This window comes from Triticum dicoccoides, chromosome 2B (assembly GCF_002162155.2).
Source record: "Triticum dicoccoides isolate Atlit2015 ecotype Zavitan chromosome 2B, WEW_v2.0, whole genome shotgun sequence".
NCBI classification, from domain to species: domain Eukaryota; kingdom Viridiplantae; phylum Streptophyta; class Magnoliopsida; order Poales; family Poaceae; genus Triticum; species Triticum dicoccoides.
In genome coordinates, this window is record NC_041383.1 from 131,409,127 (window position 1) to 131,480,461 (window position 71,335).

At 45.9% G+C, this 71,335-nt stretch overlaps 4 protein-coding genes across 4 annotated transcripts; 1 reads left to right on the plus strand and 3 right to left on the minus strand.

The window, feature by feature from the left end:
• Nucleotides 1-11,374: 11,374 nt before the first annotated feature.
• On the minus strand, nt 11,375-13,142 carry LOC119362587 (elongation factor 1-beta). The gene is made up of 6 exons (XM_037627834.1): nt 12,966-13,142; nt 12,623-12,739; nt 12,439-12,508; nt 12,128-12,233; nt 11,891-12,004; nt 11,375-11,795 (listed from the first exon to the last, which is right to left on the minus strand). Exons 1-6 carry the CDS (start codon nt 13,049-13,051, stop codon nt 11,632-11,634), a joined length of 657 nt encoding a protein of 218 aa, XP_037483731.1. The 5' UTR covers nt 13,052-13,142; the 3' UTR covers nt 11,375-11,631.
• A 186-nt stretch (nt 13,143-13,328) lies between these two features.
• On the plus strand, nt 13,329-15,447 carry LOC119362588 (pentatricopeptide repeat-containing protein At1g01970-like). Its single transcript, XM_037627835.1, has 2 exons — nt 13,329-13,804; nt 14,262-15,447. The coding sequence occupies exons 1-2, from the start codon at nt 13,385-13,387 to the stop codon at nt 15,261-15,263; spliced, it is 1,422 nt and encodes a 473-aa protein (XP_037483732.1). The 5' UTR covers nt 13,329-13,384; the 3' UTR covers nt 15,264-15,447.
• A 2,943-nt stretch (nt 15,448-18,390) lies between these two features.
• LOC119362589 (nucleolar protein 56-like) lies at nt 18,391-23,257 on the minus strand. Its single transcript, XM_037627836.1, has 8 exons — nt 22,994-23,257; nt 22,676-22,890; nt 22,122-22,234; nt 19,794-19,981; nt 19,459-19,711; nt 19,139-19,287; nt 18,902-19,048; nt 18,391-18,798 (listed from the first exon to the last, which is right to left on the minus strand). Exons 1-8 carry the CDS (start codon nt 23,196-23,198, stop codon nt 18,677-18,679), a joined length of 1,392 nt encoding a protein of 463 aa, XP_037483733.1. The 5' UTR covers nt 23,199-23,257; the 3' UTR covers nt 18,391-18,676.
• A 3,383-nt stretch (nt 23,258-26,640) lies between these two features.
• LOC119362591 (nucleolar protein 56-like) lies at nt 26,641-29,811 on the minus strand. The gene is made up of 8 exons (XM_037627837.1): nt 29,526-29,811; nt 29,201-29,415; nt 28,647-28,804; nt 28,135-28,322; nt 27,796-28,048; nt 27,522-27,670; nt 27,291-27,437; nt 26,641-27,198 (listed from the first exon to the last, which is right to left on the minus strand). Exons 1-8 carry the CDS (start codon nt 29,728-29,730, stop codon nt 26,891-26,893), a joined length of 1,623 nt encoding a protein of 540 aa, XP_037483734.1. The 5' UTR covers nt 29,731-29,811; the 3' UTR covers nt 26,641-26,890.
• Between the last annotated feature and the right edge of the window lie 41,524 nt (nt 29,812-71,335).

Below are 71,335 nucleotides of genomic sequence, written 5' to 3' on the forward strand. Positions count from 1 at the left end.
ATAAAAGATAGATGAAAACTTATATGATAAAGGATAGACCCGGGGGCCATAGGTTTCACTAGTGGCTTCTCTCAAGATAGCATAAGTATTACGGTGGGTGAACGAATTACTGTCGAGCAATTGATAGAAAAGCGCATAGTTATGAGATTATATAGGCATGATCATGTATATAGGCATCACGTCTGTGACAAGTAGATCGACTCCTGCCTGCATCTACTACTATTACTCCACACATCGACCGACTCCTGCCTGCATCTAGAGTATTAAGTTCATAAGAATAGAGTAATGCATTAAGAAAGATGACATGATGTAGAGGGATAAACTCATGCAATATGATATAAACCCCATCTTTTTATCCTCGATGGCAACAATACAATACGTGCCTTGTTGCCCCTGCTGTCACTGGGAAAGGACACCGCAAGACTGAACCCAAAGCTAAGCACTTCTCCCATTGCAAGAAAGATCAATCTAGTGGGCCAAACCAAACTGATAATTCTAAGAGACTTGCAAAGATAACTTAATCACACATAAAAGAATTCAGAGGAGATTCAAATATTTATCATAGATAAACTTGTTCATAAACCCACAATTCATCAGATCTCGACAAACACACCGCAAAAAAGAGTTACATTGAATAGATCTCCAAGAAGATCGAGGAGAACTTTGTATTGAGATTCAAAGAGAGAGAAGAAGTCATCTAGCTAATAACTATGGACCCGAAGTCTGTGGTAAACTACTCACAACTCATAGGAGAGGCCTTGGAGATGATGTAGAGGCCCTCTGTGGTCGATTCCCCCTCCGGTGGAGCGCCGGCAAAGGCTCCAAGATGGGATCTCACGGATACAGAAGGTTGCGGTGGTGGAATTAGGTTTTCGTGGTCACTTCTGATGGTTTCAGGGTACGGGAGTATATATAGGAGGAATAAGTAGGTCAGTGGACGCTCGAGGGGCCCATGAGGGTGGGGGCGCACCCACCCCCAGGGGGCGCCGGGCACCCTCGTGGCCACCTCGGTTGTTGCTTGACGTCCACTCCAAGTCTCCAGGTTTGCATTTGTTCCAAAAAGATCGCTCCCGAAGGTTTCATCCCGTTTGGACTCCGTTTGATATTCCTTTTCTTCGAAACACTGAAATAGGCACAAAAAACAGCAGTTTGGGCTGGGCCTCCGGTTAGTAGGTTAGTACCAAAAATGATATAAAAGTGTAAAGTAAAGCCCATAAACATCCAAAACGGGTAATATAATAGCATGGAACAATCAAAAATTATAGATACCTTGGGGACGTATCAAGCATCCCCAAGCTTAATTCTTGCTCGTCCTCGAGTAGGTAAATGATAAAAACAGAATTTTTGATGTGGAATGCTACCTAGCATAATTCTTAGTGTATTTTTCTTTATTGTAGCATGAATGTTCAGATCCAAATGATTCAAAATATAAGTTCATATTGACATAAGAAATAATAATACTTCAAGCATACTAATAAAGCAATCATGTCTTCTCAAAATAGCATGGCTAAAGAAAGTTATCCCTACAAAATCATATACTCTGGTTGTTGCTCTATCTTCATCACACAAATTATTTAATCATGCACAACCCCGATGACAAGCCAAGCAATTGTTTCATACTTTAGTAATCTCAAACTTTCACGCAATACATGAGCGTGAGCCATGGACATAGCACTATATGTGGAATAGAATGATGGTTGTGGAGAAGATAGTCTCACATCAACTAGGCGTATCAACGGGCTATGGAGATGCCCATTAATAGATATCAATGTGAGTGAGTAGGGATTGCCATGCAATGGATGCATTAGAGCTATAAATGTATGAAAGCTCAATAAAAGAAACTAAGTGGGTGTGCATCCAACTTGCTTGCTCAGGAAGACCTAGGGCATTTTGAGGAAACCCGTCATTGGAATATACAAGCCAAGTTCTATAATGAAAAATTCCCACTAGTATATGAAAGTGACAACATAGGAGCTCTCTATCATGAAGATCATGGTGCTACTTTCAAGCACAAGTGTGGTAAAAAGGATAGTAGCATTGTCCCTTCTCTCTTTTTCTCTCTCTCTCTCTCTCTCTCTTTGTATTTGGTCTCTCTTTTTTTGGCCTTTTTGTTCTTCTTTTTTTTGTAAAGTCCGAAGTCTCATCCCAACTTGTGGGGGAATCATAGTCTCCATCATTCTTTCCTCACTTGGGACAATGCTCTAATAATGAAGATCATCACACTTTTATTTACTTACAACTCAAGATTACAACTCGATACTTAGAACAAGATATGACTCTATATGAATGCCTCCGGCGGTGTACCGGGATATGCAATGAATCAAGAGTGACATGTATGGAAATTATGAAGGTGGCCTTGCCACAAATACGATGTCAACTACATGATCATGCAAGAGCAATATGACAATGATGATCCGTGTCATAATAAACGGAACGGTGGAAAGTTGCATGGCAATATATCTCGGAATGGCTATGGAAATGCCATAATAGGTAGGTATGGTGGCTGTTTTGAGGAAGTTATATGGTGGGTGTATTGTACCAGCGAAAGTTGCGCGGCACAAGAGAGGCTAGCAATGGTGGAAGGATGAGAGTGCGTATAATCCATGGACTCAACATTAGTCCTAAAGAACTCATATACTTATTGCAAAAATCTACAAGCCATTGAAAACAAAGTATTACGCGCATGCTCCTAGGGGGATAGATTGGTAGGAAAAGACCATCGCTCGTCCCCGACCGCCACTCATAAGGAAGACAATCAATAAATAAAATTGTGCTCCAACTTCATCACAAAGCGGTTCACCATACGTGCATGCTATGGGAATCACAAACTTCACAACAAGTATTCTTTAAATTCACAATTACCCAACTAGCAGGACTCTAATATCACCATCCTCATATCTCAAAACAATTATCAAGCATCAAATTGATCATAGCATCCAATTCACTTCCTATGATAGTTTTTATTATACCCAACTTGGATGCCCATCATTCTAGGACCAATTTTATAACCATAGCAAATACCATGATGTTCTAAAAGACTCTCAAAATAATATAAGTGAATCATGAGAGATCAAAGATTTCTTCAAAATTAAGCCACCGCCGTGCTCTAAAAGATATAAGTGAAGCACTAGAGCAAAACTATCTAGCTCAAAAGATATAAGTGAAGCACATAGAGTATTCTAATAAATTCCAAATCACGTGGGTTTCTCCCAAAAGGTGTGTACAGCAAGGATGATTGTGGTAATCTAAAAAGCAAATACTAATATCATACAAGACACTCTAAGCAAAACACATATCATGTGGCGAATAAAAATATAGCTCCAAGTAAAGTTACCGATAAACGAAGACAAAAGAGGGGATGCCTTCCGGGGCATCCCCAATCTTAGGCTTTTGGTTATCCTTGAATATCTTGGAGTGCCATGGGCATCCCCAATCTTAGGCTCTTTCCACTCCTTATTCCATAGTCCATCAAATCTTTACCCAAAACTTGAAAACTTCACAACACAAAACTCAACAGGAAATCTCATAAGCTCCGTTAGTGCAAGAAAGAAAAAACACCACATAAGGTACTGTAATGAACCCATTCTTTATTTATATTGGTGTTAAACCTACTGTATTCCAACTTTTCTATGGTTTATACCCCCCGATACTAGCCATAGATGCATCAAAATAAGCAAACAACACACGAAAAATAGAATCTGTCAAAAACAGAACAGTCTGTAGCAATCTGTAACTCTAGAATACTTCTGGAACTCTAAAAATCCTACCAAAATAGAAAGTCCTGGGAAATTTGTCTATTGATTTGCAGCAAAAAAAATCAACGAAAAAGCATGTTTCTGTGAATTACTAAAATTATTTTTGTGCGCGCAAAAGTTTCTGTTTTTCAGCAGAATCAAATTAACTATCACCGTAGGTTATCCTATAGGTTCTACTTGGCACAAACACTAATTAAAACATGAAAACACATCTAAACAGAAGCTAGATGAAATATTTATTACTAAACAGAAGCAAAAAGCAAGAAACAAAAAAAAAATTGGGTTGCCTCCCAACAAGCAGTATCGTTTAACGCCCTTAGCTAGGCATTGATAATTTCGATGATGCTCATATGAAAGATAGCAATCGAAACACGAAGAGAGCATCATGTAGCATGTGAAAAACACATCTAAGTCTAACATACTTCCTATGCATAGGCATCTTGTAAGCAAACAAATTATCAAGGCAAGCAAAAACTAGCATTTGCAAGGAAGAACAAAGAGATGGTAGCAATCTCAACATGAAGAGAGGTAATTTGGTAACATGAAAATTTCTACAACCATATTTTCCTCTCTCATAATAATTACATGTAGGATAATAAGCAAATTCAACAAAATAGCTATCACATAAAATATTTTCAACACAATCCACATGCATGCAAAGTTGACACTCTTCCAAAATAGTGGGATTAACATTAACTAAAGTCATGACCTCTCCAAGCCCACTTTTATCAAAAATTTCATAAGATTGATCAAAATCCAAATATGTGGGACCTAAAATCGACACTCTTCCAAACTCACTTTCAATAATATTGCAAACACTATTATCAATCTCATATTCATCATGGGGGTTAAATAAATTTTCAAGATCAAAAGAAGAATCACACCAATCATGATCATTGCAACAAGTAGTAGACATAGAAAAACTAGCATCCCCAAGCTTAGGGTTTTGCATATTATTAGCACAATTGACATCAATAGAATTTGTAGTAAAATCATTGCAATCATGCTTTTTATTCAAGGAGCTATCGTGAATCTCTTCATAAATTTCTTCATCACAATTTTTAGATTCACAAATTTCAAGCAAAACATCATAAAGATAATCTAGTGCACTCAACTCACAAGCAATTGGTTCTTCATAATTGGATCTCTTGAAAAGATTAGCAAGTGGATGAGGATCCATGAACTTTTAGCAAGCGAAGATGCAAGCAAAAAGAAGTCACATGGAGACACAAGATCGAACGGAAGAGGGCGAAGAAAACGGCCAGGGTGAAGTGGGGGAGAGGAAAACAAGAGGCAAATGGCAAATAACGTAATGCGAGGGAGATGAGTTTGTGATGGGTACTTGGTATGTCTTGACTTGAGCGAAGACCTCCCCGGCAACGGCGCCAGAAATCCTTCTTGCTACGTCTTGAGCTTGCGTTGGTTTTCCTTGAAGAGGAAAGGGTGATGCAGCAATAGTAGCGTAAGTATTTCCCTCTGTTTTTGAGAACCAAGGTATCAATCCAATAGGAGGCTCCTCAAAAGTCCCACGCACCTACACAAACAAACAAGAACCTTGTAACCAACGCAATAAAGGGGTTGTCAGTCCCTTCACGGCCACTTGCGAAAGTGAGATCTAATAGAGATAATATGATAAGATAAATATTTTTGGTATTTTTATGATATAGATTGGAAAGTAAAAGATGCAAATAAAAGATAGATGAAAACTTATATGATTAAGGATAGACCCGGGGGCCATAGGTTTCACTAGTGGCTTCTCTCAAGATAGCATAAGTATTACGGTGGGTGAACGAATTACTATCGAGCAATTGATAGAAAAGCGCATAGTTATGAGATTATCTAGGCATGATCATGTATATAGGCATCACGTCCGTGACAAGTAGATCGACTCCTTCCTGCATCTACTACTATTACTCCACACATCGACCGACTCCTACCTGCATCTAGAGTATTAAGTTCATAAGAACAGAGTAACGCATTAAGAAAGATGACATGATGTAGAGGGATAAACTCATGCAATATGATATAAACCCCATCTTTTTATCCTCAATGGCAACAATACAATGCATGCCTTGCTGCCCCTGCTATCACTGGGAAAGGACACCGCAAGATTGAACCCAAAGCTAAGCACTTCTCCCATTGTAAGAAAGGTCAATCTAGTGGGCCAAACCAAACTGATAATTCTAAGAGACTTGCAAAGATAACTTAATAACACATAAAAGAATTCAGAGGAGATTCAAATATTTATCATAGATAAACTTGATAATAAACCCACAATTCATCAGATCTCAACAAACACACCACAAAAAAGAGTTACATCAAATAGATCTCCAAGAAGATCGAGGAGAACTTTGTATTGAGATTCAAAGAGAGAGAAGAAGCCATCTAGCTAATAACTATGGACCCGAAGGTCTGTGGTAAACTACTCACAACTCATAGGAGAGGCCTTGGAGATGATGTAGAGGCCCTCCGTGGTCGATTCCCCCTCCGGCGGAGCGCCGGCGTAGGCTCCAAGATGGTATCTCACGGATACAGAAGGTTGCAGCGATGGAATTAGGTTTTCGTGGTCACTTCTGATGGTTTCAGGGTACGGGAGTATATATAGGAGGAATAAGTAGGTCAGTGGACGCTCGAGGGGCCCACGAGGGTGGGGCGCGCGCTCACCCCCAGGGGGGCGCCGGGCACCCTCGTGGCCGCATCGGTTGTTGCTTGACGTCCACTCCAAGTCTCCAGGTTTGCATTTGTTCCAAAAAGATCGCTCCCGAAGGTTTCATCCCGTTTGGACTCCGTTTGATATTCCTTTTCTTCGAAACACTGAAATAGGCAAAAAAAAACAGCAATTTAGGCTGGGCCTCCGGTTAGTAGGTTAGTCCCAAAAATGATATAAAAGTGTAAAGTAAAGCCCATAAACATCCAAAACGGGTAATATAATAGCATGGAACAATCAAAAATTATAGATACGTTGGAGACGTATCAGCAGCGACGACAAACCAGGGGAGAAGCATGGGAGAAGCGAGACACAGAGTGGCTCCAACGGACCAGGGGATGTGCTCGGTCCGACCAGGTGGGGGATCTTTTAATAACTAGCAAATTTGCAAAAAAAACCGCGTGCATGCGTATTTGATTGAGCTGGCACACGTGGCAGTCAATGCACACTTGGCGGTGGTTGACTCGGGCCAGATCAGCCAATACATATAGCAAAGCATACAATGGACCGTAGATGACCCCTAAGTGCAAGTTTGGTGACTGTATTTCGGGTATTTGTAACCGTAGGGACTAAAGTGGGCACCAGCGCAAGTAATAGGGCTTGTAATGAATTTTTCTCTTCCAAAAAACACTAGTACAAATGTAATCACGATCATACACAATGGAGCTTATAAACAGAATCCAAGAAAGCCTCTGCCACCTTTTTGAGCCGTGAAAGGGTGATGTGAGGGAACAAAATGGTCATATTTGGAAGATTTGTCGATGACCACAAACAAACATTTGTACCTGCCAGATGTGGGCAACCCTTTTACAAAATCTATCATGACCATTTCCCAAGGAGTTTTAGGTATTGGTAACGGCTGCAGCAAGCCGGGGTAAGGAATCCTCTCTGGTTTGGCCTGCTGGCAGACAAGAAAGTGTTGGACAAACTGTTTGATAAAACCTTTCATACCATCCCAACAAAAAAGTTGATAAACATGGCGATAGGTGACATGGAAATCAGAGTGCCCTCCCAAGGGGCTGTCATGGAAGGCACTCACTATTTTCTTGTGCAAAGATGGATCAGCTCCAACCCAGATGCAACTGTCAACTCGGAGTAAACCAACTTTGAGAGAAAATTTAGCGTCAACCTGGGGACAATTCAGAAGCAAAGGAAACATTGTATAGCTGGCCACAATGTTACCGAACCACACTGGTTGGGTAGAAGAAATAGCATGCAGCCCAGGTAATGTTTCACTCACTGAATGAGGCATGTGAGACAAAGCCTCGGCGCCTCGATTCTCGGATCCTTTCTTATAGCTGATGGTATGCTGTAAACCCAAAAGCTTGGTTAGAGCCTTCTGCTGCCAACTAATATGCAAATGCTGATCAGTCAAACTAGCCAAAGTATGTTCAATGATGAAGTCTGATAAATGAAGAGATTAAAGACAATGCTCCACTGCCAACAAGATTGCCAAGTACTCCTTTTCATAACAGATAGTATTTGATTTCTTGGACCTAAAGCTTAACTCGGATATGCCAAAGGGTGACCTTGCATCAGAACATCACCAATGCCCACATTACAAGCGTCAGTCTCCGCTACAAATTTCTTAGAAAAATCTGGAAGAGCCAAACCAGGGATGTAACCATAGCATGTTTGAGAGCAACAAAAGCTTAATTTCCCACTTTTGTACAATGAAACGGCACGCCCTTTTTAAGAAGGTTTGTAATAGGCCTACAAATGATCCTGTAATGTTGGATGAACTTTCTATATAGATAGCTAGGCAGGGAAGCAGTTTTAGGCGGGAAAGAGAGATGATGTTGGCGCCAATCCACACGCGCCTCCTCCTCCTTCTCTGGCTCCTTTCCTCCAGTAGATCTGCTCCCTCCTCTACAGCAGATCCTCTCAAGTAGCTCCTCATCCTCCTCCTCTTCAGTACAGCAGGAACCATCAATAGGCAACAGTAAGGAGCCAACTGCCAAGATATACCTCCCCCATCCTCTACTCCTCTCCCTCCCCCTTCTCCCTCCTCTGCTCTGTTTCTTCCATGTTCAGCTGTTCATTGCTTGCTGCTTTTCAGTTGTTCATTGCTTCCTGCTTTGCCGGTTGCTCACTACTTTGTGCTAGCTGCTTTGCTGGTTGCTCACTGCCTCTCTTATAGGAGGTGTTTGTTTCACAGTTTTTGCGTCGGTACCTGATTACAGCGCTATCCAAATCCGCTCCCCGTGTTTGGTTGAGTTAGGCTGTTATTGAATACTACGTAATCGAATTACATTGCTATTTCAAATCCCATTACGCCCACCTCTGGTCGTAAAGCGATCCCATCTCGATCTGCTATTCTCGCTCAAGTCATCTTCTCGTTCCGCCAAAGAAGCCAGAATCCATCAGTCAAACCATTGCCAGATCTCTCTCTTCGTCCGCCACCGCCTTCCCGGAGCACCACCGCCCCGCCGGAGTGCCGCCAGTCGCTGCCACCGCCGTCGGAGCAGTGGCGCCGCCACCGCCCTGCCGGATCGCTGCCGCCACCACCAGCAGCGCCACCTGAGCTTGGTGTCCATGACCGGTGATCTATCCATGGAGAAGGAGAATCACGCGGCCATAGCCCTCATTTTCTTGTATCTTCGATCGTTGCGTTCTCTGTTACCGTTACCTGAACGAACCAAGCAAAACCAGAAATACACCGATTACAGCGACAACATGGTGTAACCTAATTACGTTACTGGTTACGTTAACGATGACGCAACCAAACACCTCCATAGTGGTTAGTGGATGCCTGGATGGTTAGAATAATGCATGATTACTGTTGGGGAAAAGAGAAAGTGCAAAGAGGATGGATTCTATATGGGCTCTACAACCAGCAGCAAGCGCAAGATGTGTACTGTGTATGCCTAGTTGCCCACCAAATGTTGCTTCATGCTGCTGCTTAGAACTCTCTAAGGTGTCTGCCTTGCCTTATGACTTATCACTTAGGCAGTGAGCCCTGGAACCTTCTAGAACCCAAGAATTGCATGAAAATCATTATATCATATGATGACAAAGGCATGTAGAAGGGGGTTGTGGGAAACGCAGGGGGCTCATGCCCCCCCCCCCCGGGGCACACACACACACATGCGCGCGCATGCGTGTGCATGCATCTAGGGCCTGATGTGCTCTAACCTCTAAGGGATACAACGAAGAGAAAATGGGGTTTTTGATGTGTGATCTACAAGCAAGTTGGCTAACTTGATGTTCCTCGTCACAAGCACAAAACTATCAAATGAAGTAGCATATGTTGTGGACAAGAGGACGAGTGTATGGTTGAACCCATGCGAAGGAGTAAAGACAGGGTTTGTTTTGGAGATCATTCGTCTTTGTGAAGCATTGAAGAATGCGTGTGCTTAGTCAGTACCTTGAACCATTGGCCATGATCCTGGATCAGCTGGTCGTGCCGATGAATGGAAACGTGTGTGTTAAACAGCAAAATAGTCTTGATGGAAGCCATCAATGACATGAACACCGACGCCAAGGTGATGCTTGCATCAACCAAGGCCTGCTGTGAAGGCATAACACTTGTTGGTCACTGCGCGACACTCATGGAGAGCAATCTTTAAATTATTCAGAAACACAGTTGGTGCATAGCGAGTAGTTCTCCTCATTATCCTATGGAATTCTTTTGTCGGAAGGCAACGATTGGTCGAGCCTGTAGAAGGATGTGTTTATCCACTGGGGGGCCATGGCCCCCCACAAAAAGATTGCAAAATGTTTCTTAATAGTGCATGCATATGCATATATCCATTATATTAATTTTGGTGCAGCCTAAATACTCCAAAACTTCAACCCTTCATAATGTTGCCTTCACAAAGGTCGAAATCTAGGTCCACCACTGCGGTGAGGAGAGGTGATTTTTCTAAGCGAGAAAACATATAGCAATATTGTACTTCCTCCAATCCAAAAATAAGTGTCGCGGTTTTAGTTTATATTTGAACTACTACGACACTTATTTTGGGTCAGAGGGAGTATTAAGAACTTGCTCCATTCCTAAATTTCATGTTGTAAAATAAAATTATCGGGTAGGTAATTTTGGACTCTATTCCTTTTGGTTACCATAGATCATGTTCTCTTTTGCCACTGCATATTTAAAATAGACTTCTACATGTTCACAAACATGAAAAAATTACCCTGGTTTTCATACATATCACCCTAAATATATTCCTCTTTTGGATTAGGTGGGAGGGAGGATTGGCTGGTCTAAAGAGCAAAATGGAGTCTTCTGCAAAATTGTCATAGCTGATCAGACGCACTGTAGAAGTGGGATTTGTTAGTATCATGCTATTTCTCATGGTTTGGTTATAAATCATCGTCCTGCGCATTTACGAAATAGATGCAGAGTGCCTGACCATTGAAGGAACCAAAAAGAAATCGTGATTTTTTGTCTCTGGCACTAACTAAAAGTAGATGCAGAGTACCCCGACCATTGTGTCTGGCACTAACTAAAAGTAGATGCAGAGTGCCCGACCATTGAAGGAACCGGAAACAAATCGTGGTTTTTTTGTCAGATTTTAAACATGGCAACTCAAACGTTTTTTATGGCAACTTCAGTTGACACGAGGTGGCAAGTGGTTTTTTTGTCGGATTTTGAGCATGGCAACTTCAGTTGACACGAGGTGGCAAGTTTAATTGGTAAACATGTGTCAAAATGACATGCTTACCCATGATTGTGAAGGACGTGCACTGATTTCCAGCGCCTGCCTTCTTGCTTCTCAAAGCAACACTTCAGTTATCTTATCCACCTGAACACCCAGTTCCTTTCGGGATTCTAAAGTGTGTACGCAATCCTCCTAAGTCCATAAATTGAAACGATTAAGCAAACGTACAGCTCTAGGCACGAGAGCTTCTTATTGCTTGGTGGTAAGATCGAGTTCCGAGTCACAGCTCAGATATGGAAACAACTGTAAACAAGAACATCTGGATCATCCTATCACAGTTATCAAAGACTGATTTTACTCCACATGATAGATGTTTCGCCATTACAAACCGCTCAGCAATTCAACTATTTAAAGGTAGCAGGCATTCAAGACCAGGGCATCACTCAAAAACAAAACCAGTAGCATTTCTGTAAGAGGGGTAACTAAATGGGACGACATAATGTTTTCCAGATCAACCAATCCCAGTACCAAGAATCCAGCAGCAACAGGTGGGCGAACAAAGATTCTAGATCTTGTTGAAGGCAACGATGTCACACGACTGGACATACTCGTTGATGGGCGCCTCACAGAGCACTTCCTCAATAAGGGTGTCGACAGACACAAGGTCGTCGATGATCGTCAGCATGATCTGGAGCTTCTTGATGCCATAACCCACAGGCATAAGCTTAGCTGCAAGAGTGAAAGCAGGGTGTCAACTTCGCCAAACTGTTGCATCAGTGAGCTATAATAGAGATAAATACTATGAAAAGTAATGAGTTCCTTACATGCACCCCAGGTGAGACCCTCCATTTGAACACTGCGGACAGCCTCCTCCAACTTCTTCATGTCAGTCTCATCGTCCCATGGCTTGATGTCCATGAGGACGGAGGATTTGCCACCTAAATGAGCATGGTGTTAGCACAAACTGGACAACGACAATATAAGCCAGACTAGATGAACGCTGCAGGATAATTGCCTAGTAGTCAGTAGGTAATTAAGCACACAACACTAGTAGAGCTTACTTTCTTTCTTCTTTGCAGGCTTGGCAGCCTCACGCTCAGCTGCTGCTTTCTTGTCCTCCTCGGTCTCATCGCCGAACAGATCCATGTCATCGTCATCATCTTCATCCTGCAAGAAGGCCAAACACATAATGCAAAACAATAATTATGTTTGAATCCAAAACAGATCCATGACGACTGACATAAATGTAACTGCGATAGTGCTTCTGCAAAAATTCATTATAATGTGAAGCATCCACTATAGAAGTTATTAACGTAACAATAAAGCCTTCAAGGGCAAATAAAAGCCACAGCTCAAGTGCTCAAACCCTCACCTTGGAAGCAGCAGGAGCAGCTGCAGCAGGAGCCGAGGATGCACTCACCCCAGAGGCCTGGCCAGGGAACCTGCATAATCAGCAACATATGAAGCAACCACGCATATAATTACGCCCATCCATACGGCAGATCAATCTGCCAAGCTTAGTGACAGCATATTAAGGTAGAACAGCAAGCTCGTACCTTGAAGAAACGGCCGCGGCGACGGCGTCGTACCAGCGGGCAGCGTTCGGGAACTCGGCGCTGGGCTTCACGGGCACCGCCGCGAACACCTTGACGTCGTCCTTGGTGATCCCATCGCTGCAGAAGCATCACAAACACTACCGATAAGCAAACACAGACGCCACGCCCCAAATCAGTTCGCCAGATTTGCGAAATTCGAAGCTAAGGAGACGAGATCTCATGCTCTAGGCATCGCCATCGCAGAGCGGAACAGTTCAAAACTAGGCAATCCAACTGCAGACCACTACGAACTAGCAGATCTGATCGAGTACAGCGAGTGAGTAGGGTAGGCAACTGTGCTCACCCAGAGATGTAGGTCTTGCCGGCGAGGTGCGCCTCGAGGGCCTTGAGCCCGTCGGCGGTGTGGAGGTCGGAGAACGTGACGGCCATCGGATCCGGCGAGCTCGGGGGCTTGTCGAATTCGCTGGGCGGCGGCGGCGGCGCTGGAGGCTAAAATCCCAAAACCCTAGCGAGACCGAGAGGGGAATGCGGGGTAGCCAGGGCCGCCTATTTATATCTGGCCGCCGCGCCGGTGGGTCCCACGTCACGCACGCCCGTTCGATCTGGCATCTACGGTGGGGATATTCCCTGGGAAAGCTACACGAGCATCCTGGCCGCTCGATCGGATCTCCCATCGTTGGACGGTTCAGATTCGATCGTGCCACTGGATAGAGCCCTCTGCTCCTTGCTCAGCTCCCTCCTCGCCTTCTCCGGCGAGCTCCCATGGTGTCGCTCGCTGCCCCGGCATTCCACTCGCTGGTCGCGAAAACCTCCAGGGCCTGCACCACGAGGGCGTCTTCGCAACGCGAGAGCGCGCCCGGCCGCCCTGGAGCGAAGGCGCGGCCTCGGGCGGCGGGGACTGCGCAGGCGGCGGCGGTGGAGGCGGAGGAGACCCAGAGGTTCAGGTGGGATGAGCTCGGGTCCGACCTGTCCGAGCCCCAGGAGCAGGCGATGCGCGGCCTGTCCCCCAAGCTGCCCAACCGCTGCAGGGCGCTGATGCCGCGCGTCGTGTCGCTGTCCCCCGGCGATGAGAATCTCGGCGTGGTCCTTGCGTTCTGGGTGAAGGCCATGAAGCCCAAGAGGGCGGACTGGCTGCTGGTCCTCAAGGAGCTCAAGGCTATGGAGAGCCCGCTTCTCGCTGAGGTCAGTGATCATTTTCTTCCCCCAATCTCGTTGCTAAATCTTTGGAGCAGATTAAAATTACATGGTGCGTTTGCTGGATTGTGGTTAGGGGTGGTTGCTGAAGTACTAGAATCACCTAGGGAGTAACCATTCTCATGTTTATGAGGCAATTGAATTAGCTATACTTGAGAAACTGAAATGCTCTCTGCATGTTGCTGTACTAGGTTGACATCGTTGTTATTTTTTGGCACCACCATTGCCCGAGTGAGATTTTATTTGCTTGGAGAATGAACATGCTCTTAGTTTACTCACATCTTCTTTAGGGAATTTTGAGTTTAGAATTTTCTGAACTTCTGATCTGAGCTCCTTACTGAACATTGAATTAGGAATGACTGAACTTCTAATTTGCATCAATGGTGACTATTAGCATTAATTTTGTCGCCGATGTGACCTTACGAATGGACTGTGTGTTGGCTAGGTACTAGAATATGCACTTCTGGAGGATTCTTTCGAAGCGAATGTGCGTGACTACACCAAACTGATGCAAATCTACGGCAAGCAAAATCTGTTGCCGGAAGCCGAGGAAGCATTCCAGGCCATGAAAGCCAGAGGCCTCCCATGTGATCAGGTCATGCTGACTGCACTGGTGGACATGTACAGCAAGGCCGGGGATCTCACCCGCGCAAAGGAAACATTCGAAGAGATTGTGTTGCTCGGCCTACCACTCGATAAGCGGGCATACGGTTCAATGATCATGGCCTATATCAGAGCAGACATGTTAGACCAAGCAGAAGATCTGATCAAACAGACGGAGGATCAGCAGGTCTTCGCGGGGAAAGAGGTCTACAAGGCTCTCCTGAGAGCATACTCGTACAAAAGCGATTCAGAAGGGGCGCAACGAGTCTTCGATGCGGTACAGTTCGCAGGGACAGTGCCAGACACGAAGCTGTGTGCGCTCCTGGTGAATGCCTACTGCCTCTCCAATAGGATCGACGAGGCCGTCTGTGTGACCCGAAACATGAGGAGTGCAGGACTGGAACTGTGCGACAGGTGTGTCGCGTTGATACTCGGCGCGTACGAGAAGGCCAATAGGCTGGAAGGAGCACTGGAGTTTCTAACGGAGCTCGAAGAGAACGGTGTCGTGATCGGCCAAGAGCCGTCGCAGCTGCTCGCGGCATGGTTCGGGAGGCTCGGGGTGGTTCATGAAGTGGAGCAGGTCCTGGAGGAAGTGAGTAAGAGTAGCAAGAGCAAGCAGAGTGTTTCACTCCTGACGGAAGGGACGAAGAGTAGGAAGAGCAAAGACGGTGTTGAGAAGGAATGGAGAAAAGGCAGAAAGGGTAAACACAGCATTTCAGTACACCAACAACCCAGCATTTCAGTACACCAGCAACCCAGCATTTCAGTCCAGACGAAAGGGGCAACCAACAGGAAGAGCAAAATCACTAAGTCCATTACCTCAGCAACTGAAGTGATTTTGTAACTCCAGTGCCATTAGCATTCATCTTATGACAATATGTTTTCAGAAATCACATGCACAATCATGGGGAATCCAAAACCACAAGAGGCAGGATGCCAGGATCTATGTAAGTGTATGTAACTGAAACTCTAGTGCAGAGGAGAAATAAGATTCCACAAAACCAGGCAACAGTGATGTCAACCTAACATTTCTCTGGAAAAAATGTCAAGTTAACATTAATACATCTTGTTCAAAAAATGAAAAGCAGACTAGTGCAACAGGGCTACTCTACTCACTAGCTGAGCAGGCTCCTCAATTCATGCTCTTCTAGATTATAGAACTCAAAATGTGTCCAAGTGCAGAGAGAAACAACTTCGAAACAAGATTTGACAGAACCAGGCAATAAAAGACCCTGAAGAACGCACATCCAATCAAAACATCTCAAGTGCTAATCAAGAAATGCAAGACCAAACTACTGTAGTGCGACAGGACTACTTGTTACTATACGAAACATGAATCGCAAAACATGCTCTAAACGGCAATATTTGAACAGCCTCCTCAATCCATGCTCCTCCGCATTATATATAGACCTCAAAATGTGGTCAGCACCACCATAGGATGAAAGATTCAATAGTCGAGACCCGATTAGATCCATGGTTGTACATAAATTAGTACACTAGTAGATGTTTAATTTCATTAAGCAGAGCAAAGAGGTTCTGGTCTAATCATCGGCCTCGGTTTTGGACTTCTTCTTTCTTTCTGGCTGTCTTAGGCTCAACAGGCTCTGCAGCATCACGGTTCTGCTTTTTCTTTTTCTTTGGAGTCTCATCTTGTTCGCCGTCGCCATTGGCCGCCATCTCTTAATCCTGGGGCTCCTCTAGCTTGTGCTTCTTTTTATTTTCCTTCTTCTCTGTCTCAGGTTCAGCTTCTGCTGCGGCCGTATTGGCAGACTTATCAAGATCCATGGCGTCACCATCAGCCTCAGATTTGGACTTCTTTTTCTTACTTTTCTTGGCAGACATGTCACCGTTCTCCTTCTTCTCCTTGTCTGCGAAAGAGGGCAAGGTGTAAATTTACACATGTACAGAAAGACTTGAAATTAAGTGATACCCTCAATTGCAGCTTTCATTACATCAAGGGTCTTGCGTGGTGCAACACCCTTGTCATAAAAGTCTAATCTCTCCTCGACTTGTTCACGCAGTTTCTCACTGAAAATGGAGCTACTCATATCTGGAATTCATAACCCAGTGAGGAAAACAAACAAAAAAGGCAGTCAGGATGTTTAACCTTTGCAGACAAAATCCTTCAACTAACCTGAATAACAGTCAATGCGTGAAGCAATTGAGCATTTGTTTGCCAGGTATCTAGCCATTCTTCCCTTGTTCTTGGTCGATGCACGGCCAATAAAAGATGAGTGGAATATGGAAATATAATAATACAAATATTATTGTCTCTAGGGTATATTTTCAACAGTTTTTTCTTATTTTTCAATTCTAAACATAATTATGCATATGATTGTCTTTTTGAAGAAAATTTAAAAACCTTTTCCTTTTTGTGTGGGTTGTGATTTTTTCCCTTTCCCTTTTTCTTTTTTGCTATTTTTTTCCTCGTTTTCATTTAAATATTTATGAACATTTTGAACTCTTTTTTTTTGTTGTAAGTTGCATGTCCATCACCAAACACGTGAATGCAAGTATCACCCATGCCTCAAAACAGCATGTTTTCAAAGCGGACGTAACTTGGGAGGCAAAAGTGGGTAGTTGCATGTCTCCTACTAGACATGCAACTGCAAGCGCTACCTCTGACATGCAACTAGATCTGACCCTTTTTCGTCTCGGTTGCAAGTTCACCCTCGCCACGCAACTGAGGGAGGGGGAGGAGGGCGACTCTTTTTTTTGTCTCAGTTGCAAGTCCACCCAGGATGCAACTAGGCTCGCCTCTTTTGTTCTCCTAGTTGTGATTCCATCTGTCATACGCAACTGGGGATGACCTATTATTTGTCCCAGTTACAAGTCCACCCCGACACCTTTTGTCCCCGATGCAAGCTCACCCCCAAGATGCAACTGGACTTTGACCTACTTTTTGTCCCAGGTTCAAGTCCATCATCGACATGCAACTGAGGCCCGATCCCTTCTGTCTCAGTTGCAAGTTCAGATCCGACATGCAACTAGGCAAGACACATTTTTCGTCCCGGGTGTGAGTCTACTCTCAACATGCAAATGGGTCTACCTCCTTTTTTGTCCTAGTTGCAAGCCCACCCCCGACACGCAGTTGTTTTGTCCCCAGTTGTAAGTCCATCCTCGACATGCAACTCGGGCGAGGTGGGTCGACCCATTTTCTGTTCCCGGTAGGCCATCTTTTTTGTTGTCCTAGTTGTGAGTCCATCATTTCATATGTAACCCATTATTTGTCCCAGTTGCAAGTTCATCCTTACATGCAACTAGGAGGAGGGGCTCCTTTTTTCCCCAATTGTAAGTCGACATCCGACATGCAACTGGGCCTTATCCCTTCTTTCTCCCTATTCAACTAGATTGTTGACTAGTCACATGTCCATAATTTAAAGACAGTCATGATTTTTTTTTGTTTTATTTTAAAAAATCATGAACATTTTCTTAAAATTGTGAACCTTTTAAAACGGCGACATCCTTCATATTTGTGATTTGAAAAAAAAAATCATGATTTTTTTTGAATTCTCTCAAATTCACAAATATTTTTAAGTTCATGCATAATTAAATATTTCATGGAAAATTTTTACATGCGCGGACATTTTCTAAATTTATTAGCATTTTTAGTACTCACAAACATTTTTTTTTATCCATGAACAATTTTAAAATTTACAAACACTTTTTCTATAGTTCTTGTTTATCACGTATGTTTGTTCCTATCACAATCATTCATCCATTTATCAGATCAGTACATAGGAGGTTGAGAAAATTTTGCTGAATCGTGAGCTAACTAGCTTATCCATGCAGGCATGCACACACCTCGGTAGCATGGTTGTTTGTGTATGCACTAATGCACATACGGAGATAGGGCGACTCACGGCTGAACGAGGACTACAGTGACAGGCGGCAAAAGAAAAGGCTTGCAGGGTAAAAAAAAAAACAACGTCAAAACAACCACAGCAACAACACACAAGTGAAAAGCAGAATTGAGGAAGCACCAGACTACAATCTAATAGTGATGTCACTCAGATGTGGCATTACAATGTCTCATCTAGATGAGGCTTACACGAACCCATTCAATAATACTTCCTCAAGTATCATGCGAATGAAGCTAAAGATATCCTTCCTAAAATTAGTTGGACTTCAATTATTACCCGACTGTGCCCGTGCTGTCTTTCTATACATGTGAAATTTGACACGCATTGTTTATATACAACTCCAGCAAAAAATATCAAAATCCCGTGCGTGGCATTCTACTAGTAGCATGTAGGACTACAGTTCGACGATGGCCAATCGGGTGCACAACGTCGAGTGCATAGCAGGCTTATCAAGATGCATAGCGTCATCATCAGCCTCGGAATTAGACTCTTTTTTCCCACCGTTCTCCTCTTTATCTGTGAAAGAATTGTTCAGGGCAACGTGTAAATTTACACATGTACAGAAAGACTTGGAAGTTAAGTGATTGAGAGACCAATGTATAAAGAGAAGTGCCCTTACCCTCCTCTGAGACTGTGTTGGTCATACACTCAATTGCAGCCTTCGTTACATCAAGGTACTTGCGTGCTGCAACATCCTTTTCACAACAGTCTAATCTCTCCTCGACTTGTTCCCGCATCTTCTCACCGAAAATGGAGCTACTCATATCTGGAATTCATAACCCAGTGACAGTGAGGAAAACAAACAGAAAGGGCAGTCAGGATGTTTAACCTTTGCAAACAAAGTCCTTCAACTTACCTGAATAACAGTCAATGCGTGAAGCCATTGAGCATTTGCTTGCCAGGTATCTAGCCATTCTTCCCTTGTTCTTCGTTGATGCACGGCCAATGAAAGATGAGTGGAATATGTGGCCATACTTCGGTGTGTTTCCACCTGTTTTAAGAGCTCTGCAGTAAAATTAGGAAATCAATCACAACATATCAGAAACATAGAGGACAAAGCCTGAATACTTGACAAAACAGTTATTGTTTGAGTATAAGGACAATTACAAATGAGAGAGCACAGCTTGAAAAAATAGGACGTGGGAATACATAAGCAGACAATGCTGTCACAATTACCTTCTCATTGCCTTCTCGGCACCTAGTATCTGGAGAGAGGAGGAAGGTAATTTTGCAAGATTCGAAAGACTGCCAGCATTAGAGATTAACTGAGCTCCAACCATTTCACCAATCAATGACGTCAGATTTGGTGCAATATCATTCATCTTTGTCACCAGATACTCGTAGATATTTTTACGGTACTCAGATAGATTCATGACCCTTTGAGCAAACTGTTGGACATTGATCAAATCAACTGGTGAAAGGTCCTGGCCTGAAAATAAAAAGAAGATTACATAAACTAAGCAACCGTGGTAACTACTGAGAAGCATACCAATTGTGAACATTGTTGTTACCCATAGATGCCTTTGCTGCTTCAACAATTTCTTTTGCCTTGTCCTCATCTCCAATCAGATCTGCTAAAGCTGGAATGTCTTTCTCTGACAAATCAGATTTGTTTGCTACAAATTTGGCAAGCTTAGCATAAAGGTAGTTGTCATTCACGACTTTGACCAGCTCAGGAAAATGCCATCCATACCACTCCCTGCATCATTGTTAAGCAACAATTTAATACAACCATGCAACTAACACAACAACAGTGACAAATGTTCAAAACTAGTTACAGCGTCAACAAGTGTAAAAAGAAAAAAAAATGTCATTACACCCACCTAAAGCCTTTAGTGTTCCCCGCAAAGAAAAGAAAGCATACATGGTGTAGGATAAGCACAGTTGATTAGTTAAAATTGATCTTTCATTACCATAGGATATATTGTAAGAGCTTATGTCACTGTAAGCCGGACAGTGACCTGACTGGACATGCAATTAACATAAAAGTATTTGATCACGTGAATTGAGGAAATTTATCAAGATTTCGACACAATATGCAACTGAATGCACATAGTATAACTAGAGACTTGGGCTTAGGGTTTGTAATTATACTACCTCTTTTCCGGTTTATTAAGCCCACGCGTACACCTTAGATCGACAATTTGACCATCACAATACTAGTTATATATTATAAAATTATACCAGTAGAAACTTCCAAGCGTTGTATATATAAGAGTAAATTGCTCAAAGCCACCACATTTGTGGCACGGATACTGCAAAACCACCACTATTGCCAAAAATCACAAAAAACCACCGGCTCCGCGGCAAGTGGGTAACAAATCGCACTAATTCAAAACTGAGCCGCGTCTAACAGCAAAACTGACGGGTTGGCCCCACATGTCAGGCTGACTTGGCACGCCTGTGTGGATATTATGATGAGGTGGAAGGTGACCCCACCTGTCAGCCTCACATATCCTTTAACCTTTTTTTATTTTTCTTATTCCTTCTATCTCTCCCTCTCTGCAAAGCTGCTCACTCCACCATTGTCGCCGGCAGGCAGAGCCCCTCGAGAAGCCCCGCCGTCGCCGGGAAGCCCCTTCCGCTGAGAAGCCCCTTCGCCGGGAAGCCCCTTCCTCCCTCCCCTCTTGGCCTCGACGCCCCCACTCGCGCACGCGGCCACGGGCGACGGACGCCACGCCATGGCCGCGCCATGGCCGCCCACCGAGATCCGTCAGTCAACGCCGGGTTGGCCTCCTCCTGCAGCGCCGTTCACCACCTCCCTGCAGCTTTATGTGGTGGTGGATCGAGCGTTGCAGGCAGCGAACGAACGCTGAAGCCAACGGATCAACTGAATCGGGAGCAGCTGCGTTGACCTGCTGCTAGCCAGGGCCGACTCGATGGGAGGCGTCGGTGCGATTCGACGGGAGACGTACTGCAGAACGGCGGCGTTGACCTTCTGCTGGCCAAGATAGATAGGTCCGTCCGCGTACGGCCATGTTGTGGGCGACTCCGGCGGCGGGATCCTGCCTCGCCCTCGACCTCCCCCACCTTCCTACTCTCTGGATCCGGCTGTTCCCCATGATGTCATCATTGGGTACGGCCGCGTCCGCCGCCGCTAATCGTCGAGGAGCACCCCCGAGCTCCGCCATCCTGCAGCAGCACCGAGCTCAAGCCACCGGCAGATAGGAAGAGAGAGAGAGAGGGGAAAAGAGATGTGAGGAGGAAGAAGGAGGTATGGGGCTGACATGTGGGCCCTTTGCCACCTCATCATATTATCCACACAGGCATGCCAAGTCAGCCTGACATGTGGGGCCAACCCGTCAGTTTTGCTGTTAGACGCGGCTCAGTTTTGAATTAGTGCGATTTGTTACTCACTTGCCGCAGAGCCGGTGGTTTTTTGTGATTTTCGACAATAGTGGTGGTTTTGCAGTATCCGTGCCACAAATGTGGTGGCTTTGAGCAATTTACTCTATATATAATTCATATTGCATTGGTAAAATTGACAACCTAGAGATACACACAGGACCTATAAACGGGAAAGGAGTAGTAGCATGTAGACAATATGATTGATGCCACTGATGTATAAAAAATCTGGTCATACAGATGAAATTAATCAGATTTCAGCTTTTTTTTAACTCATGTAATCAGAAAAGGGTGGCACAACCAATATACTGTCAGCTAAACTGGAAACATAATGAACAAATGTCGACTCTAGTACCTATATCTAGAATTTTCTCAGGACTTCTATGTCGCCATCAACTTATCTATTTTGAGTTAATCCAAGTCTCATCACAACAGCCAAAACAAAGAACCAGATAGTTAAATTAAGCAAATTAAGAATAAGATTAGGAACCAACCTCACTCTCATGGTGAAGAAATTGATGCCCTTATCAAGTGTATCCAACAGAAATAGAGTTTGAGTCACCATGTTATCCGCACTTGCCATGCTATAGTTCTCCAGGTCATATGGCTGCAATAAAAAACCAACAGAACAGAGTTTACAAACAAGAACCAGAAAACACTATTATTAGCCTACAGATGGAATAAAACCCCTGAAGAACGATTAACATGTCAGAAATCAATTTGTGAACTTCCACGCAATTCACTGTATGATCTAGGTAAACTTAACTAGTGAACGTGATGTGTCAACCATAATAAGGTAGTAATTGTCCAAGTCTCTGCACCCACTTCATGCAAAATCATAGTTCATACCACCAGAACATTAAAAAAATTCCACTGCTGTAGAATCCTCTAAAATCAAATACACCAGCCACAACCCACAACTCAGACCACACTGTGTTTTGTCCTACTGCACCTTACAGCTTCACAAGGCATGTTCCACGGTTCAAACTTGTATGAAACAATGTAAAACATCGAAACTAGACGCAAATGCAAATGCAAAATCCATCACCTTGAGTTGGTCAAACAGCTGACCGAAGTGCAGACGCACCGCACCAAGCAGTTCCTGGATAAAGTCATCGGACTGGCAAGGGATTCCGGTGGCCTCGGTGATGCGGGACCCGACCTTGGGCTGGGCGACGCCGACGGTGAACTTGCCCTTCTTCCACTCCTTCACCTTTGGCAGGTTGAGCACCAGGAAGTTTACCAACTCGTCGGTCGTGATCCCTGAGCCACCAAAAGAGCACCCACACGCAATTCGCTCGTCACGGGAGCCATAATAAAGCAGGGAGGCTTGGCACGATGATTCCACCGGGGGAGGACACGATACCTTCGGAGACGGCGTTGCACTGGTTGATGGCGTCGACGGCGGAGAGGAAGGGGGTGAACCTGGCGAGCTTGACGGCCCTGCTGAACCGCTTGAGGTCCAGCAGGGTGGGGCGGACGGCGTCCACGGTCTGCCCGATCTTGCGGATGCCGGAGGCGTGGAAGAGCGCGTACCCCGACGCCGACTCGAAGAGCAGGTAGAGCGTCATCTCGCCCGCGCGCTTCGCCGGCGACGGCCGAGGGGTTTGGGAGGCCGGCGGGGGCGGGGAAGAGGCTAGGGTTTAGGCGAGGGGTGTGGGCTTCGCCGGGGCCTTACTTCTTTTTTTCTTGAGTTGGACACCGGGGCCTTAATTATGATGGTGGAGTTTGCGTTGGCGCTACGGTGGCAGGCCTCGGCCGTCCGATTGGGTCTATGCACGAATCCGATTCTCTGAGCGCTCGTGTGCTATCCTGATTGTCATCTCTTGGAGGCCACGTTGGGATCGGCACCATCGCAAGTGTGGCGTTCTATTCGGAAGAGACATCTTGGCTTTTGGTTTAATCGAACGAATTGGATGGTGAAAGAAACGTCTAAAGTATGAGATTTTGTATGGCGACTGGCACATACCTCTCTTCCTACAGGTTCAGTTCGCCATGAGAAACGATGTCGGCGACGTCCCCCGAGCCAGAGTTGGAGGCACACAAGAAGGTAAGAATGAACCAAGATAGAAGCGGCACTGAGGAAGAACCTTAGAGGTCTGGGTAGAGGTGTGTTGATGCTGGAGAAGAACAAAATCGACCCTAGACCTAGAAGGACGGGCGAGGAGAAAGTGGACTAACAATTGCGATGGCAGTAGGGCCAGGGCCCTTAGGGTTCCGGGGGGAGGCATGCAGACGTCAGAGGAGAAGAAAGACCCCTAGACTTAGAAGGGTGGCCAAGGAAGTAGTGGACCAACAGTTGTGATAGCAATGGGACGGGGCCCTTAGGGTTCTAGAAGGAGGTGTGTCAACGTCAGAGAAGAAGAAAGGCCCTTGGACCTAGAAGGATGGCCGAGGGGGCAGTAGATTGACATCTGCAAGGGCGGCAGGGTCACCCTGGGCAGATGGCCGGATGGATCCATGCATCATTGTTGACTCATCGAGCAAACCAGCGAGCGTTGGAGGTGAGTCCAGGACATGAGTGAACAGCGGCAGTTCTGACAATGTTGAGATCATCTCGAACAACTCACAAAAGAACTCCTGAGCATTTATTGGGGCTTCCCGTTAACACATTTGTTTGAAAAATAACAACTTTATTAATTGGAAATAAAGGTTACATCGTCTATAGGAAAAGGTACAATATCGCCCATAGGCTCCTCAAACCACTCATTTGTCGCGGAAACTCTCGCTAACCTAGTTTGTTCATGCGCAACCCTGTTCGCTTCCCTATTACAGCGTTCAAAACTAGTGAGAGGAAATCACAAGCCAAAAGATAATATTCATCAAAAACTGCCGTCAGCGCTCCAGCAAATTGTCCTACGTTCTTCATTGTGTCGATGATTTCCATATTATGAGAGTTTATTACCAGGCGATTGCATCCCGCCTTTTATGCCGGAGATAAGCCAAACCTTAGAGCCAAAGCTTCTGTTGTGAAAACATCCACACAACAATCAATCTTTCAATTTTCGCCGATGATGAAATTTCCTTTATCATCTCTAAAGACAACTCCTGTTGTGCCCCTATGCTGGTCATGATCAAAATATGCATGAACATTCAGCTTAACAAAACACATAGAAGGTTTAATCCACCCCCCTCGTTTACTGGTACCATTAGGGGAGTTAGCGTTCACAAAATTATCCGTTATAGCCTCGACCCCCATGGATGTGTGGTATGCATCTTTGAACTTTCCCTCATGGACCAGCTTACACTGTCCTACCATAGATACCACGCGGTTATAGCAATCATTTCATGTACGTTCTGGAATCCCAAATTAGATAAGTCCTAGTCTGGCATAAGGAATAAGAAGTCAAGTACCGCCTCACCCGCACGATCAATAGCACAATCTTTTTTAATCACCTCATTCATCCCCAACTTATCCCAAGCCTCCTTTGCTTTCTAACAAAGAAACGGAACGTGTTTTGTATCTTCTGGCCCGTTCAAACATGATGGGTAGATTGGCGAAACTTTCATGTGTCTATTTGCAAGCATAACACGACACGGGAGAGTTCCATGCAATGTATGCCAAATAAAAATCTTGACCTTTTTGGACATGAAAGTTTTCAAATCTTACACCAGATAGGGTTAACATTGGTTCTACCCATACCATTTATATATTGTAAGTTTCTCCCATGTTGATGATCCCATTCCGCCAAGTAAGCATATCGAACAATGAACAAACCATTTTTTATATAGCTCCAAGCAATGAAATCCGACATATTATGCATAGAGAGGAATATCTAGAACTCTTTGAGCATCAATTGGCAACATTGTTTGCTTCACCAAATCTTCATCCCAAAAATTTGTGACTGGATCAATAAGATCTGAAACATTGGACATAAGGTGCCCTCCTCTAGAAGTAATAATTTTCCTATTTGCACAATTCAGGATCCATGCATCTTTTCAAATATCGATATTCCGTTCATTTCCAAGTCGCCAGATATAACCATTTTTCAATGAGTTAACTCCAGCCATAATGCCTTGCCACGTAACAAAGAGCCCCTTTTTAAGCTTGCATTCATCAAATCGCCAACAGGAAAATATTTAGCTCTCAAGAGAAAAGGCATATAGAGAATCTGGATTATTAAGGAGACACCATGCTTGTTTAGCTAGTAATGTTAGATTTAAATAATGAATATCCCGGAATTCCATGCCTCCTTGATTTTTTGGAACATACATCTTTCACCAAGCCATCCAATGCATTGTCTTCCGATTGTCCTCGTCTTCCCATCAAAATTGTGACATTGCATCAAGGATTCCTTTGCAAAAAAAAGTTACGAATTTTGAAGACGGACATGACATAGGTGAGGATAGATTGTACAATAGATTTGAGCAAAATTTCCTTCCCTTCAACGGATAACATTTTTTCTTTCCATCCATTATTTTTTTAATAATACAGTCAACCAGGAACTGGAAACACTCGCTTTTGTCCATACCCATGTTGGCAGGCAACCCTTAGTATTTGTAACTGAGAACTTCAGTCATAATATTGAGAATCAAACAAATTTACGTTGTCTTCCACTCTTTTGTTGGGCTAAAAAAGATGATAGATTTTTCAATACTCACCATAAGGTGGCGGCACAATAAGGTCATTTGAAAGCCTCCGCATCATGGTATTGACTCGCATAAGAATCAAAGAATCATCAGCAAAGAGGAGATTCAAAATCAATGGGGCAACCTTTACTCAAGACATGTTTCTATTCTAGTAGTCCAGCCCTCCGTTGTTATTGCGGATGGACGCTTTAGCAGATCCCCAATAATCTCAAACCTCCCTGGTCATTGGAGGGCATATTGAGGGCAGGCCAACTCTCCCACCATATAGGGAAAGATGAGAATTTTTTGCTTCTTTTTCTTTCGCATCTATCCTTCCTCTTACTAATACTCATACAGAATCTTCTTGGAAATTATAGCCAATAACATGTATATAAGCAGTGGTTTCAAATTCATTGGTCCCGCTACTAATGTGATCATTGATCATTCAGCTACTGCCGGTGCCAGCAATGCCATCCCATTTATAACTAGGAAAGCTTAAGCCATTCCCAATAAACGCCATACTGCAACATCAAATGTAATACAGATTCGCCGCTTCAGTCCATGCCACGCTACATTACAGACCTCATCAAGGGCTCAAAGAGGCTCAAAGAGTACACACTTAAACAGTCGGTACAAAAAATTTCATCCTCAATCCGCTTCAACATTCGCTGCTAGGTACTAAGGTACTAATCTACTACTCGTCGTCGTCAGTCTTGGATTTCTTCTTCTTTTTCTTGGATTTCCCCTCTGTGCCTGTCTTAGGATCAACAGACTCGGCTTCACGGTTCTTCTTTTTCTTCTTCTTAGGGGTCTCATCATCGCCATTGGCTTGCATCTCCTCGTCCTTCGGCTCCTCAAGCTTGTGCTTCTTTTTCTTTTTCTTCTCGGTTCCAGTTTCAGCTTCTGCCGTGGCATTCTCAACGTCCATCGCGTCACCGTTAGCCTCAGCTTTGGACTTCTTCTTCTTGCTTTTCTTCACAGATGCGTCACCATTCTCTTTGCCTGTGAATGAATTTTTGGGTAGACAATTATGCTGGATTGATAAAATAAAGTAAGCAATCAGGAGATGAACGAAATAACAGATCTATCCTTACCGTCATCATCCTCTGTGTTTGTCAAGCCATCAATAGCAGCTTTCATCACATCAAGGTTCTTGCGGGGTGCAACACCCTTATCATAGAAGTCTAGCCTCTCCTCAACTTGTTCACGCAACTTCTCGCCGAAAATGGAGCTACTCATATCTGGAATTCATAACCCAGTGAGAAAACCAATTAGATAAGGGGATCAGAATGTGTAGCTTTAGCAAACAAAGCTCTTCAACTAACCTGAATAGCAGTCAATACGTGAAGCAATGGAACATTTGTTTGCAAGGTATCGGGCCATCCTTCCCTTGTTCTTGGTTGATGCACGACCAATAAAAGATGAGTGGAATATGAGGCCATACTTTGGTGTGTTTCCACGTGTTTTGAGAGCTCTGCGGTACAATTAGGAATAGGAAATGAATCACAAGGTTTCAGAAGCTTAAAGGACTATTTTTGAATACTTAAAAGAACAGTGAATAAGATGCTCGAATACATAAGCAGTACAAGTATCAACTACCTAAAGAGCGCCTTTTCAGCACCCAGTATCTGCAGAGTAGATGCAGGGCATTTTGCAAGATTTGAAAGACTGCCAGCATGAGAGATTAGCCGGGCTCCAACCATTTCACCAATCAATGACGTCAGGTTTGGTGCAATATCATTCATCTTTGTCACCAGATACTCATAGAGATTTTTACGGTACTCAGATAGATTCATGACCCTCTGAGCAAACTGTTGGACATTGATCAAATCAACAGGTGAAAGATCCTGGCCTAACAATACAAAGGAGATTGAGTAAGCCACAATGTCACCACCCAAACTACAGAGAAGCAAAAGTAACTGTGGACATATTTGTTACCCATAGATGCCTTTGCTGCCTCAACAATTTCTTTTGCCTTGTCTTCATCTCCAATTAGATCCGCTAAAGCTGGAATGTCCTTCTCCGACAAGTCAGATTTGTTTACCACAAACTTGGCAAGCTTAGCATAGAGGTAATTGTCATTCACAATCTTGACCAGCTCAGGAAAATGCCATCCATACCACTCCCTGCATTATAGATTAACAGCCGTTTAATATCTGCACAACTGCCACCATCATCCATGATGGAGTAATATATAGGTGTGTGGAAGGGGAGAGAAGGGCATCTCACATAGCCATACCACTCCCTTCTATTTGTAATCACATTAGCACAAATATACATGAACCGAAAGCGTAATGAACAAACGTGGATTAAAACACCAATGCCTTGAATATTACAGATACTTATACTAGATACACATTGAAACGAAATCAAGGTGATTACAAGTGCTGACACAACATCTAAACTGAAGCATAGAACAAGTTAAATAACAGAAAGGGTGAGGAACCAACCTCACTCTCATAGAGAAGGAATTGACATCCTTATCAAGTGTATCCAACAGAAAGATAGCTTGAATCACCATATTATCCACACGATTCACATTGAACTTCACCTTGGCCCTGCTATAGCTATGTCCCAGACCTAGCTGGGCCTTCTCCAGGTCAGATGGCTGCAACCGAAAAAACAAAAGGAATAAATAAACAAACAAGCAAGAATGAAATTAACACCGTCGATACATCTATGGTGCACACAAAATAGTTGCAGGCTAATGAGCAGCCCTGCTACAACTTTAGTATACCATCAGCTATATAAAAATCTGCATAGATGCCATCCGCTCTGTAGTGAGCAAAGTCATGCAAGATCAGATTTTTAATTTCCATGACTGTCGTTTAACCAGGACAATTAATCTGCATAGAGGTTGTTTAACCTCTGATAAACAACCAGTTAACAGGTGCTAACTGTGAAAACATACCACAGCAACAGCGCAAGATACCATTGACCCTAGTACAGTCTGAACTCCCCATCAAACATACAACAGAAATAGGCGCATTAGTAAATCCATCACCTTGAGTTGCTCAATGAATTGATCGAAATGCAGCCGCACTGCACGAAGCAGTTCCTGGACATAGTCGTTGGACTGGCAAGGGATTCCGGTGGACTCGGTGATGTGGGACCCGACCTTGGGCTCCATGACGCCGACGGTGAACTTGGCCTTCTTCCCCTCCTTCACCTTGGGCAGGTTGAGCTCCAGGAAGTTCCTAAGCTCGTCAGTCATGATCCCTGAACCAACAAAATCAGCACCCACACATCATTGGGCCGTCACGGGAGACTAAAAGCAGGGGACTTGGCACGAGGACTCCACCAGGAGAGGAGGCGGGGGGACACGATACCTTCGGAGATGGCGTTGCACTGGTTGAGGGCGTCGACGGCGGAGAGGAAGGGGGTGAACCCGGCGAGCTTGACGGCCTTGCTGAACCGCTTGAGGTCCAGCACGGTGGAGCGGACGGCGTCGACGCTCTGCCCAATCTCGTCGATGCCGTGCGCGTGGAAGAGCGCGTACCCGGAGGCGGACTCGAAGAGCAGGTAGAGCGCCATCTCGCCGCGCGCTTCGCCGGCGGCGGCTGAGGGGTTTGGGCGCGGAGGCGGGGGAGAGGTTAGGGTTTTAGGGAGAGGGGAAGAGGGGAATGCGTTTCCCGGGGGGCATATTTATGGTGGGTTCTCGTTGATGCCTGGGCCGTTCGATTGGATCAATGGTCCATATCGAAACCATCTTTTTTTAATCTAATTTAAAAAAGGGCTGAACCAAACACAATGGCGATGATTTGTGCCATGCGTGAAAGATGTAAAAACTCGTGATTTTCTTTTTGCAGGGTTGTAATTATCCCAAAATATAAGATTTGTTTGCATTTTGACCTTTTATATTTTTCTGGTGTGCATGTTTCAAAAAATATATATCTCCAATGCGTGTTTTTTACTACATTCTACTACGTGTCTAAAAGGCCCGCGTTACAAAGAAGTATTGAAATGTTTTTTTTTGTGGCGAGCGGAAAACTTTAATTACTCAGACCCCAATAGAATTATAATCATAAGTAGCAAACTTTAAAGCACGTGGCGGAGCTGAATTTAACCAAGTCATAATTCTAGCGCAAACGTAGCTAGAAAGTCACTAACTTTATTCTGGGATTTGCGAACGTGAATAATACTAGTCTCCTGGAGAGACGTCAAATACTTAATCTCCTTCACCAGAAAAGCAAAGATTGATTTGTCAATGTCATAGTAAGATAGACATAATGGAATTATTTCTACATGCCATATTAGTGGTCGAAAAAATAAAACTTGGTTGTGTGTAATAATGTGTCTTATTTTAAGATTGATGGGGTATTCATGGGCCTATTCGTTATGTTTTCTGTAAATTTGGAGCCATGTCAATCGATACCAAATAAAGATTGTCACATGGAAAGAAGTTTTATTCGTGGAACGACAACTTAATTTATAATAAAAATAATTACCAAGTGAGCAACAAACATTGGGTATACATCATCACTTCACGGGGACCGATAGCCGACTGCAAACCGCAATCTAATATTTAGAGGTTTTCGTGATATAACACTTAACTGGAATGAGAAACTTAGTCTAAAGTCGACTATTGCTAGAGTTACAGGCATATATGGTATCATGTGGTTGGCTGGTTGGAATTGGGGGCGGGGGGGGGGGCATGTTGTAAAATGAGAGGCAATTATTGGGGATTGTAGGGAAAATGCCCTTAAACCATTCTTCCGAAAACACTTGTCCGTAAGTCTACCAATTTCGGTCTAAAGCGAGAGGTTGTCGTGATGTGGATGCAGATGATGGTTGAATTCTTCTCCACACAAGTGATGTTTTTGTTAGACTTGTATGAAATTCCCGCTCGCCTTTTATTACTTTTCTAATGATTTAAACGATTTTGAAGATGCACACCAGGCCTACCGCGTGGCACTCACCTTTTATTATGAAATAATGCCATGCACCACTACAGATCTAAAATAGCACTGACCCCTCGTCATTGACCGGCCCTTGACCACGCGTCACTGATGAGATTTAACACCGAGCGACCTCCCAAAGGGTGTACCTTAGCACAATCCGGTCTAGAATTGACCGATTAGTTATAGAGTGTCACCATGATCAAATTGGACCGACGGTATTTGCTGACTAACCACTATATTTGACAAGTTTGTATAGCGTGTTTATTATCTTACCCTTTGCATTTCCACTAGCCAGTGTTGTTCTGTGTGTGGCCTGTTATAATCCTCCGTCCACTCCTTGTCTACATTCCATACCTTCAATGTCACCATCGAGTCCCACCTTCCCTTTGTCTCCCTCTTATTCCTCCTCTACCTCCAACCGCTGATCTATGGCGGCATGGAGTCTGCCTTTTCCTCTTCTAACAAACTTTCTGTCCCTAGTGGCTCATTCTCGGCGATAATCAGATCGTATCTCTACTATCGTTTGGACCCAATAATGATCTTAGATCTTGTATCAGGGTCCCCTTGGATGTTATGGGACCTAGTTGTAATTTTACCTTTTTGTGTCATGTAGTGAGCTTTATACCATCCTTGTTGCAAAATTAATGAAGGCTCTGGGTCGTTCGTGATCCTACCATGTTAAAAAAATCCAGAGGTCTTGTTGTGCAACTGCTTTAAGAATGATGGTGAGCTTTTTACAATGGCCCTGGTATTGCCCTTGTTGGGCATATGGGTAGTTCTTTCATATCCAGTGCATGCAATCCAAGGATTCAAGCATACCTGAAACCCTCTTTGATTCTCCAAGAGCTACTAGTCTTGCTATGTCATTTGGTTCACTCATGTACCCTGGTCCAAACACTTTAACCACTACAGTAGCAAATCTGATTGTGACTTCGAGATGTGAGCTTTCAGACATCCGAAGATCCCCGTTCCACGAATCTGTGGTCGTGTCATAAGCAATCATCCTCATAGCAGTCATGAACTTCTGGCAACTAGATAATCCAATGCAGTCAACGACATCCTTCTTCGGCTTGAAGAAATCATCATAGGCCCTGAAACCTTGGTAGATGCATTGGAACACATGTTGCTGCATCCGGGATCAACAGAGTAAATAGGGTTCGAATAACGCATCGGGGGGAAGTAGTCATCGTATAACATCATATGCTCCTTTGCCTTCCGCCGACTCCACACTTGATGTCCCTTTATTGAGCACTTGTAGTTGAGAACATGCTCCTCTTCACACTCCGCGTTTTCAAAAATCGCCCTCATCATCCTTATCCAACAAAGATGAATCCATAAACTCAACGTAGAAGTACTCCTCGTCTGAATCCATCTTGTTTGCTTCAAAGTAAACAACGAGAGCATAAAAAAATTGACCATGACATTTGTTTGAACACATGTCAGGCATGGTGTTCGCCATGGACAACGTCGGCAGGGCAGAGGGTTGTGATACGTCTCCAACATATCTATAATTTTTTATTGTTCCATGCTATTATATTATCCATCTTGGATTTTTATATGCATTTATATGCTATTTTATATGACTTTTGGGACTAACCTATTAACCTAGAGCCAGTATCAGTTTCTGTTTTTTTCCTTGTTTTTGAGTTTCGCAGAAAAGAAATATCAAACGGAGTCCAATTGACCTGAAAATTTATGGAGAATATTTTTGGAAAAATATAAAAAATACTGGAACAAAAAGATATCGAAGAAGAGTCCCGAGGCCACCATAAGGGTGGAGAGCGCGCCCCCGTCCTTGTTGTTGCCTCATGGGCCCCCTTGACTTGTCCCCGACACCAACACCTCCTATAAATCCCAAAACCTCCAGAAATAAACCTAGATCGGAAGTTCAGCCGCCGCAAGCCTCTATAGCCACCAAAAACCAATCGGGAGCCCGTTCCGGCACCCTGCCTGAGGGGGAAACCATCATCGGTGGCCATCTTCATCATCCCGACGCTCTCCATGACGAGGAGGGAGTAGTTCACCCTCGGGGCCGAGGGTATGTACCAGTAGCTATGTGTTTGATCTCTCTCTCATGTTCTAGATTTGGCACGATCTTGATGTACCGCGAGCTTTATTACTATAGTTGGATCATATGGTGTTTCTCCCCCTCTATCTTCTTGTGATGAATTGAGTTTTACCTTTGAGGTTTCACTATTATCGGATTGAATACTATTATGGATTTGAGAACACTTGATGTATGTCTTGCGTGGGATACCCGTGGTAACAATGGGGTATTCTATTGATTCACTTGATGTACGTTTTGGCACTAAACTCGCGGATTCCCGAGGTGACATTGGGGTAATCTATGCATAGGGGTTGATGCACGTTTTCGTCCTTGGTTCTCCGGTAGAAATCTTGGGGCACTCTTTGAGGTTCTTTATGTTGGATTGAATATTATGGATCTGAAGTTGTTAGATGCATATCGTATAATTGACCCACGGATACTTGTGGTGACATTGGAGTATCTAGGTGATATTACGGTTGATAGATGTGTGTCATATGGTGTTATTTTACTACGAACTCTAGGGTTGTTTGTGACACTTATAGGAATAACTCAATGGATTGATCGGAAAGAATAACTTTGATGTGGTTTCGTACCCTACAAGCAATTTCATCTTATGTTCTCCGCAATAGGAACTTTGGAGTGACTTTTGTCGCACGTTGAGGGATTGCCATATGATCTAATTATGCTATCATTGTTGAGAGAACTTGCACTAGTGAAAGTATGAACCCTAGGCCTTGTTTTCAAGCATTGCAATACCATTTTCGCTCATTTTTACCACTTGCTACCTTGCTGTTTTTTTATATTTTCATATTACAAAAACCTTTATCTACCATCCATATTACGCTTGTATCACCATCTCTTCGCCGAACTAGTGCACCTATACAATTTACCATTGTATTGGGTGTGTTGGGGACACAAGAGACTCTTTGTTATTTGGTTGAAGGGTTGTTTGAGAGAGACCATCTTCATCATATGCCTCCCATGGATTGATAAAACTTAGGTCATCCACTTGAGGGAAATTTGCTACTGTCCTACAAAGGTCTGCGCTTGGAGGCCCAACACGAGTCTACAAGAAGAAGGTTGCGTAGTAGACATCAGGATGTTGGGTGGCGACCGATCCAGGGTGTGGCGGCGTAGGCAAAGCCGGACGAGCATCTAGGTGAAGTGTCGGAGGTCCAGCCAGGCCTAGGAGGCGCCCGGGATGGTACTGCTGGAATTTTGCCTATTTATGGGCCAACCCAATAACTATTTCAGAATTTCCTAATAAATCCTAGAGGCCCACTTAGCCTATTTGTGCAAGGCAAGGGGCACTACTAAAGTTTATTCCCACATTGCTAGTTTAGAGGGAGTTGGACCTCTTTATAAGGGAGGTTCTTTCTCCACATGTACAAGCATGAGAACAAGAGGGACACCCACGCGCGCTCCTCCTCCGTTGTCCGCCTTGCCACGCCATGCCACGCCATGCCTCGTCACGACGCGTCGCGGGTTGCGGGAATGAGCCGAGCCGATGTCTAAATTTTTGCCACGCACGGCGGGTATACGAAAGGTCACGCGGGAGCTGAAACATTTTCTGTAGTGGACACTGAATCCGAACAGCATGCCTCTTCGGCTGAAGTCCGTTCATTTTGTCTCCCTCTTTTGCTTCATCTCCCGTTGCTGTCCTCTCGCCTCCTTCTCTTGCGCCTATAAAATGGAGGTCGCTCCTCTCAGAGAGATGCACCAGAACTTCTTCTTCCTCTCGCCGCCGGTTCCAATCTCTGAGATGCTACTATCTTCCTCATCCCGGCTTGCGACATGCACCGTAGGTCGAGACAGTAGGCCTCCGAAACTGCACCTCTTGAAGTCCTGTACAGGAGAAGGGTGATAAGGTTTTTGGGGAGTGCTCCACACGACTACTGACTTCTTCGTCACGGACGCCCCGGACTCCGACGACTACTTCCCCGACGACGACTTCTTCCTCGACATCGACAACCTTCTCGATGACATGGCTGGCAAGGACACCAACCCCAAGACCGGTGCTTCTGCTCCCATTCCGTACGTTCTCATACTCTTTCTGTTGGAGGTTCTGTCACAACTTCTTGCTCTAGTGTCTGTTCTAGATGTGTTCGGTTATGGTTCATATATGCAGATGTTATTTACATTCTCTCTATCAAATTGCATGACTTGCTTTGTCTCTGCTATATTTTTCATGCTTTATCTAGTATTTACATTAATAAAATTATTCGGTAAATTTCTCATATTTCCAACAATCAAAAAACCTTATTATAGGCAATTTACCCCAAGTGGTTTTGCTACTTCCTTGAGACCTCCTATGTTTGAGGGTATCCACTATAAGAGGTGGTGCGTGAGAGCCGTTATATGGCACCATGAGCTACTATGACACCACTCTTGGCAAACCTGAAGGAGAATATGATGCTCAACAGGAACAAGCTTTTCAGAAAATGGATACCTTGTTTAAGGCTGCTCTCTTGAGTGTTCTTGGTGAGAACATAGTTGATGCTTATGCGTCAATTGTTAATGGAAAAGATATGTGGGACGCACTCGAGGCCAAGTTCGGGTCTCGGATGCTGGCACTGAGTTGTACATCATGGAGCAATTCTATGATTATAGGATGACTGAAGAGCGCTCCATGGTTGAGCAAGCTCATGAGATACAGTCATTTGCTAGAGAACTTGAGCACTTCAATTGTATTCTAGCGGTCAAGTTTGTTGCTGGAGGTATCATCACTAAGCTTCCTCATTTGTGGAGGAACTTTGCTACCTTACTGAAGCATAAGAGGCAGGAGTTTTCCATTCCGGATCTCATTGGTACTCTTGATGTGGAAGAAAAGGCGAGAGCAAAGGACAACCGTGCTCGAGGTATTGAGGGAGGATCTAGTGCCAATCTGGTACAGAAGAAAAACTTCCAGCCCCACAAGTTCAAGAACAAGGCCAAGTTTGATGGTAAAGCAAAGTTTGATGGGAAGAACAAGGTTGTACAACACACAAACTTCAATAAGAAGAATGACAAGAAGAAAGGTGTTTGTCATGTGTGTGGAGATCCTGATCATTGGGCTCCTAGTTGCCCTAACGCTATGACAAGCGTCATCTTGGGAAAGGAGGCAAGACCGCTAATGTTGTCATTGGAGACACTAACATGAAGGATGTTGGGTATGGTATATTTCCCACTATTCTTTCAGTATGCCATTCTCCTGATTGGTTGATTGACACGGGCGCTAATGTGCATGTATGCGGTGATATTTCCATGTTTTCGTCTTATAAGACTACCGGGACTTCCACCGTGCTGATGGGCAACGGTTCAAGTGCTTCTATTCATGGTGTTGGCACAGTCGATCTGAAGTTTACTTCGGGGAAGGTCATGCGGCTGAAGAACATGCATTATGTCCCCTCCGTCAATAAAAATCTTGTTAGCGGATCTCTTCTGTATAGGGATGGCTACAAGCCTGTCTTTGAGTCGAATAAATTTGTAATATCCAAGTATGGAACCTTTGTTGGTAAAGGCTATGAGTCAGGAGGCTTGGTTCGTTTATCCTTATCAGACGTTTGCAATAAAATAAAGTTGTCAATCATGTTTACAACAATAGTGAATCAAATGTGTGCATTCACATCTTTGTCATGTTAACTTTGGTTGCATGTCGCGACTAGCGAAGTTGAACTTAATCCCTAGTTTCACCACTGTCAAGGGATCTAAGTGTCAAGTGTGTGTGCAAGCTAAGCAACCCCGTAAGTCTCATGTGACTGCGGAAACGAGAAATCTTGCACCACTAGAGCTCATACATTCAGAAATATGCGAAGTGAATGGTGTTTTGACAAAAGGTGGAAAGAAGTATTATGACGCTAATTGATGACTCCACTAGATATTGCCATGTGTATCTTCTGAAATTTCAGGATGAGGCTTTGAACTATTTCAAGATCTATAAAGCTAAAGCGGGAAACTAACTTGATCAAAAGATCAAGAGGCTTAGGTCCGATCGTGGTGGAGAGTATTTCTCAAATGAATTTGATTCCTTCTGTACAGAACATGGTACAATCCATGAGAGGTCGCCTCCCTATTCACATCAGTCAAATGGGGTGCCGAAAGAAAGATCCATACTCTAACTGATTTGGTTAATGCCATGTTAGACACATCGGGTCTCTCCATGGCATGGTGGAGGGAGGCGATATTGACGGCATGTCATGTCCTAAACCGAGTTCCCACAAAGAACAAAGAGATAACTCCATTTGAGGAATGGGAGAAGAAAAGGTTAAAACTCTCTTATGTACAAACCTAGGGTTGTTTGGCGAAAGTCAATGTGCCAATTCCAAAGAAGCGCAAACTTGGGCCAAAAACTGTGGATTGTGTTTCCTGGGTTATGCTTTTCATAGCATTGGTTGTAGACTCTTGGTTATAAAATCTGAGGTACCTGACATGCATGTTGGTACGATCATGGAGTCGAATGATGCGACTTTCTTTGAAGATATCTTTCGCATGAAGGATGTGGCTACCTCATCTAATCAGGAGATGCCTAGTTCATCGAATCAGGAACCAATTATAATTATTGAACCTACCATTTCGATGGAACACTTTGAAAATCCCGTGGAGGAGAACAATGAAGTTCCTACTAGGAGCAAGAGATAGAGGACTGCAAAGTCCTTTGGTGATGATTTGCTTGTCTATCTAATAGATGACACTCCAAGTACTATTTCAGAGGCCTATGCATCTGAAGATGCTGACTACTAGAAGGAAGCGGTCCATAGTGAGATGGATTCCATCTTGGCAAATGAAACTTGGGAGATAACTGATCGTCCTTATGGGTGCAAACCTGTAGGGTGCAAATGGGTATTCAAGAAGAAACTTAGGCCTGATGGTACTATTGAGAAATACAAGGCAGGACTCGTGACCAAGGGTTCTACCCAAAATGAAGGTTAAGATTTCTTTGATACTTACTCACCTGTGGCTCGGCTGACCACTATTCGAGTTCTACTTTCACTTGATGCCTCACATGGTCTTCTTGTTCATCAAATGGATGTTAAGACTGCTTTCCTAAATGGAGAGTTGGACGAGGAAATTTATATGGAACAACCAGATGGGTTCATAGTAGATGGTCAGGAAGGAAAAGTGTGCAAGTTGCTGAAGTCTTTATATGGACTTAAGCAAGCACCCAAGTGATACGTCTCCAACGTATCTATAATTTTTGATTGTTCCATGCTATTATATTACCCATTTTGGATGTTTATGGGCTTTACTTTACACCTTTATATCATTTTTGGGACTAACCTACTAACGGAGGCCCATCCCGAATTGCTATTTTTTTGCCTATTTCAGTGTTTCGAAGAAAAGGAATATCAAACGGAGTCCAAACGGAATGAAACCTCCGGGAGCGATCTTTTTGGAACAAACGCAATCCAGGAGACTTGGAGTGGACGTTAAGAAGCAGCCGAGGCGGCCACGAGGCAGGAGGGCGCGCCCTAGGAGGGTGGGCGCGTCTCCCACCCTCGTGGGCCCCTCATGGCTCCCCTGACCTACCTCCTTCGCCTATATATATACACGTACCCTGAAAACATCCAGGAGCACCACGAAAAACTATTTCCACCGCCGCAACCTTCTGTATCCGCGAGATCCCATCTTGGAGCCTTCGTCGGTGCTCCGCTGGAGGGGGAATCGACCACGGAGGGCCTCTACATCATCTCCATGGCCTCTCCTATGAGTTGTGAGTAGTTTACCACAGACCTTCGGGTCCATAGTTATTAGCTAGATGGCTTCTTCTCTCTCTTTGAATCTCAATACAAAGTTCTCCTTGATCTTCTTGGAGATCTATTCGATGTAACTCTTTTTGCGGTGTGTTTGTCGAGATCAATGAATTGTGGGTTTATGATCAAGTTTATCTATGAGAAATAATTGAATATCCTCTGAATTCTTTTATGCGTGATTGCTTATCTTTGCAAGTATCTTCGAATTATCAGTTTGGTTTGGCCTACTAGATTGATCTTTCTTGCAATGGGAGAAGTGCTTAGCTTTGGGTTCAATCTTGCGGTGTCCTTTCCCAGTGACAGCAGGGGCAGCAAGGCACGTATTCTATTGTTGCCATCAAGGATAAAAAGATGGGGTTTATATCATATTGCATGAGTTTATCCCTCTACATCATGTCATCTTGCTTAATGCGTTACTCTGTTCTTATGAACTTAATACTCTAGATGTAGGCAGGAGTCGGTCGATGTGTGGAGTAATAGTAGTAGATGCAGAATCGTTTTGATCTACTTGTTGCGGATGTGATGCCTATATACATGATCATGCCTAGACAATTTCATAACTATGCACTTTTCTATCATCTGCTCGATAGTAATTTGTTCACCCACCGTAATACTTATGCTATCTTGAGAGAAGCCACTAGTGAAACCTATGGCCCCTGGATCTATCTTTTATCATATAAGTTTTCCATCTACTTTTATTTGCATCTTTTACTTTCCAATCTATATCATAAAAATACCAAAAATATTTATCTTATCTTATTATCTCTATTAGATCTCACTTTTGCAAGTTTCCGTGAAGGGATTGACAACCCCTTTATCGCGTTGGTTGCGAGGTTCTTGTTTGTTTGTGTAGGTGCGTGGGACTTTTGAGGAGCCTCCTACTGGATTGATACCTTGGTTCTCAAAAACTAAGGGAAATACTTACGCTACTTTGCTGCATCACGCTTTCCTCTTCAAGGGAAAACCAACGCAGTGCTTAAGAGGTAGCACCAAGCCGTGGCATGAGAAGTTTGAAAGAACTTTAACAGCTGCAGGCTTCATTGTAAATGAAGCTGATAAATGTGTGTACTATCGCCATGGTGGGGGCGAGGTAGTTATCATTTGCTTGTATGTTCATGACATACCAATTTTTGGAACAAATCTGAATGTTGTTAAGCAGGTCAAGGATTTCCTATCTCGCTATTTTGAGATGAAGGATTTAGGAGTGGCTGATGTCATTCTGAACATCAAGTTGCTGAGAGACGATGATGGTGGGATTACATTGCTTCAATATCACTATGTGGAAAAGATCTTGAGTCACTTTGTCTATAGTGACTGCAAGCCCTCTCCAACACCATGATGCCAGTGTGTTGCTTCGAAAGAATCTAAGAATTGCTAGAGATCAATTAAAATATTCTCAGATTATTGGCTCGCTTATGTACTTAACCAGTGCTACAAGACCCGACATCTCTTTTTCTTTTAGCAAACTAAGTCGGTTTGTCTCAAAACCAGGAGATGTGCATTGGAAAGCTCTAGAGAGAGTTTTGCGTTATTTGAAAGGCACTACGAATTATGGAATTCACTACACTAGGCACCCAAAGGTGCTTGAAGGGTATAGTGACTCAAACTGGATCTCAGATGCTGATGAGATAAAGGCCATGAGCGGATATGTATTCACTCATGGAGGTGGCGCTATTTCTTGGAAGTCTTGCAAGCAGACCATCTAAATGAGGTCAACAATGGAAGCATAACTCACATCACTAGATACAGCTACGGTCGAAGCGGATTGGCTTCGTCGGCTCTTGATTGACTTGTCGGTAGTTGAGAAACCTATACTGGGTATCCTTATGAACTGCGACAATCAAACTGTGATCACAAAAGTGAGTAGCTCAAAGGATAACATGAAGTCATCAAGACACATTCAGAGAAGGTTAAAGTCTGTTAGAAAAATGAGAAACTCCGAAGTTATTAAGGGAGTCCTGGATTAAGGGGTCCTTGGACAGCCGGACTATTAACATGGGCCGGACTGTTGGGCTATGAAGATACAAGACAGAAGACTTCTTCCCGTGTCCGGATGGGACTCTCCTTTGCGTGGATGGCAAGCTTGGTGATTCGAATATGTAGATTCCTTTCACTGTAACCAACTTTGTATAACCCTAGTCCCCTCCGGTGTCTATATAAACCAGAGGGTTTAGTACATAGGGCAGAATCATAATCATAGGCTAGACTTCTAGGGTTTTAGCCATTACGATCTCGTGGTAGATCAACTCTTGTAATACTCATATTCATCAAGATCAATCAAGCAGGAAGTAGGGTATTACCTCCATAGAGAGGGCCTGAACTTGGGTAAACATCGTGTCCCCCGCCTCCTGTTACCATCGACCTTAGACACACAGATCGGGACCCCCTACCCGAGATCCGCCGGTTTTGACACCGACATTGGTGCTTTCATTGAGAGTTCCGCTATGACATCGAAGATAGGATTGATGGCTTGCCTTATTATCAAGAACAACGTCACCTCCGGAGGAGCCCTGGCCTCAGGCCAAACCCTCCGGCTGGGCGGCTTCACTATGACCGCCCGTTCAGCCGTCGGGACGACGATGACTTCTCGGGTCATCGAAAATCGCCTTCGCGTCAGCTCAGAATACTCCAAACAGATGGATCCGATGGAGTTGTCGTCTTTAAATGAACTCTTGGATCGCGTCGCCACCTTGGGAGTCGCTACAAACTACGATCGGATTGGGCTTAAACCCGATCAAAGAGAAATTGAATCTCCGCCGATCACCCATCAGATAGCGGTAGTGGAGGAGCAATACGACAACTCTTCCTCTATATTGAGTACGAACTATGTTCGGATTTTTGAGCTCACAGAGCCGGATACCCGCCCGCGGGAAGACGTGCCCCGTACTCCGAACCTAGAATCGGACTGTGGGCCTGAAAAATTGGTTGATATCCCAGAGCGAACTGTTAAGCTCGGAAGTTTCTCAAACTCCGGATCCCAGATTGGGTCAGGATTCAGACTCAAATCAACCCACCCACCCAGATACACGCGATCTTACCCACATCAGACAACAGTCTCAAGAAACAGTCCATCACTTTTGGGCCAGATTCCTCCTTGTCAAAGACAAGATCAAAGACTGCCGCAATGAAGACGCAATCTCATTATTCTGCAAAAATTGCACGGACAAGGGAATCCTCAATGCCATCAACCGCCGACATGTATCACACTTCGCTGACTTCGCAACCATAGTACAGAAGTACTGCGCAATGGAAAGCGCCTGGAAAACTCGCGCAGCCTCTTGGGAGCCACTGGTTTCCACTCAATCCCTCGTCCGGACAAAAAGGATGCACCCTCGTCAGTCGCCCAAGCCAATAGTAAAGAAATCAAAGCCCATTACGGGGCACGGAACCGTTCTAGAGGGATGGCTCGATAGGCCATGCAAAATACATGCAACGCGGGATACCACACCAACCCACATCCTTAGAGCATGTTGGATACTCCGGCAAGTGGCCAAGAGCGGCGAGGACCTCCTCACCAAAAATACCGCAGAGCAACATCCCACAGAAGACGACGACTTCAGAGTATTGACGGTCTTCGATACTTTCACCTCAAACAATAGGCGGAAAAGGGCACTCTGCAACCTCGCCGAGGTTTGCCATGTCGTAGCAATAAAACCCTGGAACGACATGGCCATAACTTTTAATGCCAGTGATGAACCAAAATTCAGGACAGTCCGGGCACCAGACGCATTGGTCCTCAGTCTGATCATGGATGGCTTTTGGATTACCAAAGTGCTCATGGACGGCGGCAACGGACTAAACCTCATTTACGAGGAGACTCTCAACAAAATGGAAATAGACATGAGCCACATTGAACAAAGTAGCAAGACCTTACGAGGAATTATTCCTAGTCGGGAGGCGTGATGTGCGGGACAAATCACACTTGATGTGGTATTCGGCACGCCGGAGAATTATCGGTCCGAAGAGATAACCTTTCAAGTGGCCCCTTTCAATAGTGGATATCACGCCTTATTAGGGTGAGATGCATTTGCAAGCTTCCAAGCTATACCCCATTACGGGTACATGAAGCTCAAGATGCCCGGGCCCAATGGTATTATCACTCTTGGCAGCGATACAGACATAGCATTCCACGCCGAAAACAGAACTGCAGCCCTGGCCCTCGAGGCGTTGTCTGAAGCCCTCGCGGTCGAAGAATTAACCGTGTTGCGCTCCACGGTGGATAGGGACGACGTGATCCTCGATAAGCGACCCAAATCCACCTCCTTTAAACCAGCAAACGAAATAGTCAAATTCCAAGTTCACCCAACGGACTCCACGAAGACAACATCCATCGGGGCACAGCTGGACCCCATGGTTGACGCTGCACTGCGGGCGTTCCTACGTGAAAACTGGGACATATTCGCCTGGCACCCTTCTGATATGCCAGGGATCCCACGTAGGCTGGCCGAACATAGCCTAAACATACTGAAGGGATATAAGCCAGTCAAGCAAGCATTGCGGCACTTTTCCGAACCCAAACGACAAGCCATGGGGGAGGAGCTAGCCAAGTTACTCGAGGCCGGATTCATCAGAGAAATAAAACACCCGAATTGGCTAGCAAACCTGGTAATGGTACCTGTCGATGTCAAAACCGGCGGATCTCGGGTAGGGGGTCCCGAACTGTGCGTCTAGGCAGATGGTAACAGGAGACAAGGGACACAATGTTTTACCCAGGTTCGGGCCCTCTTGATGGAGGTAAAACCCTACATCCTGCTTGATTAGTATTGATGATGTGTGTTAAAAGAGTGGATCTACCACGAGATCAAGGAGGCTAAACCCTAGAAGCTAGCCTATGGTATGATTGTTGTTCGTCCTATGGACTAAATCCATCCGGTTTATATAGACACCGGAGAGGGCTAGGGTTACACAAAGTCGGTTATAATGGTAGGAGATCTACATATCCGTATCGCCAAGCTTGCCTTCCACGCCAATGAAAGTCCCATCCGGACACGGGACGAAGTCTTTAATCTTGTATCTTCATAGTCTTGGAGTCCGGCCGATCACGATAGTTCGGCTATCCGGACACCCCCTAGTCCGGAACTCCCTCAGTAGCCCCTGAACCAGGCTTCAATGACGACGAGTCCGGCGCGCATGTTGTCTTCGGCATTGCAAGGCGGGTTCTTCCTCCAAATAATTTATAGAAGATTGTGAACACCAGGATAGTGTCCGGCTCTACAAAAATAAATTCCACGTACCATTGTAGAGAGAATAATATTACACAAGTTCAATCTGCTGACGTATTTTGTGGCGTGATGTCACACCACTACCAAGCCTTTACTCAGATTGTTTTTATTGTTCCACCTCAGCGCGTTTAGCGAAGCGGTTTCCTTGGCACGTCTTGTCGAAGCAGAGATCGTGTTCCCCTTATTCCGGGATTCCCATCAATACGGACGTGGGTAACCCAACCGCGCCATTGATTGTGACGCTTGGGAGATAAGCGAGTTTTACCAGGCCAGTGGGGACACATGTTTTTATCCGCCCATATAAGGGGATAAAGATCCAACCCTTTTACCTGCACCTTCTTCCTCCTTGGCTTATGCATCTCCGCGAACTCGAGCTCCAGCGCCCAAGTCTGCACTTCTCACCTCAACCTTCTCCAACTATGTCCGGAGCAGGAGGCAAGTGGATGGCCTCCTCCGTCACGGAGGAGCAGATCCAGAAGCTGCGCAACGCCGGATATTTGTCCAGCAACATTGCGCACCGGCTCCCCAACGAGGGAGAGCTCATCCCCACCCCCAGGCCCCATAAGAGGGTAGTATTTCTTCCCCATTTCCTCCGCGGACTGGGCTTCCCACTTCATCCCTTCGTCCGGGGACTCATGTTCTACTACGGCCTGGATTTCCATGATCTGGCCCCGAATTTCATCCTCAACATCTCGGCGTTTATCGTCGTGTGCGAGGCCTTCCTCTGCATCCAGCCCCACTTCGGCTTGTGGCTCAAGACCTTTAGTGTCAAGCCGAAGGTTGTGAAGGGAAGCCAAGCAGAGTGCGGAGGCACCATGGTGGGCAGGATGTCCCACGTTACGTGGCTGGAGGGCACTTTCGTGGAAACTATTAAGGGGTGGCAATCGGGGTGGTTCTACATCACCGAGCCGCATGACCCTGATTGGGCAGCGGCCCCCGAATTCAGATCCGGCATCCCTACACGGCTCACCTCCTGGAAAGAGAGTGGCAAGATCTGGGGCGATTCAGAGGAGCTGACCAGACTCCAAGCCTGTATCCAAAAGCTGGTGGACAAGAAGCTCAAGCTTGTCAACATAGTCCAGGTCATGCTCATCCGCCGGATTCTCCCGTGCCAACGATAGGGTTTCAACATGTGGGAGTTCGATCCGGCGCAACACCAGACCCTGAGCGGGCTCTTCGACACTACGTACGAAGATGTCTGGAAGGTGCTTTTCAAGGGCCCCGAGGCTCCCGCATCCGCTACCGAAGATCGCGGATTCCGCTCGCAGCATCCTGCTAACGAGGTAAGTGATTTTGCCACTTGCTTTCCATAGTTTGACTCTATGCGGGATCTAAACTCCCTTTACCTTTGACAGGACTGGCTGGCGAAGGCCGAACGGGCGATCTGTCCGGCCCCATTGCCAGAGGACCCAGCCGACGCCCGCCTAATGGGGCTGCTGGCTCCGGCACCCCACGTGGTGCCAGAGAAGAAGGCCAAGAAGAAGGCCACGGGGACTCAGAAGAGTTCCCGTTTTCAGGTGCTATCGGATGATGAATCCGAGGCCGACTCCTCCCACCAAGGCGAGGAGGAGAAGAAAAAAGCCTCTCCCCTAGCGAGGGGGAGGGAAGAAAAGGAAGGCCTCCCCAACAAGGGAGGCCGAAGGGTCCAAGAAGGGAAAAACTCTTCCCCCGGACTGCTCTGCCAACGCCAGTGACGACGACGAGGACTGGCCTGCAAGGGCCAAGCCCCTGGCGAGATCGTAAGTATCCGGACTCCCGAATAACTTCAAGGTTTTTCCTTTTCGCCACATAATGTCTTTCTAATGCCGCATACAACCCTGCAGTCCGCCCAAGGATGATCTTCCCGCTTCGTCGAGCGGGTCCTTGGGTGCGTCGGATATGGATTCTCTTCCGACTGCCTCCACTCCCCGTGACACGGACGATGCCGAGGTGGGATCCCAGGAAGGGACCCACCAGGAGGAGGAGGCCCCGGAGGTGTCGCAGGACAACCTCCCGGACTTTGCACCGGACTCGGCTCCGGAACCCAAAGTGGCTCCGGAGTCCGGCGGACGACCCCTTCATAAGAAGGGCAAGACCGTGACGCCGGCAGCCTCCGTCCAACCAGAGGCGCCGGATAACTTGCTGGAGGCGCTCAATGGCGCCTCCATTGAAGAGGAACACCGCACTGTTATGAGTGCGGTGATTCAGAAGGTTCAGCTCGCCAAGAGCGGGCTGACCGAAGCCTGCAGCAGCCTTCTAACAGGCTTTGAGGTAAGAATTTTGATATATGTAAAATAGTACCGCATAGACAGTAGCCCCTGATGCTCGGTTCGGTGTTCGAAAAGAAAAGCCGGACTGAGGATCTTAAGAAGATATACGCAGGAGTCATAAAAAATATGTCAATATGGGATTGCAGGCTGCGCTGCTGACCTCTGCCGCACTGAATGCGGAGGTCAATACTTTGAAGGAAAGCCTCGAGCGGTCCAAGAACGAGCTTGGCCGTGCCAAGAAGCAGCTCGAGGACAAGGAAGGTGAGTAACACCTTATTAAAATTGTACCTTACAGAAAAAGATTTTGGTTGCAAAAAGAATGACAAGGATAACATGGGTATTGCAGGGGCCACTAACGAGGTGGCGGCCCTGAAAGAGGCGGTGGCCGCGGCCGAACGCAATGCGGCCGCGGAGCGCACCGAGCGAGAGAAGCAGCAGGCGCGGGTGGCGGAGGTACAACAAGAGCTCCAGGATCTCATGAAAAAACATGAGAGCCTGGAGCGTGACTCGAAGACTCGAGAGTCTGAGGTTGCAACGGTTCTTGAGAGTGCCAAAGCCGCTAAGACCGAAGCCTACAAGGCCCTCCAGGAGATCGAGGCGGTGAAGAAGATAGCAGCGGGTAAGGCATTTTTCATGCAAAGTAAGCATGTGAGTGTTAATTACCTGTTGCTTACCCAAATTCAGAGCTCTCCAGGAGCGTTCGCAGATCTTCCTCGCAGCGTGTCCGATGCTGCCGCATTCTACCGGGCCGAGGAGGGGAGCTCGACGGAGAAGGTCTTCTGGTCTCAGTATGCTGAGGTCGGACATCCGGTGCCCCTTAGCAACCAGCTGAAGCAGCTGGTCGAGCTCCACAAGGCGGCCGAACAGGCCATGAAGGGCCTCATAGTTCGGCTATGGCCTAAGGAGGCCATGCCTGGGAGCTACTTCGGCCTGGTGCGGTGGCTGGTGGATGCGTGCCCGTGGGTTGAAGTCATCAAGCACTCCGCCTGTATTGAAGGTGCCCGTCGGGCCCTTGCCCGCGCAAAGGTGCACTGGGGCAAGATGGATGCCCAGAAGCTCGTGACGGACCCGCCACCGGAGGGCAAGGAGCATCGCACGCCTGAGATGTATTATAAGAGTGTGTTGAAGGGCGCCCGCACTATTGCGGGTGAGTGCTCCAAAGATGTAATTTTTGAGTAGACTCGCATTTTGTTATCCTGTGCGCTGAAAACTTAGTTCATATGCGCTAAGCAACACTTGTTAATTTAAAATATTACCTTCTGTGCGGCTGTTTATCAAATTTGAGAGATGGCAACTCGTCGGCTTCAGCCCCCATGCCACGAGTGCTAGGGTGTTCGGGATAAACTTGAGCACTCTTGTTCCCATTTTTGGGTCCATCTAGGGAGGCGCTCAACACAGCGAACAAGGCAACCGGACTTATAATGCTTGAACACTCTCACTTAGCCATAGAATTCTATAATTTTAAATTTCGGCGAAGCCCCTAGTCTTCGGAAGGCCGAATTTGGGGCGCTATCCACGCCTAGGCCGGACAAGATCCGGCTCCTCGCTCTAAGCGGCATAAGTCTTTAAGGACTCGTAAAAAACCTCTCGAACAGCGACCGACTCTCGCCTCATCATGACGGTCAGTTTTAGCTTTCTCCACTGAGGCATTAACCCAGCTCAACTGGGGCGCAATCACAGTGGTTCTCCCAGTGCTACCTTAGTCGATACAACGGAACGTAAGGTACCAAAACATGGGAGCCGGGCAAACCCCACTATTGACCCAAGACATGATTCGGAGCCGATGCATATAGTGCTATAAGTTCGGGCTGCCGCACTTGTGAAAGTGTTCGGACTTATCACACCATGATGCGGGAAACATAAGCCCCTGGTGTATTTTAGCCGTACCAAAGTGTACGGATGCAACATGCCGTAAATGAGCATATGTATAAAAAGGAAATGCAATTATAAGCAAAAAGGTGCTGCGTTGTTTATTCAAGAAAGACTGTTGTAAGTGCAGAACGATACAAATAGTGCGATAAGCAAGGGATGGGACTGTTAAACATGTCCCCCTCCAGGGGTAGGCTGCCGAATGGTGCGTAAAACAAATTTAATGCTCGTAATGGAGACCACCTGGATATTCGTTGTAGCCTTTATCCTTCCCTGGCTGTTGCATCGTGAGTTCGGCAGGTCTGCTGCCGGACAGGGCCTCTGATGAACGGAGTCCTGTGGGTGAAAAAGGAAAAAAGAAAAGAAAAAAGAACGACACAATTGAGAGCCCCTGGTGTGGTCGAGCCGCAGTCTGGGCCTATCGTGGTCGTGCCCCTCTCCCCATGCCCATGGTATCTTCAGAGCGTAATGGTGTACGCGAAGGACCTGTCTTGATGTTTTACAGGGGCTGGGGTTGGGGCCGCACTGCTACACATGCTCGGAATGTGCCAGGTGGTCTTGTTGTATGTTACTCCGGGCGTGCTTAGCTGTGTCCGGCCGCTTAACGGCCGGACTCAAGAATTGCCTTAAGAGGCTGCATTGTACTTCTGCCGCGAGAGCCACTGTATGTTCCTCCGTGCGGAGAGAACGTTCAGTGTTTCCGTTGACCGTGATGACTCCTCGAGGGCCTGGCATCTTGTGTTGGAAATATGCCCTAGAGGCAATAATAAAAGTATTATTATATTTCAATGTTCATGATAAATGTCTTTTATTCATGCTATAACTGTATTATCCGGAAATCGTAATACACGTGTGAATACTTAGACCACAATATGTCCCTGGTGAGCCTCTAGTTGACTAGCTCGTTGTGATCAACAGATAGTCATGGTTTCCTGACTATGGACATTGGATGTCGTTGATAACGGGATCACATCATTAGGAGAATGATGTGATGGACAAGACCCAATCCTAAGCATAGCATAAAAGATCGTGTAGTTCGTTTTGCTAGAGCTTTGCCAATGTCAAGTATCTCTTCCTTCGACCATGAGATCGTGTAACTCCCGGATACCGTAAGAGTGCCTTGGGTGTATCAAACGTCACAACGTAACTGGGTGACTATAAAGGTGCATTACAGGTATCTCCGAAAGTATCTGTTGGGTTGACACGGATCGAGACTGGGATTTGTCACTCCATATGACGGAGAGGTATCTCTGGGCCCACTCGGTAATGCATCATCATAATGAGCTCAATGTGACCAAGGTGTTGGACACGGGATCATGCATTACGGTACGAGTAAAGTGACTTGCCGGTAACGAGACTGAACAAGGTATTGGGATACCGACGATCGAGTCTCGGGCAAGTAACGTACCGATTGACAAAGGGAATTGCATATAGGGTTTGATCGAATCCTCGACATCGTGGTTCATCCGATGACAACATCGAGGAGCATGTGGGAGCCATCATGGGTATCCAGATCCCGCTGTTGGTTATTGACCTGAGAGCGTCTAGGTCATGTCTGCATGTCTCCCGAACCCGTAGGGTCTACACACTTAAGGTTCGGTGACGCTAGGGTTATTAGGAAGACTAGTATGTGACTACCGAATGTTGTTCGGAGTCCCGGATGGGATCCTGGACGTCACGAGGAGCTCCGGAAGTGTCCGGAGGTAAAGATTTATATGTGGGAAGTTGTCAAACGGACACCGGGAAGTTTCGGGGTCATACCGGTATTGTACCGAGGCCACCGGAAGGGTTCCGGGGGTCCACCGGGAGGGGCCACCCCTCCCCGGGGGCCACATGGGCTGCGTGGGGCAGGGAGCCAGCCCCTGGTGGGCTGGCCGCACCCCCTCCCTTGGGCCCATGCGCCTAGGGTTGAGGGGGGAACCCTAGAGGGGGCGCCCCCTTGGCTTGGGGGGCAAGCCACCCTCTCCCCCTCTCACCTTGGCCGCCGCACCCCTCCTAGATGGGTTCTAGGGGGCCGGCCCCCTTCTCCCTTCCCCCTATAAATAGAGGGGTGAGGGGAGGGCAGCCGGACCACCCTCCAAGGCGCAGCCCTCCCCTCCCCAACACCTCTCCTCCTCCGTTGTGTGCTTGGCGAAGCCCTGTCGGAGTACTGCCTCTCCACCATCACCACGCCGTCGTGCTGCCGGTGGAGCTGTCTTCCTCAACCTCTCCTTCCCCCTTGCTGGATCAAGAAGGAGGAGACGTCTCCCGTCCCGTACGTGTGTTGAACGCGGAGGTGATGTCCGTTCAGCACTTGGTCATCGGTGATTCGAATCACGTCGAGTACGACTCCATCATCACCTTGCAAGCTTCCGCACACGATCTACAAGTGGTATGTAGATGCTAACTCTCTCCCTTGACTCGTTGCTTAGATGAACTCATAGATGGATCTTGGTGAAACCGTAGGAAAAATTTTAATTTTCTGCAACGTTCCCCAACAGTGGCATCATGAGCTAGGTCTATGCGTAGTTCTCTTTGCACGAGTAGAACACAATTTTGTTGTGGGCGTGGATTTTGTCATCTTACTTGCCTCTACTAGTCTTTTCTTGCTCAACGGTATTGTGGGATGAAGCGGCCCGGACCAACCTTACACGTACGCTTACGTGAGACCGGTTCCACCGACTGACATGCACTAGTTGCATAAGGTGGCTGGCGGGTGTCTGTCTCTCCCACTTTAGTTGGAGCGGAATCGATGAACAGGGCCCTTATGAAGGGTAAATAGAAGTTGACAAAATCATGTTGTGGTGATTCGTAGGTAAGAAAACGTTCTTGCTAGAACCGAATTGCAGCCACGTAAAAGATGCAACAACAATTAGAGGACGTCTAACTTGTTTTTGCAGCGATTGATCATGTGATGTGATATGGCCAGAAGTTGTGATGAATGATGAATTGTGATGTATGAGATCATGTTCTTTGTAATAGGATTCACGACTTGCATGTCGATGAGTATGACAACCGGCAGGAGCCATAGGAGTTGTCTTTATTTTTTGTATGACCTGCGTGTCATTGAATAACGCCATGAAAACTACTTTACTTTATTGCTAAACGTTAGTCATAGAAGTAGAAGTAGTCGTTGGCGTGACAACTTCATGAAGACACGATGATGGAGATCATGATGATGGAGATCATGGTGTCAAGCCGGTGACAAGATGATCATGGAGCCCCGAAGATGAAGATCAATGGAGCTATATGATATTGGCCATATCATGTCACAATTATATAATTGCATGTGATGTTTATTATGTTTATGCATCTTGTTTACTTAGGACGACGGTAGTAAATAAGATGATCCCTTATAAAATTTCAAGAAGTGTTCTCCCCTAACTGTGCATCGTTGCTACAGTTCGTCGCTTCTAAGCACCACGTGATGATCGGGTGTGATGGATTCTTACGTTCACATACAACGGGTGTAAGACAGTTTTACACAGCGAAAACACTTAGGGTTAACTTGATGAGCCTAGCATGTGCAGACATGGCCTCGGAACACGGAGACCGAAAGGTCGAACACGAGTCGTATGGAAGATACGATCAACATGAGAATGTTCACCGACGATGACTAGTCCGTCTCACGTGATGATCGGACACGGCCTAGTCGACTCGGATCGTGTAACACTTAGATGACTAAAGGGATGTCTAATCTGAGTGGGAGTTCATAATTTGATTAGAACTTTATTATCATGAACTTAGTCTAAAACCTTTGCAAATATGTCTTGTAGATCAATGGCCAACGCTAATGTCAACATGAACTTCAACGCGTTCCTAGAGAAAACCAAGCTGAAAGATGATGGCAGCAACTATACGGACTGGGTCCGGAACCTGAGGATCATCCTCATAGCTGCCAGGAAACAATATGTCCTAGAAGGACCGCTAGGTGACGCTCCCGTCCCAGAGAACCAAGACATTATGAATGCTTGGCAGTCTCGTGCTGATGATTACTCCCTCGTTCAGTGCGGCATGCTTTACAGCTTAGAACCGGGGCTCCAAAAGCGTTTTGAGCACCACGGAGCATATGAGATGTTCGAAGAGCTGAAACTAGTTTTTCAAGCTCATGCCCGGGTCGAGAAATATGATGTCTCCGACAACTTCTACAGTTGTAAGATGGAGGAAAACAGTTCTGTCAGTGAGCACATCCTGAAGATGTCTGGGTTGCACAACCGTATGACCCAGCTGAACATTAACCTCCCAGATGAGGCGGTCACTGACAGAATCCTCCAGTCGCTCCCACCAAGCTACAAGATCTTTGTGATGAACTACAACATGCAGGGGATGGAAAAGACCATTCCTGAAGTGTTCTCGATGCTGAAGTCAGCAGAGGCTGAAATCAAGAAAGAACATCAAGTGTTGATGGTCAATAAGACCACTAAGTTCAAGAAGGGCAAGGGTAAGAAGAACTTCAAGAAGGACGGCAAGGAGGTTGCCGCGCCTGGTAAGCCAGTTACCGGGAAGAAGTCAAAGAATGGACCTAAGCCTGAGACTGAGTGCTTTTATTGCAAGGGGAAGGGTCACTGGAAGCGGAACTGCCCCAAATACTTAGCGGATAAGAAGGCCGGCAACACCAAAGGTATATTTGATATACATGTGATTGATGTGTACCTTACCAGTACTCGTAGTAACTCCTGGGTATTTGATACCGGTGCCGTTGCTCATATTTGTAACTCACAGCTGGAGCTGCGGAATAAACGGAGACTGGCGAAGGACGAGGTGACGATGCGCGTCGGGAATGGTTCCAGAGTCGATGTGATCGCCGTCGGCACGCTGCCTCTACATTTACCTACGGGATTAGTTTTGAACCTTAATAATTGTTATTTAGTGCCAAGTTTGAGCATGAACATTGTATCTGGATCTTGTTTAATACGAGATGGCTACTCATTTAAGTCTGAGAATAATGGTTGTTCGATTTATATGAGAGATATGTTTTATGGTCATGCTCCGATGGTCAATGGTTTATTCTTAATGAATCTCGAGCGTAATATTACACATGTTCATAGTGTAGATGCCAAAAGATTTAAAGTTGATAACGATAGTCCCACATACTTGTGGCACTGCCGCCTTGGTCACATTGGTGTCAAGCGCATGAAGAAGCTCCATGCCGATGGACTTTTAGAGTCTCTTGATTATGAATCGTTTGACACGTGCGAACCATGCCTCTTGGGCAAAATGACCAAGACTCCGTTCTCCGGAACAATGGAGCGAGCAACCAACTTGTTGGAAATCATACATACCGATGTGTGCGGTCCAATGAGCGTTGAGGCTCGCGGAGGATATCGTTATGTTCTCACTCTCACTGATGACTTGAGTAGATATGGGTATGTCTACTTAATGAAACACAAGTCTGAGACCTTTGAAAAGTTTAAAGAATTTCAGAATGAGGTAGAGAATCAACGTGACCGAAAGATAAAATTCTTACGATCAGATCGTGGAGGAGAATACTTAAGTCACGAATTTGGTACACACTTAAGGAAATGTGGAATCGTTTCACAACTCACGCCGCCTGGAACACCTCAGCGAAACGGTGTGTCCGAACGTCGTAATCGCACTCTATTGGATATGGTGCGGTCTATGATGTCTCTTACTGATTTACCGCTATCATTTTGGGGATACGCTCTAGAGACAGCTACATTCACTTTAAATAGGGCACCGTCTAAATCCGTTGAGACGACACCGTATGAATTATGGTTTGGAAAGAAACCTAAGCTGTCGTTTCTAAAAGTTTGGGGATGCGATGCTTATGTCAAGAAACTTCAACCTGAAAAGCTCGAACCCAAGTCGGAAAAATGCGTATTCATAGGATACCCTAAGGAAACTGTCGGGTATACCTTCTACTTAAGATCCAAAGGCAAGATCTTTGTTGCCAAGAACGGATGCTTTCTGGAAAAAGAGTTTCTCTCGAAAGAAGTAAGTGGGAGGAAAGTAGAACTCGATGAAGTACTACCTCTTGAGCGGGAAAGTGGCGCAGCGCAGGAAACCGTTCCTGTGATGCCCACACCAACTGAAGAGGAAAACAATGATGATGATCAAGGTACTTCGGATCAAGTTACTACTGAACTTCGTAGGTCCACAAGGACACGTTCCGCACCAGAGTGGTACGGCAACCCTATCCTAGAAATCATGTTGTTAGACAACAATGAACCTTCGAACTATGAAGAAGCGATGGCGGGCCCGGATTCCAACAAATGGCTTGAAGCCGTGAAATCCGAGATAGAATCCATGTATGAAAACAAAGTATGGACTTTGACAGACTTGCCCGATGATCGGCGAGCGATAGAAAACAAATGGATTTTTAAGAAGAAGACAGACGCGGATGGTAATGTTACAATCTATAAGGCTCGACTTGTCGCTAAGGGTTATCGACAAGTTCAAGGGATTGACTACGACGAGACTTTCTCTCCCGTAGCGAAGCTAAAGTCCGTCCGAATCATGTTAGCAATTGCCGCATACTATGATTATGAGATATGGCAGATGGACGTCAAAACAGCATTCCTTAACGGGCATCTTAAGGAAGAACTGTATATGATGCAGCCGGAAGGTTTTGTCGATCCTCGGAACGCTAACAAAGTATGCAAGCTCCAGCGATCCATTTATGGACTGGTGCAAGCATCTCGGAGTTGGAACATTCGCTTTGATGAGATGATCAAAGCGTTTGGGTTTATGCAGACTTATGGAGAAGCCTGTGTTTACAAGAAAGTGAGTGGGAGCTCTGCAGCATTTCTCATATTATATGTAGATGACATACTCTTGATGGGAAATAATATAGAATTTCTGGACAGCATTAAGGCCTACTTGAATAAGTGTTTTTCAATGAAGGACCTTGGAGAAGCTGCTTATATATTAGGCATCAAGATCTATAGAGATAGATCGAGACGCCTCATAGGTCTTTCACAAAGCACATACCTTGATAAGATTTTGAAGAGGTTCAAAATGGATCAGTCCAAGAAGGGGTTCTTGCCTATGTTACAAGGTGTGAGACTGAGCTCGCTCAGTCGCCGACCACGGCAAAAGATAAAGAAGAGATGAGTGTCATCCCCTATGCTTCAGCCATAGGATCTATTATGTATGCCATGCTGTGTACCAGACCCGATGTAAACCTTGCCGTAAATTTGGTAGCAAGATACCAAAGTAATCCCGGCAAGGAACACTGGACAGCGGTCAAGAATATCCTGAAGTACCTGAAAAGGACGAAGGACATGTTTCTCGTTTATGGAGGAGACGAAGAGCTCGTCGTAAAAGGTTACGTCGACGCTAGCTTCGACTCAGATCTGGATGACTCTAAGTCACAAACCGGATACATGTATATGTTGAATGGTGGAGCAGTAAGCTGGTGCAGCTGCAAGCAGAGCGTCGTGGCGGGATCTACATGTGAAGCGGAGTACATGGCAGCCTCGGAGGCAGCACATGAAGCGATTTGGGTGAAGGAGTTCATCACCGACCTAGGAGTCATACCCAATGCGTCGGGGCCGATCAAACTCTTCTGTGACAACACTGGAGCTATTGCCCTCGCCAAGGAGCCCAGGTTTCACAAGAAGACCAGGCACATCAAGCGTCGTTTCAACTCCATCCGTGAAAATGTTCAAGATGGAGACATAGAGATTTGCAAAGTGCACACGGATCTGAATGTCGCAGATCCGCTGACTAAACCTCTCTCGCGTGCAAAACATGATCAACACCAGAACTCTATGGGTGTTCGATTCATCACAATGTAACTAGATTGGTGACTCTAGTGCAAGTGGGAGACTATTGGAAATATGCCCTAGAGGCAATAATAAAAGTATTATTATATTTCAATGTTCATGATAAATGTCTTTTATTCATGCTATAACTGTATTATCCGGAAATCGTAATACACGTGTGAATACTTAGACCACAATATGTCCCTGGTGAGCCTCTAGTTGACTAGCTCGTTGTGATCAACAGATAGTCATGGTTTCCTGACTATGGACATTGGATGTCGTTGATAACAGGATCACATCATTAGGAGAATGATGTGATGGACAAGACCCAATCCTAAGCATAGCATAAAAGATCGTGTAGTTCGTTTTGCTAGAGCTTTGCCAATGTCAAGTATCTCTTCCTTCGACCATGAGATCGTGTAACTCCCGGATACCGTAAGAGTGCCTTGGGTGTATCAAACGTCACAACGTAACTGGGTGACTATAAAGGTGCATTACAGGTATCTCCGAAAGTATCTGTTGGGTTGACACGGATCGAGACTGGGATTTGTCACTCCGTATGACGAAGAGGTATCTCTGGGCCCACTCGGTAATGCATCATCATAATGAGCTCAATGTGACCAAGGTGTTGGACACGGGATCATGCATTACGGTACGAGTAAAGTGACTTGCCGGTAACGAGACTGAACAAGGTATTGGGATACCGATGATCGAGTCTCCGGCAAGTAACGTACCGATTGACAAAGGGAATTGCATACAGGGTTTGATCGAATCCTCGACATCGTGGTTCATCTGATGACAACATCGAGGAGAATGTGGGAGCCATCATGGGTATCCAGATCCCGCTGTTGGTTATTGACCTGAGAGCGTCTAGGTCATGTCTGCATGTCTCCCGAACCCGTAGGGTCTACACACTTAAGGTTCGGTGACGCTAGGGTTATTAGGAAGACTAGTATGTGACTACCGAATGTTGTTCGGAGTCCCGGATGGGATCCTGGACGTCACGAGGAGCTCCGGAAGTGTCCGGAGGTAAAGATTTATATGTGGGAAGTTGTCAAACGGACACCGGGAAGTTTCGGGTTCATACCGGTATTGTACCGGGGCCACCGGAAGGGTTCCGGGGGTCCACCAGGAGGGGCCACCCCTCCGGGGGGCCACATGGGCTGCATGGGGCAGGGAGCCAGCCCCTGGTGGGCTGGCCGCACCCCTCCCTTGGGCCCATGCGCCTAGGGTTGAGGGAGGAACCCTAGAGGGGGCGCCCCCTTGGCTTGGGGGGCAAGCCACCCTCTCCCCCTCTCCCCTTGGCCGCCGCACCCCCCCTAGATGGGTTCTAGGGGGCCGGCCCCCTTCTCCCTTCCCCCTATAAATAGAGGGGTGAGGGGAGGGCAGCCGGACCACCCTCCAAGGCGCAGCCCTCCCCTCCCCAACACCTCTCCTCCTCCGTTGTGTGCTTGGCGAAGCCCTGTCGGAGTACTGCCTCTCCACCATCACCACGCCGTCGTGCTGCCGGTGGAGCTGTCTTCCTCAACCTCTCCTTCCCCCTTGCTGGATCAAGAAGGAGGAGACGTCTCCCGTCCCGTACGTGTGTTGAACGCGGAGGTGCTGTCCGTTCAGCACTTGGTCATCGGTGATTCGAATCACGTCGAGTACGACTCCATCATCACCTTGCAAGCTTCCGCACGCGATCTACAAGTGGTATGTAGATGCTAACTCTCTCCCTTGACTCGTTGCTTAGATGAACTCATAGATGGATCTTGGTGAAACCGTAGGAAAATTTTTAATTTTCTGCAACGTTCCCCAACATCTTGAGCTTGAGGTATGCGTAGTGCGGCACCGCGTTGAACTTTGCAAACGCGGTACGTCCGAGCAGGGCATGATAGCCGCTGCGGAACGGAACTATGTCGAAGATTAACTCCTCGCTACGGAAGTTATCCGGGGATCCGAAGACCACTTCCAGTGTAATTGAGCCTGTACAATTGGCTTCTACACCTGGTATGACGCCTTTAAAGGTCGTCTTGGTAGGTTTAATCCTTGAGGGGTCTATGCCCATTTTGCACACTGTATCCTGATAAAGCAGGTTTAGGCTGCTTTCGCCGTCCATTAGGACTCTGGTGAGGTGAAACCCGTCGATGATTGGGTCTAAAACCAATGCGGCGAATCCGCCGTGGCGGATGCTGGTGGGGTGGTCCCTTCGGTCAAAAGTGATCGGGCAGGAGGACCATGGATTGAACTCCGGGGCAACTGGCTCCATCGCGTATACATCCCTTAGCGCACGCTTTCGCTCCCTTTTGGGTATGTGCGTTGCGTATATCATGTTCACCGTTCGCACCTGTGGGGGGAAACCCTTCTGTCCTCTATTGTTCGGCGGTCGGGTCTCTTCCTCGTCATCGCTATGTAGCCCCTTGTCATTGTTTTCGGCAATTAACTTGCCTGCCTGCTTGAATACCCGACAGTCCCTATTGGTGTGGTTAGCTGGCTTTTCGGGGGTGCCGTGTATCTGGCACAAGCGGTCGAGTATTCGGTCCAAATTGGACGGACCCGGAGTAGTTCTTTTGAATGGCTTTTTCCGCTGACCGGGTTTAGAGCCTCTGAATCCGGCATTGACTGCCATATCCTCACTATTGTCGCTGTTAATGTGGCGTTTATTTTGTTATGACGCGACCTGCCATTATGGTCCTTGATATCCGGACTGCCAGAATTTTTACTGAGGTTGTTGCTGCGTGCTAGCCAGCTGTCCTCACCCGCGCAGAAGCGGGTCATGAGTGATGTGAGGGCTGCCATGGATTTCGGCTTTTCCTGTCCCAGGTGCCGGGCAAGCCACTCGTCGCGGATATTATGCTTGAAGGCCGCGAGGGCCTCCGCATCCGGACAATCGACGATTTGGTTTTTCTTGGTTAAGAACCGTGTCCAGAATTGTCTGGCCGATTCGTCTGGCTGCTGAATTATGTGGCTTAGGTCATCAGCGTCTGGTGGTCGCACATACGTGCCTTGGAAGTTATCGAGGAATGCGGCTTCCAGGTCTTCCCAACTCCCAATTGACTTTGCTGGCAAGCTGTTAAGCCAATGCCGGGCTGGTCCTTTAAGCTTGAGGGGGAGATATTTGATGGCGTGAAGATCGTCGCCGCGGGCCATGTGGATGTGAAGGAGGTAGTCTTTGATCCAAACCGCGGGGTCTGTCGTGCCATCATAGGATTCAATATTGACGGGTTTAAACCCTTCGGGGATTTGATGATCCATTACTTCATCTGTGAAGCATAGTGGGTGTGCGGCGCCTCTGTACTGGGCGATATCACGACGGAGCTCAAGGGAGCTTTGTCTATTTTGTTCGGCCCGGCCGGACTTACTGTGTCCGGCGCGACGGTTGTCGTCATGTGTCGTGGGGCGCCCACGCGATCCATAGATCGATCTTGATTGTCTTGCCTTATCCTCCAATATATCTCGCAAGTCCGGAGCGTTCCCCTGTGGCCTTGTGCTTTTAGAGCGATGCCGGGGTACGGGTCTAGTGAAGGGCCTAGAGGCCTCTCTGTCGCGACCACGGGGTGGTCGGTCAGCCTTATTGTCTCCTGGTGATGCGGGTTCATACGCCTCCTCCTCTAATCGGAGGAGCAACTTGCGTTTAGGGTAGCTTTTGGAGGGGCGTTCGAGCTCATGCTCTTCGGCCGCGAGGACTTCAATCCATCTGTCAGCTAGCAGATCTTGATCAGCTCTAAGCTGTTGCTGCTTTTTCTTGAGGCTGTTCGCCATGGCCGTAAGCCTGCGTTTAAAATGCTCTTGTTCGACGGGATCCTCAGGCACGACGAATTCGTCGTCGTCGAGGCTTGCCTCGTCTCCGGAGGGAGGCATATAATCCTCTAACTCTTCTTCTGCCGCTCTCTCATAAGGGCTGGCGTCTCCGTCCTCCTGCGCTGCATCTTGCTGGAGTGGGTTGTCTTCGGCACTGTCCGGTGTATTATTATCTCCGGTGCCGGAGTCTTCATTCTTGCTGTGGCGGGATTTAGAGCGGCGCCGCTGACGCCGACGCTTGGGCTGCTTCTTGGAGGGGTCATCCTCCGCTGTTCCTTCGCCATTCCCATCTTTTGGGATATCCACCATGTATATGTCATATGATGAGGTGGCTTTCCAGTGCCCAGTAGGCGCTGGATCTTGATCGTCTCTGGCATCGTCGTCCATACCGTCGATGTCTTTGGAGTCGTAGTCTAGCATGTCGGTTAGATCGTCGACAGCGGCTACCAAGTGGGTGGTGGGTGGGCTTTGAATTTCTTCGTCGTCCGCATCCCAACCGTCCTGACTGTAGTCCGGCCAGGGCTCTCCTGATAACGAGAGATACTTTAGCGAGCTCAAGATGTCGCCGAAAGGTGAGTGTTTAAAGATGTCCGCTGCGGTGAACTCCATGATCGGCGCCCAATCGGATTCGATCGGAGGGGGCGCGGGAGGTTCGGAGTCCGGCAAGGAGTCCGGCACCTCGGGGTCATGAGCTTTATGAGGGACAAGGCAGTGTTTGGCTCTATCGCCGTAGAGGTTGCAGCCCCCGAGGCGGTGTCTAGCCATCCGTCCTCGATCTGCACAGCCAGCTCCGAATTGAAGATCGGAGCGGGTTCGAGTGCGGCCTCCAGGGTACTGTCCGGCTGCAGAGCTAAATCATGCTCGCCGTGACAGTGCGGCACGCTCGGCTGCGGCTCGAATCCATCGAGGATCAAGTCCCCGCGGATGTCAGCGGTGAAGTTCAAACTTCCAAATCTGACCTGATGGCCAGGGGCGTAGCTTTCGATCTGCTCCAGACGGCCAAGCGAATTGGCCCGCAGTGCAAAGCCGCCGAATATGAAGATCTGTCCGGGGAGAAAGGTCTCACCCTGGACTGCGTCATTAATGATGGTCGAAGAAGCCATCGAGCCTATCGGTGACGACACAGAGGAACTCTCAATGAAAGCACCAATGTCGGTGTCAAAACCGGCGGATCTCGGGTAGGGGGTCCCGAACTGTGCGTCTAGGTGGATGGTAACAGGAGACAAGGGACACGATGTTTTACCCAGGTTCGGGCCCTCTTGATGGAGGTAAAACCCTACGTCTTGCTTGATTAGTATTGATGATGTGTGTTACAAGAGTGGATCTACCACGAGATCAAGGAGGCTAAACCCTAGAAGCTAGCCTATGGTATGATTGTTGTTCGTCCTATGGACTAAAGCCATCCAGTTTATATAGACACCGGAGAGGGCTAGGGTTACACAAAGTCGGTTACAATGGTAGGAGATCTACATATCCGTATCGCCAAGCTTGCCTGCCACGCCAATGAAAGTCCCATCCGGACACGGGACGAAGTGTTTAATCTTATATCTTCATAGTCTTGGAGTCCGGCCGATCACGATAGTTCGGCTATCCGGACACCCCTAGTCCGGAACTCCCTCAGTACCAAAGAAGGATAAATACTAGCGCATGTGTGTCGATTTCAAAGACCTCAACAAGGCCTGCCCTAAGGATCCCTTTCCCCTCCCCCGCATCGATCAGATTATTGACGCTACCGCAGGACACGACTCACTGTGTTTCCTCGACGCATACTCCGGATACCATCAGATCAAGATGAAGGAATCCGATCAAGCCGCAACGGCATTTATCACCCCATACGGGCCTTTCTGCTTCAACACTATGCCCTTCGGGCTCAAAATCGCCGGTGCCACCTACCAACGCATTATTCAAACATGCCTGGAGAAACAAATCGGCAAGACAGTTGAAGCATTTGTGGATGAGGTACTCATCAAAACTAGGCACGTCGAGTCATTAAGAGACGATCTGCGTCTCACATTCGACAATCTCCGAACATATGACATCAAGCTCAATCCGGAAAAGTGTGTTTTCGGTGTTTCTGCTGGAAAACTACTGGGCTTCATCGTTTCCAATAGGGGAATTGAGGCGAACCCAGCTAAAATCCGAGCTTTGTCATAGTTGGCTACGCCAACAGACCTCAAACAAGTCCAAAAACTATCGAGATGTGTGGCAGCCTTAAGCTGCTTTATCTCCAGATTAGGAGGAAAGGCGTTGCCACTCTATCGCCTTCTCCGATGCACTGATCACTTCAAGTGGACGGACACAGCAACAACCTGACTAGAAGAAATAAATGCTCTTCTAGCAAGCAACCCAATCCTAGCCGCACCGAACGTGGGCGAACCCATGTTATTATACATATCGGCCACACACCAAGTCATAAGTGCGGAGCTTGTCATCGAACAAGAAGAGGATGGACACAAATTCCCGTTTCAAAAGCCGGTATACTATGTATCCACTGTCCTCACACCATGCAAATCCCGGTACCCTCATTACCAAAAAATAGCATACGCGGTCTTCATGGCATCCTGGAAGCTACGACACTACTTTCAAGAGTGCCCAATAATGGTGGCCTTCGAGGTACCACTCAGTGACATAATAAACAACTATGACACTACGGGCCGGATTGCCAAGTGGGCCATTGAGGTCCTACCATTTGACATAACATACAAACCGTGCTGGGCCATTAAATCCCAAGTACTGGTCGACTTCGTCGCCAAATGGACAGAAGCCGAACTCCCTAAAGAGTACGACACATATCCAACTGGGTCATGCACTTTGACGGCTCCAAAATGTTGGCGGGCCTAGGAGCAGGCATTGTCCTAACATCCCCTACTAGAGATACAGTTCAGTACGTACTCCAAATATTATACACGGACTCCAACAATGCAGCCGAATACGAGGCCTTATTGCACGGTCTTCGGATGGCCGTCTCCATGGGCATACAACGCCTAGAAGTGCATGGGGATTCAAACCTTGCAATATCTCAAATAAATGGAGATTTTGATGCCAATGATCCGAAGATGGCTGCTTACCGTAATGTTGTTCTCAAAATGTCAGCTCGGTTCAAGGGGCTCGAGTTTCACCATGTGGCTCGAGAAAGTAATCAAGCGGCGGATGTCCTTGCTTGCATTGGCGCCAAGCGCGACCCCGTCCCACCTAACATCTTCTTGGAAAGGCTTTTTAAACCATCCGTGGTGTGGCAAGGGGAGAGCGGAAACACCAATCTGGATCCGAATATAAACCCAGATTCCGAACACACCGACATCATCAGGGGCTCAGCCACCGAAATTACACCGTCGGCCCATCTCATCATGGCAGTCATTGCCCCATGGACCGAACCCTTCTTGGCCTACCTTAACAGGCGAGAACTCCCTGAGGATCAGAATGAGGCGCACTGCATTGTGCGGTGCTCCAAAGCCTACAAGGTTCACGAGGGAGAACTCTACAAGAAAAGTGCTACCGGAGTACTTCAAAGATGTATCTCTGAGGAAGAAGGGCGGCAACTCTTGGCTGAAATTCATGCCGGTCTCGGTGGTCACCACGTTGCGGCTCGGGCCCTTGTAAGCAAGGCCTTCCGTACAGGTTTCTATTGGCCGACGGCCCGAGCAGACGCACAGGTCCTTGTCCAACATTGCGTCGGATGCCAGTTTTTCGCCAATCAAAGACACATGCCACCCACTGCCCTACAAACAATCCCCATCACTTGGCCTTTTGCGGTCTGGGGGCTTGATATGGTCGGACCCCTTAAAGGAGGAAGCCATAAGAAAAAATATTTGTTGGTCATGGTGGATAAATTCACTAAGTGGATAGAAGCCAAACCAGTTAAAACGGCCAATGCCGGACCAGTGATAGACTTTATATCTGGTGTTGTGCACCGTTATGGTATTCCACACAACATCATCACCGATAACGGCTCCAATTTCACAGCCGATGAGGTGAAAACCTGGTTTGCTAATCTAGGCATTAAGCTCGACTACACCTCCGTCTATCACCCACAAACCAACGGTCAAGTCAAACGAGCCAATGGTCTTATTATGATCGGCATTAAACCCAGACTAGTGCGGTCTTTGAAAGAATCAGACAAGCACTGGGTCGAGGAGCTTGACTCCGTACTCTAGGGGCTATTGACCACGCCCAATCGTTCTACCGGATATACACCTTTTTTCATGGTGTACGGTGCAGAGGCTGTGTTACCCCGCGACATTATTCATGACTCACCTTGAGTGCGCATGTATGAAGAGAGAGAGGCCAAGCTTGATCGGTGATATGTCTCCGTCGTATCTACTTTTCCAAACACTTTTGCCCTTGTTTTGGACTCTAACTTGCATGATTTGAATGGAACTAACACGGACTGGCGCTGTTTTCAGCAGAACTGCCATGGTGTTATTTTTGTGCAGAAATAAAAGTTCTCAGAATGACTTGAAAATCCACGGAGCAACTTTTCAAAATTAATAAAAATATTGGTGAAAGAATCAGCACCAGGGGGCCCACACCCTGTCCATGAGGGTGGGGGCGTGCCCCCTCCCCTAGGGCGCGCCCCCTGCCTTGTGGCCCCCCTGGACGTCCACCAACCTCAACTCCAACTCAATATATTTGCTTTCGCGGAGAAAAAATCAGAGAGAAAGTTTCTTCACGTTTTACGATACGGAGCCGCCGCCAAGCCCTAATCTCTCTCGGAAGGGCTGATCTGGATTCCGTTCGGGACTCCGGAGAGGGGGATTCATCGCCGTCGTCATCATCAACCATCCTCCATCACCAATTTCATGATGCTCACCGCCATGCATGAGTAATTCCATCATAGGCTTGCTGGACGGTGATGGGTTGGATAAGATTTACCATGTAATCAAGTTAGTTTTGTTAGGGTTTGATCCCTAGTATCCACTATGTTCTGAGATTGATGTTGCTATGACCTTGCTATGCTTAATGCTTGTCACTAGGGCCCGAGTGCCATGATTTCATATCTGAACATGTTTTCATGAATATATGTGAGTTCTTGATCCTATCTTGCAAGTCTATAGTCACCTATTATTTGTTATGATCCGACAACCCCGAAGTGACAATAATCGGGATACTTCATTGATTAGGACAAAAGATGTCATGCAAGTTCTTTTCCATAAGCATGTATGACTATATTCGGAATACATGCCTACATTACATTGATGAACTGGAGCTAGTTCCGTGTCACCCTATGTTATAACTATTACATGAGGAATCGCATCCGACATAATTATCCATCACTGATCCAATGCCTATGAGCTTTTCACATATTGTTCTTTGCTTAGTTACTTTACCGTTGCTACTGTTACAATTACTACGAAACTGTTACTGTTACTTTTGCCACTGTTACCGTTACTTCCATACTACTTTGCTACTAAATACTTTGCTGCAGATACTAAGTTATCTAGGTGTGGTTGAATTGACAACTCAACTGCTAATACTTGAGAATATTCTTTGGCCCCCTTGTGTCGAATCAATAAATTTGGGTTGAATACTCTACCCTCGAAAACTGTTGCGATCCCCTATACTTGTGGGTTACCAATCGACAGGACAACTTAGATGCCCTTGAGGAGGTGCGCGACGTTGCAAAAGCCCGTTCCTCATTTTATCAACAACAGGCCCGCAGATATCAAAGAAGAGAAGTACCGGCCAAGACTTATAATGTTGGTGAACTCGTTCTACACTTGCTGGAGAAGAAAAAGGACAAACTCAAGCCCAAGTGGGAGGGTCCCTTCATCATTGACGAAGTCCTCACCGGAGGAGCGTACCGCCTGCGTGATGCATCAGACAATCGCCTAGAGCCGAACCCATGGAACGTGGCCAGACTCCGAAGATTTTATGCCTAGCGCCGAACTCTTCGTTCGTCTCCTTTTCCCTTTTGTTTCCATTCTTTATTTTCCTCTCTTTTCACATTTTCCTTTTTAAGCCTTAAAGCTCTCGTGCGGCTAAGCCATACACCTTCAACGCACACATTCTCAAATTTGTACGTCAATTATATCTGGGGGCTTCTTGTATAGAAGCTTATTATTATTATTTTCCGAGCATCAAGCTCACCACATATGTGTCTTTTCCGCGTATGTACCTTTTCTTTGCCATTATATGCATCGATATGACTTAAGTTTTGGCCAAGCTGGGTTGCCTGGCTCCTGTGCTTATGCCCTACATTCCCGTTAGTTCGGCTAGGGCATAAAGGGAGCACCTCTGCGGTTGTTACTGCCGGGTCATCCGGATGTGTACCTCAGACGGGGTGAAGCCGAAAGCTAGCGTTCTTAAGGGAATACTCGGTCGGCGGACTAAAGATGTTTTTACTTGTCACATTATGAACCACCAGATGTTACATATGTTGTGGTTTTTTCAAACACAGTTCGGACATGCACGTTAACGCATGCTGACCCAGGGAAAGGAACCCTTAATGGAACTATTCTCTCTGGAAGATGTTTCTTATGATAAAAAATGTAATATAACATAGCTAGCCGGATACTTGTCTGTTAAAGCAACTATGACCCCTACGTCTGGTTTCCATGCATACCACGGTATATATTACCGAGCGGGTATTCGAAAACACTCCACACCTTCGGGTCCAGAGGTCGAAGCGAAAAGGTCTGCCATGACAATCGTTTTACAATCCGGCTAGGGACAATTTTGTCAATTGAAGTACATAGTCACTTGGACTCAAAAACTTCTTCCTCTATGCCATCCAAAAGGCTATCTAGCCTACAATCCTGTTGGGAATACTTGGCGGCTACCTGTACCTGGTCATATACCAAGCTAGCAGGAATTTCTTTCCCATCTGACCCTAAAGGTCCGACCCGGGCCATGTGATTCGGGTCGAGCTTGGTATACCGCGTTTTCACCATGGCCCAGGCCTCTTGCGCACCTTGCCGGCAGGCCGATATCTTCCATAATCAGAAGCGCCGCCGTGCTCCCTTGAATAGATGTACAAGCTCCTCCATACTTCCTGGAGGGGAGCACTACAAAAAAAAGACACATCCGTGACATTTTGGGCTGAACAATTTTTTTTGTCATACTTATGACACTTCTATGACGATAATTGTGACAAAACCGGTATCATCATAGATGTGGTGGGCTCCTACTTCTATGACAAAAAATCATGATAGAAAATGGGCTTTTCGTCCTAGGCGGGCCAGAGATGCAGCCGCATGACATTCTTTGGGCCGTCCATGACGGGAAAAACCATGGTAGAAGCAAGGCCGAGGAAAATTACGGGGAGTTCCTGGTTACGGTGGGTGGTCAGGGCCGAGCAATGCGCGTTTCTCTCGTACCGTACGCGCATGGGTGCGAGGCGTTGGGCTCTAACTGAACCCGAGCGAGGCATCGCCTAACTGAACCCGAGCGATTGCACTACAGTCTACGCATTACTGAACCCGATCGATCGATCGATGGCTATTAACTGAACTAGATCGAGCGATTCCTTCGCTACTGCTGCTAACTGAAGCCGATCGATGTTGCCTCTGGATGAATAGTGAGTGTTGCTGGGGGGTTTGGATGAACAGTTCCCGGTGGGGGTGGATGAACAGGACCCCGTGGTGTTGCCTCTGGATGAACATGACCCCGATCGATCGAGCCAGTTGGGGCTGGATGAACAGGACCTCGTGGAGGGCTGGATGAATAGGATGACCCCGTGTAGGGCTGGCTGAACAGTAGACGATGGAGGGGTGGATGAACAGTAGTCTATGGAGGGGTGGTTGAACAGGAGCCCGTGGAGAGGGGTGGTTGAATAGTAGCCGGTGGAGTAGCGCACGGTGGAGGCTGGATGAACAGGAGCCCGTGGATGAACAGTCAGGTGGAGGCTGGAGGAGGTCGGCGGTGGATGAACAGTAGCCCGTGGAGGCTAGAGGAGGTCGACGGTGGAGATGAACAATATCCCATGGAGTCCCGTTTTGCGGTACGCCACACCCCTCCCAATGAACAGGACCCCCGTTTCGACCGTAGCACTCCAACACAAGTCCGTTTCATCCGTTTTGCGGTACGCCACACCCCTCCCAATCAACAGGACCCCGTTTCGACCGTAGGAGGTCCAACACAAGTCCGTTTCCTCCATTTTACGGTATGCCAGACCCCTCCCGATGAACAGGTTCCCGTTTCGAACGTGGCCGGTCGAACACAAGGCCGTTTCCTTCATTGTGCGGTATGCCAGGCCTTGTTTCCATCGGATGCTCCGTCCAAGCCCTCCTGATGAACACAACGACGCATTCCATTCTGACCCAGTCGGTTGGCTCCCCGTGAACACGACGACGACACTGTTTCTGTGTTCCAACCCAGCCATGTACACGAGCCCTGGTCATCAGTTTGGTTTAGCCTACTAGATTGATCTTTCTTGCAATGGGAGAATTGCTTAGCTTTGGGTTCAATCTTGCGGTGTCCTTACCCAGTGACAATAGGGGTTGCAAGGCACGTATTGTATTGTTGCCATCGAGGATAACAAGGTGGGTTTTATATCATATTGCATGAGTTTATCCCTCTACATCATGTCATCTTTCTTAATGCGTTACTCTGTTCTTATGAACTTAATACTCTAGATGCATGCTGGATAGCGGTCGATGTGTGGAGTAATAGTAGTAGATGCAAGCAGGAGTCGGTCTACTTGTCACGGACGTGATGCCTATATACATGATCATGTCTAGATAATCTCATAATTATTCGCTTTTCTATCAATTGCTCGATAGTAATTTGTTCACCCACCGTAATACTTATGCTATCTTGAGAGAAGCCACTAGTGAAACCTATGGCCCCCGGGTCTATCTTTTATCATATAAGGTTTCCATCTACTTTTATTTGCATCTTTACTTTTCCAATCTATATTATCTTATCTTATCATACTATCTCTATCCGATCTCACTTTCGCAAGTGGCCGTGAAGGGATTGACAAGCCCTTTATTATGTTGGTTGCAAGTTCTTTGTTTGTTTGTGTAGGTGCGTGGGACTTTTGAGGAGCCTCCTACTGGATTGATACCTTGGTTCTCAAAAACTAAGGGAAATACTTACACTACTTTGTTGCATCACCCTTTCCTCTTCAAGGAAAACCAACGCAAGCTCAAGACGTAGCAAGAAGGATTTCTGGCACCGTTGCCGGGGAGGTCTTCGCTCAAGTCAAGACATACCAAGTACCCATCACAAACTCATCTCCCTTGCATTTACATTATTTGCCATTTGCCTCTCGTTTTCCTCTCTCCCATTTCACCCTTGCCGTTTTATTCGCCCTTTCTTTCCCAATCTTCTCCTCTCTTTTTCACTTGCCTTTTCTGTTTGCTTGTGTGTTGGATTACTTGTTGCCATGGTGCAAGATAATACCAAATTGTGTGATTTATCCAATACCAATAATAATGATTTCCTTAGTACTCCGATTACTCCTCTTAATGATGTCGAGTCTTGTGAAATCAATACGGCTTTGCTGAATCTTGTTATGAAAGATCAATTCGTCGGCCTTCCTAGTGAAGATGCCTCTACCCATCTAAACAACTTTGTTGATTTGTGTGATATGCAAAAGAAGAAAGACATGGATAATGATATTGTTAAATTGAAGTTATTTCTATTTTCACTTAGAGATCGTGCTAAAGTTTGGTTTTCGTCTTTGCCTAAAAATAGTATTGATTCTTGGAACAAGTGCAAAGATGCTTTTATCTCTAAATATTTTCCTCCTGCTGAGATTATCACTCTTAGGAATGATATTATGAACTTTAAACAACTTGATCATGAGCATGTTGCCCAATCTTGGGAAAGAATGAAATTGATGATTCGCAATTGCCCTACTCATGGTTTGAATTTATGGATGATCATACAAAATTTTTATGCCGGTTTGAACTTTGCTTCTAGAAATCTTTTATTTTCGGCCGCGGGAGGCACGTTTATGGAAATCACTCTAGGAGATGCTACAAAACTTCTTGATAATATTATGGCTAATTATTCTCAATGACACACCGAAAGATCTACTAGTAAAAAGTGCATGCTATAGAAGAAATTAATGTTTTAAGTGGAAAGATGGATGAACTTATGAAATTGTTTGCTACTAAGAATGATCCTCTTGATCCCAATGATATGCCTTTGTCTACTTTGATTGAGAATAATAATGAATCTATGGATGTGAATTTTGTTGGTAGGAATAGTTTTGGAAACAATGCTTATAGAGGAAACTTTAATCCTAGACCGTTCCCTAGTAATTCCTCTAATAATTATGGAAATTCCTACAATAATTCTTATGGTAATTTTAATAAGATGCCCTCTGATTTTGAGAATAGTGTGAAAGAATTTATGATTTCTCAAAAGAATTTTAATGCCTTGCTTGAAGAAAAATTGCTCAATGTTGATGATTTGGCTAGGAACGTTGATAGACTTTCGCTTGATGTTGATTCTCTTAAACTTAAATCTACTCCTCCTAAGCATGATATCAATGAGTCTCTCAAAGCAATGAGAATTTCCATTGATGAGTGCAAGGAAAGAACCGCTAGATTGCGTGCTAAGAAAGATTGCTTTGTAAAGGCGTGTTCTTCTAGTTTCCGTGAAAATAATGATGAAGATCTTAAAGTTATTGATGTGTCCCCTATAAGATCTTTGTTTTGCAATATGAATCTTAATAATAATGGGACTGGAGATGAGTCAACTTTAGTTAGAAGGTGTCCCAATAATTCGGAGTTTTTAGATCTTGATGCTAAATTTGGTAAAAGTGGGATTGGAGAGGTCATGACTTTAAATAGTATTGAACCCACTATCTCGGATTTCAAGGAATTTGATTATGATAATTGTTCTTTATAAGGTTGTATTTCCTTGTTGCAATCTGTTGTGAATTCTCCTCATGCTTATAGTCAAAATAAAGCTTTTACCAAACATATTGTTGATGCCTTGATGCAATCTTATGATGAAAAAATTAATTTGGAAGTTTCTATACCTAGAAAACTTAATGATGAGTGGGAACCTACTATAAAGATTAAAATTAAAGATCATGAGTGTTTTGCTTTGTGTGATTTGGGTGCTAGTGTTTCCACGATTCTGAAAACTTTATGTGATATTCTAGGTTTCCATGATCTTGATGATTGCTCTTTAAATTTGCACCTTGCGGATTCCACCATTAAAAAGCCAATGGGAAGGATCGATGATGTTCTCATTGTTGCAAATAGAAATTTGGTGCCCGTAGATTTTATCGTTCTTGATATAGATTGCAATCTTTCTTGCCCTATTATTCTTGGTAGACCTTTCTTTAGAACGATTGGCGCAATTATTGATATGAAGGAAGGGAATATTAGATTCCAATTTCCATTAAGGAAGGGCATGGAGCACTTTCCAAGAAAGAAAATTAAATTACCTTATGAATCTATCATGCGAGCTACTTATGAATTGAGTGCCAAAGATGGCACTACTTAGATCTATCTTCGCTTTTATGCCTAGCTAGGGGCGTTAAATGATAGCGCTAGTTGGTAGGCAACCCAATTTTATTTGTGTTTTTTTGATTTTATTTCTATTTAGTAATAAATTTTGCATCTACCTTCTGTTTAGATGTGTTTTTGTGTTTTAATTAGTGTTTGTGCCAAGTAGAACCTATAGGATGACCTATGGTGATAGTTAATTTGATTATGCTGAAAAACAGA

Bases quoted from the DNA above. Each gene is read 5' to 3' on its own strand.
- LOC119362587 (XM_037627834.1), bottom strand. From the start codon at position 13,051: ATGGCCGTCACGTTCTCCGACCTCCACACCGCCGACGGGCTCAAGGCC. The intron at 12,509-12,622 runs GTACGAGCTTGC...CTGATTATGCAG, and splicing joins GCCGCGGCCGTTTCTTCAAG to GTTCCCTGGCCAGGCCTCTG. The intron at 11,796-11,890 runs GTAAGGAACTCA...TCACTCTTGCAG, and splicing joins GGGTCTCACCTGGGGTGCAT to CTAAGCTTATGCCTGTGGGT.
- LOC119362588 (XM_037627835.1), top strand. From the start codon at position 13,385: ATGGTGTCGCTCGCTGCCCCGGCATTCCACTCGCTGGTCGCGAAAACC. The intron at 13,805-14,261 runs GTCAGTGATCAT...TGTGTTGGCTAG, and splicing joins AGAGCCCGCTTCTCGCTGAG to GTACTAGAATATGCACTTCT.
- LOC119362589 (XM_037627836.1), bottom strand. From the start codon at position 23,198: ATGACGCTCTACCTGCTCTTCGAGTCGGCGTCGGGGTACGCGCTCTTC. The intron at 22,891-22,993 runs GTATCGTGTCCT...TTGGTGGCTCAG, and splicing joins GTGCAACGCCGTCTCCGAAG to GGATCACGACCGACGAGTTG. The intron at 19,288-19,458 runs GTAATTGTGACA...ATTTTACTGCAG, and splicing joins GCCGAGAAGGCAATGAGAAG to AGCTCTTAAAACAGGTGGAA.
- LOC119362591 (XM_037627837.1), bottom strand. From the start codon at position 29,730: ATGGCGCTCTACCTGCTCTTCGAGTCCGCCTCCGGGTACGCGCTCTTC. The intron at 28,323-28,646 runs GTTGGTTCCTCA...TCTATAATGCAG, and splicing joins TCCTTCTCTATGAGAGTGAG to GGAGTGGTATGGATGGCATT. The intron at 27,671-27,795 runs GTAGTTGATACT...ATTGTACCGCAG, and splicing joins GCTGAAAAGGCGCTCTTTAG to AGCTCTCAAAACACGTGGAA.